Source organism: Balaenoptera acutorostrata, chromosome 2 (genome assembly GCF_949987535.1).
Source record: "Balaenoptera acutorostrata chromosome 2, mBalAcu1.1, whole genome shotgun sequence".
NCBI classification, from domain to species: Eukaryota; Metazoa; Chordata; class Mammalia; order Artiodactyla; family Balaenopteridae; genus Balaenoptera; species Balaenoptera acutorostrata.
In genome coordinates, this window is record NC_080065.1 from 82,359,514 (window position 1) to 82,431,602 (window position 72,089).

Sequence of the window (72,089 nt, forward strand, 5' to 3'; positions counted from 1 at the left end):
GGCCATCTTTCACTGCAAGTGACGTCCCTCTTCTGGGCCATGCTGTTGTTGAAGAGACTGGATTATCATCAGGTACATGTACCTAAGAACCCACTTTCACATCTCACTAGATTATAAAGTCTTTGAGGGAGAAACCATGCCTTACATATTTTCTTTTTTCCTGCACCCAGTGAAGTGAGTACAGCTGAACGTGGGGCCTAATTAGGGATGATGACCCCCAATCCAGTTGAAAATCCACCTATAACTTTACAATCAGCCCTCCCACATCCACAGATTCAGCCAACCTCAGATCATGCAGTACTGTAGTATGTATTTATTGAAAAAAAATCCGTGTATAGTGGACCCTCGCAGTTCAAACCCACGTTGTTCAAGGGTCAACTATATTTGTTATCTTTGACGTGAAATATGTTCTTGACCCACCCAGTTAAGAATATCAGAAAGAACTGTTCACTTCTCATCCCTTCTACTTCCCCCCACCCTTAAGTCTTCTACTTCTGTTCAGGCTGCATAAAAACTGGAAACTATAAAAGTCATGGTGTGACTCTCTCAAGTTTCTGTTCCCATGACCACATTACCAATTTAAGTAGCAGAAAATAAAAGGAGACATTGCTGGCTTATCCTTAATACTAGAGACTAAAAAAAAAATATGGCAGTGAATTCTGCCTATGGCTAAATAAAATGCAACCAAGTCATTAGCAGATTTTCTGAAAGATAAACATCATCATAATTACCATTCCAATAGCTACACTTTAAAGTGCTAGGCACTGTTCTAAGTGTTTTCTGTGCATTGTCTCATACAATCCTCAAAACAAGGCTAAAAAAGTAGTTATAAACCCAATTTTAACACTAAGAAAACTGAGGCAGAGAAGGAGAGAAAGAGGGAGAGAGAAATAAGACTTGCCTAAGGTTGTTTCCACTAGTAAGTGGAAAAGCTGGAATATGAAACCAAGCAATCTACCTGTTTGTGGTAGAGAACAAAACCCAGCAAAAACAGTGATATTTAGATTTTAAAAAATACTCAAATATTCCTAACAAAAAATTACTTGGAAAACTGGGTTGCTTTAGCAGAATTACTATAGTTGTTCTTTAGAAGACATGTACCGAATGAGTCAAATTTATTGATGAAAGAGGGTTTACTTATCTATTTATATATATATCTGCCTTGGTCCAAAAAATACTAAAGGTGGCTTAAAAAGGGATCATAGTAACTTTTTGAAAAATATTCAAGTTCTTAAATATATTACTCTCCCCAAAAGCTAGCTGCTTCCAAACTTGATTTAATATTTTGCATGCTTTCTCTCCGTTGCTTTGTAAATATATTTGCTTCTCCTTTCTGTAATCGTCGTCTCACAGCTGATTTTTGCTGTTTTGTCAACTGACGCTTCACCTTCTGTTTCACCAATTCCTGGAAAGATTTCATGAATTAGTATCACTGATAACTGACCATTTTGATAAGGAGTAAATATTCAATAAAACAAAGATTTACATTGCTAATATTTTTCAAATTTCTGTTAAAAGCATGAGTTTTAAAAATTCCAAACGCTGACAGTACTATATTAAACAGCAATAAAATAAAACACCAAACTGTTATAAAATAGGAGGAATTAAATTCCTAACAGAAATACAGATTACAGCAAAAAGTAGCATATAGTAGTGAATAGTCACATTTCTTTAAATAACAAATCATCATAGTGCCACCTAGTGTCTATCGGGAACACTGGGAAAAACCAACCAACCATAACCCCAAAACCCAAACCCAACAAGATGGAAAGAAAACAAAAACAAACAAACAAAACCAAAAAAAACCTGCTTATTCCTTTGCTTTCTAGGTAAAGGGAGGCATGGTTTTGTAGTGGAAAATTATGTTTGAAAGCATTTACTACTGGTCAAATATATGCAAGAGTGCCTTCATAACTTCAGGTGTAGAGATGACCTGATGGCAGCAGTTACTCATGGAAAAGTCCTCATACAGTTTCTGGGAGAAACAGTATGTTTTCACACGGTGAATGATCATAAATTCAAATTATTTCTTATCACTTAAGACGCAGGCTGCCAATGTCAAATGACTTACAAGATGAAGAAAAAAATCTGAATATTCCGTTCACATAATTTTTTTTTCCTCTGAAGCAGCCTGTTGTTTAATTGTGTATAATCTTGCATCATCCAACCTCTCTCCTAAAAAAAGAAGTTGAACGCTGAAAGGGTTGAAGCAAGGGTCTCTTCTTAATATGTCCCAACCTATGCTAGGCACAAAGAAGCATTTATTAAAAATCTGTCAAGTTAAAAAATTAAAGATTAATGGATTTGAGAGGTAAAAAGGAGCTAGAAAAACTAGTCTGCCTAACGCACTGTTTCTTGGACTGTATATGTATAATATAAAACTCTGGATCAGATAAGTTAAATGCAGACTTCGGATATTTTACATAGTTAGGCAGACAGGCTTTAACAAGTTATCCCTCTTTATTTTAGTCCAATGATTCTCAGTGGGAGGAAAGGTAAAAGAAGAGAAAGCAAAACAGAAGAATAAAAATGCAAGTTCCTGCAGAGGCTGATATCCCAGGAGATGCAGTTCCAGGAAGGCCAGAGTCTTAGAAGCACCTGGTTGCTATCCCAGAAATTTCATTACTGAAAGCATTAAGATTGGCTGAAAGTTTAACACAGGAGTGACTGGCCTCTAGGACTTTTCTCTACCCCAGGAAGCCAGGCGACTATCACAGCCTCCTCACCCCAGCGGGAGACCAGAAACCTGAATCAGATCAGCATCGTCTTAACTATCACCAAGAAAACAAAGCAATACCTTCAGAATTCTGAAGGTCAATTATTTCCATACCACAACTCTAATACTTAAATTCTCAATCAGGTGTGAGGACACGATAAAAAGACACTTTTAGTAATAAAAAGTCCTCTCTCCCACCCAAATTCACTCAAAAAACTACTAAAATCCATTCTGCCACATAAAGAAGTAAACTCAGTGAGAAAAAGAGATAAAACTAGGAAAGAAGGTACCCAACAGGAGACTGAGGCAACAGTAGAACATGCACCACATTTAAACTTGAGTTCAGACAGAGGCCTCCGGGATAGTTCCAAGAAAAAAAAAAAAATCAATTTCTTTTCTAAATATTCTGCTTGAACTTCCCCTTCGTTCTTTGCTTCAATGAGACCATAAGATAATCATATCAAGCAGCTAAAGAAAATAAGGATAAGGAGGTAATGAATTACTATGCATATACCTCCTAATTCAGAACAATTTACAAATCCTACAAGGTTAATTTTCATGTTAAAAAAAGTGGGAGAAAAATCCACATTAGTATATTTTTTTAAAAAAATGGTGAAATGCAAAATAAAATACGGTTGACCCTTGAACAACGCGGGTGTTAGGGGCACTGACCCACAGCGCAGTTAAAAATCTGAGTATAACTTAGAGTCAGCTATCTGTATCAGAGGTTCCTCTGCACCTGCGGATTCAACCAACCACAGATCATATAGTACTGTAGCATTTACTATTAAAAAACCCCATATATTCAAACCAGTGTTGTTCAAGGGTCAACTATACTTCTGTATTATTTCAAGGAGTACATGAAAAAATGAATGAAAATCATGTACTTTTGTTGTTTTGTTGTTTGTTGCTGTTGATGGTGGCCGTGTATGTATTTATTTAAAATCAATATACCTTAATGTTTAGCTGGAATTTAATTCTGTTACATATTAGAAAGAACAGCGTTCATAAATGGCAACTTTGCCAATAAATAGGGAACTATAAAAGTATTTTAGGGCTTCCCTGGTGGTGCAGTGGTTGAGAATCTGCCTGCCAATGCAGGGGACACGGGTTCGAGCCCTGGTCTGGGAAGACCCCACATGCCGCGGAGCAACTAGGCCCGTGAGCCACAATTGCTGAGCCTGTGCGTCTGGAGCCTGTGCTCCGCAACAAGAGAGGCCGCGATAGAGAGAGGCCCGCGCACCGTGATGAAGAGTGGCCCCCACTTGCCGCAACTAGAGAAAGCCCTTGCACAGAAACGAAGACCCAACACAGCCATAAATAATAAATAAATAAATAAAATTAAAAAAAAAAAGTATTTTAAAGAGGAAAACAGATTTTACAATTTCAAAGAACACAGAGCAAATCTTTTAGTTTTGCAGACACGAAAACAACAATCATCAAATTAACGAAGGTAATAAAAGTTTGTTTTCTCCTGACCCTTAAAAAAAAATGGAATATGACCTCAAGGAAAATAGTATGACCAAATTTCCAAAAGAATTAGAAGTTAACATGGTCAATTTGTTTCCAGTGATTAGAGAGAAACCTTTTTGATTAAGCAGGCTAGAGAGATCTTTTTCCCCCTTAGACTAAAGGCAAATTTGTATCTTATAATGGATGCAGTTTATTATAGGCTTGACCCCATCTGAAATATAAGTTCCTTGTGTTAGCTGTAAGTTAAATGGCATAAAGACAAGACCTAAAGACAATGTTAGTGTCATCATCTTTATATACAGAAGAGAGCATAACTTAGAATTTAAGGAAGTAGCAGGAGTAATCTAACTTTTCTTTATATGCAATTGCCAATTTTACACCACTGTATTGGGTTGGCCAAAAAGTTCATTCGGGTTTTTCTGTAAGCTCTTACAGGAAAACTCTAATGAACTTTTTGGCCAATCCAATAATTAGATATAAATGCACTTATGTTTTGAATCTGATAAATCAAAGAAAGGAGGGTGAACACATCTCAATAAGTACAGAAAAATATCAAAGCCAAGAATAGACAGGCAATCATAAAGTGAGAGAAATTCTTAACCAAGACAGGTGATAATACTTAAAGGGAGATATTATCTTCCATCATAATTAAAAGATGTTTCAAAGATTTCACAGACTTAAATTTTATGTTCAGAAAATCAGGTAAATTATGAGGCCATCAGAAAAGAGTATATAAAATCAATGCATTTATAGAATTTTATTCTTTTATTTTGGTCTCACAAGTTCCAAATGTTTCTATTATCGAGTAAAGATACCAGTACTACTAAAAGTGCACTATATTAATAAAACAGAGTACTGTTATTTTTAGCTTGTTTTTTGATTACTGATTTAATTTTGTAAATGTCCCATATTACCCACCACAGGGTGTACATTTTAACTTGTTAACAATATATTTGAACTTAAAAAATGAGTTCAGGAAAAAACAAAGTTCTTTCCTTGTGAATTCACTTTCTAAATAATAATGTGATTTCCTCCTTTCTACCTTCTAAACTGATTTTCTTCTTTTGCTCATTTTAAGTAAAGTTATCACTAAAAACTAGTTTTAATGGTATTCAACTTAGTACCTTCAACCAGAAGGAAAAAACCTACCACACCAATTATGTAATTTTATCTCTGCTTAAAATCTACAAAGGAAACAAACTGATTCTTCCTTCCAGGTAGCCAGGAGAAATGGCCAGCAGGCATAAAAGCTCATCAGTAGGAGCTGGACTATGCGTTCATTATCCTGTCCAGAAAATGTCCTTTATGAAATTCTTTTGGACATTTGTTGCTAAATGTCCAACAAAAGCTTGAGACACTGAAAGTTTTATAATTATCTATTTTCCTCTTTCAAAATTTAAGAACAAGCTAGCTAGCGAAGCTCGTGCATTTTCACATTTAAGGTGCAGTGCTGTCACTAGCTGAGTAATCTTGAGCCAAGTCATGTAACTTGTCTGAGCCTCAATTTCCTAATTGTTAAAATGCAGGGACAAGATCACATGAGAATCTACAAAGTCCCCCTTGGATTTAAATTTCTATGATTTTCATCTTTCAAATTCAAGCCAACTTACATGCTGTGTTTTCCCTGAAGGCTCTGATCGTTCCAGCTAAAAGCGAAGTGAACCCTCTCTCCTATTTACTAAATTTGCACTTGTTATCAATTTTATACTATCAACATGTGAAGTCCAAATGGCCAAGGTGGTCCTGTACATCATCTAATCCTCAGAGCGTCTTAGCTTAATAATCTGTCCACAGTAGTGCTAATAACACCTGGGAAATGTTGAATGAATAGTTACCGGAGGAACTGTTGAACAGCTTAACACACTAGAAGTAACACTCAGAGTTCTTGTTCTATGTTGATTAGTATCTTCCATATTTTCTTCATCTCTAAAATTAAAATCAAAATTTAGTTAATTTTTAATTGTTAATTATGCTTGATTAATTTATATCATATTACTACTTTGAAATACATAAAGCCATATTTCATCAAACTACCCCAAATCTAAAAGTAAAATTTTAGATCTTTCGCTAATCTAAGCTGAGGCTGATTCACTAATACTCGTCAAAAAAAAAAAAAAACCTTAAAAGAAAAATAACAGTAATTTTAATTGTACATTAACAAATAAGTACAGAAGGTTCAAAGCACGAGGGAAAATTCACTGTAAGTAGATATTTTAAGAGAGCACACTTACTACATGTTTATTGGACTATACATTAACCAAACGTATATTAGATGAATAATTATTAAAAAATACAAATAATTCATCCATCTAAAACCTCATCAACTTATCAAGAGATATTAACTATTTGAAAGTAATCAGTTTGAATTTGAAAGCAGAACTGCTTAAAATTGAATAAATAGGCTGTCTAGCATCAACTCAATTGTAGAGGGTTATTTTTTAACTATAAAAGGGTTATTTACTTTCATTTTGCACATAATGATGCAGAATATAGCTGTCATGTCATTTGAAAAAAACACTCATTTACCAGAATCAAAGTATAGGTCTCCAGATTAAAGTAAAAAACCAATCAACAGAAGTCTATACCTGAAAGGCCTGAATTCTTTGTTTACTGATGACAAGGCAATCATATGAGGGCACTCATCTTCATACTCCTCAGAGCCCATGAGGATTCCACCTTGACCTGTCTTATCATCTTGCCTGGTGTCATGTTCAGTTCTGCTACTCTCCTCAGAAAACTCAGTTACAGAATTGTTTTTAACAACCTGCCCTTTTATTTCTTCTAAAGGTTGATTGAATTCAGTCATTTCAAAACTATGTGCATCAGCACTGTTCTCTGACAAACTGTCTTCCTTTATTTGTTCACGGTCTCCAGATGATCTGTAACAGCAGTCAACTGATTCACCTATAGAGTTTTGTCCACTTTCATTATCTGATCTACAGTCCTTTGCTTTTCCTGATATCTCTTCATCAGAAAATGAGAATTCAGATTCCTCCTCTGTTTCAATATTTTTATCATCTGGACCTACTGGATGAAGTAGTTCATCATCTGCCTGCATTTCCTTTGTGTAGCCACTGGCAGAAACCTCTACATCAAGAGAGTCCTCCCTCCTAGGAAAAAAAAGAATGTTATGCATTTAGAGAAAAAAAATCCACCTGACATGAATTAAGTATTTAGTGTTCTGATAAATTACGACTCTCAAATGAGTTTAACAGTTTATATATTTTAAAGGTTTTTCTCTGCCTAAAAGGTGATACTTAAATCACTTAACTACAGAAATGTAAAGGACATATGCTGGTTGTCATTTAAGAATAAAATGACTGTGAGGGACTTCCCTGGTGGTCCAGTGGTAAAGAATCTGCCTTACAATGCAGGGGATGTGGGTTCAGTCCCTGGTCAGGGAACTAAGATCCCACATGCCACAGGGCAACTAAGCCCACGCACCACAACTACTAGCTCTCGCGCCTCAACTAGAGAGCCTGTGTGCGGCAAACTATAGAGCCCACGCACCCTGGAACCCATGCGCCTCAACTACAGAGCCCACACGCCCTGGAGACTGAGCGCCACAACTAGAGAAGAGAAAACCCGCATGCCACAACTAGAGAGAAGCCTGCACGCCACAAGAAAAGATCCCTCATGCCTCAACAAAGATCCTGTATGCCGCAACTAAGACCTGATGCAGCCAAAAATAAATTAAATAAATAAATAAATAATAAATCTTAAAAAAAAAAAAGGAATAAAATGACTGTGAAGAGCAACAGATATTAGTAGAAAAGTTACAAACTTCAGTTGCTATTGACTTAATAAATTAACTTTCAGAGGAGGCTAAGATTTTAAGTTATGTCAATCATCCCAAACCAGAAAATATCTTAACTACGTATACAAAATGAGAACATTTGGCTGTGAGAATTTACGTATAATTATGTTCCATGAATCAATTAAAGATAGCTCCTATAGTGAATAAAGGAAAAACACAATTTCTGATAAACACTTGGCTTGATTCCTTAAAAATGGTTTATTCACATAGCATCCTATATTGAGTAAGAGTTCTCGAACTTATAAGAAACTAAGTAGGTTCCTCCTCCAAATTCAGTAAGGTTAATGGACCACAGGCAGGCATAGTTTTTAAGTTTCATTTGTATATTATACAGCAATGATACTGAACAACAATAATAATGAAAATTTTTTAGATGAAAGTGTTAACTTTTAGAACTAAATAAATCTGGTATTCAGAATTCTATCATTTTATGCAACATAGTATACAAACCTGATATCACTAAATGTTGGGAAAAGCTCACTTTCATAGCTGAAACGTTTCATGAAGAAATCTCTGATGCATTTAACATCTCTGTCAAAATACCTACAAAAGCAAGAATCATTTTTTTATAGCCTTTGTTGTTCATCTTTTTCCTTATTAGCCAATGACAACATCCTTGTTATTTGTTATGACATTCTTATTGTTACATGAAAGAGAAAAGGATGTTACTCAAAAGAAAAAAGAAACAAATCAGCTGTTGGTATTTGAAAAACTAAAAGCCCAGGAACAAGGACTATAAGCTGTCAATGGCATACAGTTCTTTTTTTTTTTTTAAATTTTAAAGAAGTATCTTCTTTTTTTTTTTTTATAAATTTATTTATATTTATTTATTTATTTTTGGGTGCGTTGGGTCTTTGTTGCTGTGCGAGGGCTTTCTCTAGTTGCGGCGAGCAGGGGCCACTCTTCATCGTAGTGCGCGGGCCTCTCACTCTCGCGGCCTCTCTTGTTGTGGAACACAGGCTCCAGACGCGCAGGCTCAATAGTTGTGGCTCACGGGCCCAGTTGCTCCGCGGCATGTGGGATCTTCCCAGACCAGAGCTTGAACCCGTGTCCCCTGCATTGGCAGGCAGATTCCTAACCACTGCGCCACCAGGGAAGCCTGCATACAGTTCTTATGGTTAGAAAACTCAAGGTTTTCCCATACTGTGACAGACATATATATGAATCCCAGAAAAAAAGATAAGGGCCTGCAGTTTGGGGGCAGATTTCTACCTTCCTTCTCTGGTTTCCAGTCTGTCTGGTTATAGTTCCCATCAGCTTCAGCTATGTGCACTAGAACCTCTAGTCAACTGGGAAAGCTGAAGATAAAAATAAACTAGTGACTCATAAGAAAAAGTTTGGGAACTAATGTTATGTTTATATTATCTTTATTACCCATTAACTAATATGCAGTAAACATCTATAGGAGATAAGTAATGCTGTGGCTTATAAATGGTTATCTGGAGACATGTTAATCTGGACCAAGAGTAGAAGGACCTTTGAATATCAGGTTGCTTTTTAGGCTACCATAAAGCAGCCAGAACAGATTGAATTCTCTAGAAGGTTTCCAGAAAGGGAGAATTAAGAGACAGGATGACATGGAATTGAGAGAACAGGAGAAAAAAATACTCAATCTTAATTTGATTACACTCAATTGCATCACAGAATACAAACACATGAAGGAAAATATCCTGTCATATTTCACAATTTGGCTGTTTAAATGGTCAAGTAATATGAGAAATAAGATTATCACAGTATATGAAGTGATTCTGCCCTGTGTCAGGGATGAGGTTTTACGTGAATTCCTTTCTCTTAACAAAATAAAAGCTAAAAACAACATGAGAGATATTACCGGTCTGGTAACCGAGTTCAGTACAAAACCACAACTTCATCAAGGCCATAAAAAATTATTAAGTTATGCCTGGTGAAGCCCTCTTGGAGGCAACCATGAAGCAGAGAGAAAAGGGGAAAGGCAGAGAGGATGTGGTTCTAGGGTTCCTCCTTCCATGTCCCTACTTCTTCTGAGCAGGCTTTTGTTTTAAAAATTGGGCTTCCGGGCCTTCCCTGGTGGCGCAGTGGTTGAGAATCTGCCTGCCAATGCAGGGGACACGGGTTCGAGCCGTGGTCTGGGAAGATCCCACATGCCGCGGAGCAACTAGGCCCGTGAGCCACAATTACTGAGCCTGCGCGTCTGGAGCCTGTGCTCTGCAACAAGAGAAGCCGTGAGAGTGAGAGGCCTGCACAGTGCGATGAAGAGTGGCCCCCGCTTGCCACAACTAGAGAAAGCCCTCGCACAGAAATGAAGACCCAACACAGCCATAAATAAATAAATAAATAAAATAAACTACAATGGTATTGAATAGCCCTAAAATAACATTCGGATCCCAACTCTAAAAAAAAAAAAAAAAAAAAAAAAAAGAGCTTCCACCTAAACGTTTGTTTGAATAAAGAGTTCCATGGCTGAGAAAGTTTGACTTTCGAAAGTCTGTCAGGTTACAAGAGTAATTCAAATTCTTTTGATGATTATAAAAGTAGGCAGTTTCTTCAGATTTCTAATATACAGCATTATTTTAATGAATAGGTTTTAAAAACTGTATCAAAGTGCATTGTTTTTCACTTTTAAAATACCGAGGAGTAAGAAAAATTCTTAGGGGGAAAATCAGAGCATTTTGATATCCTTAAATAAAACCCCAAATTTTTAGACTCTTAAGATCAGCCACTTCAAACCAATTATTAACCCCAATTACAGTATGACAAAGCTGAAAAATTATTAATAAATAAAAAATGACTGCATCACACATAAACACAGTTACATCCAGACTATACCATTCAGCATTGGTATGAGAAGTTGAAACCATTTGTGGAAAATCGATCACGGTGATGTGGTCATCTTTATCCAAAATGAGATTGAATTCATTGAAATCTCCATGAATCAGCCCATGATTTGCAAGTTTAACAATTAGTTCCATAGCTTCATCATATACTGATGCAGGATCTTCAACATGGTGTATCTGACATCTGAAAGTGTAAGTATGAAAATGGTTATTTGTCCTCATTTATGATTTTAATGAAAGCAAGCATGTGTGTATTTACATTTAAATATTATTTCCATTTCACCACGTCTCCCTAGCAGTTTTCTCTTCAATCCTATCAGCATACAGACATAACAGCTTTAAAAAAAAAAAAAAAAAAAAAAAGCCACAACCCATTCAATTCTGTATCTTCTTTCCAGTACACCACATTCTTTCTTTCATCTTAACAGCCAAACTCCTCTACTTGTGCTTTCTCCAATTTAATGAGCACTCTAATGAGCCCATTTCAAACAAGCTTTCATTCAACCTTGTTCCAATGAAATAGCTCTCGTCAAAACTACCAATGACTTACATGTTGCTATACCCAATGGTCAATTCTCTACCTTCATCATTATCTGGTCTGTCAGTTAACCTCTTCCCCCTTCTTGAAGTAGCTCCTTTCACTTGACCCTTGGTACACTAACTCTTCAGGCTGTCCTCTTTCTGCACTGATCATTCCTTCTTAGTTTCTTTAGCTAGTTCTTCAGCTTTTCCCTGACGTATAAATTTTGGAGCTCCTCAAAGGTTAATCCTAAGACCTATTATCTTAACCATTCTTGGTGATCTCATACAGGCTCATACACAGACTTTAATCTAGACTTCTCTGAGCTTCTGGGCATCTCTAACTTACCATGTCCCAAACTGAACCTCTGATTCTGCCCCACCCTCTAACTCCAAACTGTCTTCCTGCAGTCTTTCCCATTTCTGTAAATGGCAACTTTATCCCTCCAGTTATTCAGGCCCCAGATCTTGGTGTTATCCTTACCTGCCCCTTCCTTTATATCAATATCCAATCCCAAACAAATCATGTAGGCCCTGACTGTAAAACATATCCAAAATCTGACCACTTTTCATCACCTTCACATCTACCACTCTGATCTAAACTACCATCATCTCTTGCTTGCATTATTACAATAATTTCCTAACTTTTCTTCCTAATCCTGTCCTAGTCTCCTTTTAGTCTATTTTCAATACAGCAGCCAGAGTGATCCCATTAAAACATTAGTCAGATCATGTCTCTTCTCAATTCAAAATCCTCCAATGGCAGGGAGTTCCTTGGCAGTCCAGTGGTTAGGACCTGGAGTTTTCACTGCCACCAAAAAAAAAAAAAAATCCTCCAGTGGTTTCCTGTCTCAATCAAAATAGTCCTTATACTATTGCTACAATGGCAATCACATTAGGAAATATAAATGTATCAAATCAACCTTAAAGTTACTGAATGTTATATGTCAAATATATCCTCCCCACCAAAATAAATAAATAAAACATCCTTGCAATGGCTTACAAATCGTCTGCTGCCTCTGTGATCTCATCACTTACAATTTCTCCCCTTACTCACTCAGCTCCAGCCACAGTGGCCTTCTGTTTCCTGAACATGCAGGCATACTCCCATTCCAGGATTTACGCATTTGCTCTTGCCTCTGCCTGAAATGTTCCTAGATGTTAGAATCTGCATGATTTCCTCTCTCACTTCTTTCAGGATTCTGCTCAAAAATCCCCTTATGAAGGAGACTTTTCCTGGTCACCCCATGTAAAATAGCAGCCTCCTACACCCACCCACCTCAACACTTCCTGTCCCCCTTACCCCACTTTATTTTTATGCATGGCATTTACCACCATCTGATGTATCAAATATTTCCTTGTTTAGCTATTTCCTGCAAGTTTCCTTCCATCAGAATGTAAGCTCTATGAGGGCAGGGACTTTGTTTTGTTTACTGGGGAGCCTAGAACAGCGCTTGGCACACACTAGACTGTTTATTTACTGACTGAGTCAGAGAGTATAAAATCCATATATTGTCAGAATGAAACTGAATTTTCAATTTGCCTTTAAGTCTACTACTTTATGTTAATTTCTAACCTCCCAGAAGCAATATTCCATTTACAGAAAAAAGATTTATTTTTAAAAACTGAACCTTACAATTATTTATTAGGACTCAAGGTTTAAAGAATTATACTTACAGAGGATAGCCATTTATGAGTTCCATGACCACTGCATGGCGATTATAATCAACTGGCTTTGGAACTGGAAATTTCCTTTCATACAATGCCTAAAATATAGCAAAACAGGTGAAAAGTAATGAAGAGGTCATTAATTTTTAGGGAACAATAAAATTAAATGTACCTGTCCACAACCAGAAAAAACAACATATAAGCCTTTACAAAATTACAGTTAACACATGATTATTTATGTATGGCTTATTCACAGCACAGAATGAGCTGCACATAAAAACAACATTGTAAACCAGTTTTTGTAATTCACTTTTTTACCAAACATTCATTTACTGAACATTTACTAAATATTATACACTGTGCTAGGGTTACAAAAATGAGTGTGAAAATGTCTCCGCCTTCAAGAAGTTTAGTCTCTTACGATATGTATATCTTCTATTTTGTAAGTTTCTGTCATTTACTGGGAGTGTGCTTAAAAAATTCAAATGGAAATAAATTGTGATTTAGGAAATATTCTGTCTTCTGGTGTAACAGGAAATGAAATATTCCAATATATTAGGCATTTCAGTTTATACAGCACTGACCTTTTTCTTCAGACCCCAATATACAATATAAATCTATTATGTGACAAACAGTCACTGTAGTCACAAATAAACACTGTAGTAGTCTGAGTCAAATGTTACTACCCACCATCCATAAATCCATTTTTTACCCTATGTTTAACTTTTTCTATCTTATTGCTTACAAAGGCCTGTTGTATTACTTTCTTCAAAATATCTTAGATTTATGCCCTCTGCCATTTGGAATGCCACCATTTCTAAGCAGGCCTTTGTCATTGATACCTGAATCACGCCAACAGTGGTTCTAGTTCTTGCTACCACACCAAACCTTTCTTCAGTGTACCAGTACCGACTAAGACACTTGTGTCAATGCTCCATTTTAAAAAAACTACAATGGCTGTAAATACCGACTTCAGTTTGAATAACTTTTCCTAGTTTTCAAAACTCTTTAATCCACTTATCCAGTCCTAGTTCTCTCAATACTCTGTCCAATAAACACTCTGGAGTGTGATCAAGACAGTCACCTTAGTGACTGTCTCCATACACACAGGGCTCACACTAATATTCATGTCTTTGCCATTCTGGCTCCTTTGCAAAGTACACTGTCTTATTGTCTTTGCCTTACAGACAAATCATATGCAACTCCATTACTCTACTCAACTCCCACTCACTTATGAAACCTCCTTCATCGATCATTCTACTCTACAGAAGATTCTCTAAACTCAACATATAATTTGACATTTAAACTGTTCTTTGTTTTAGGTGTGTTCATGTTATCTTTCCAACTTTAAAACACACACTGCACTTGTTATTTCTTTGGTATCCACTGTTCACCTCCCCCAACAAAATACTTAATATAGAGGTAGGGACACAGCTGACACTCAATATATGCTTATTAACAGGGTTAATTTTAAGAGCTGTCTACTCTACTTCCTACCTTCTTTGGACTATTTCCCTCTCCCCAAAGATTGTCTGCTTGGCCGTATATTTGTTATTTTTAAATCCAAATGGTTTTGAACATGCTTTGGCAGCTCAACAGTATGTAACAACTCTAACTATTGTCATAGTGGTCTAGCCCTTGTACCATAGCTTAACCCTTAAGTTATAGCTCAATCTTATCTTATTTTCGCTTAGGAAAAGAGAGAATAAATTTAAGAAGCATATTTATCCACAACCAGGCTCTATTCCTGTGCCTTCATATAAACACACCAAGAAGACACTTAATATAGTTTGGGGGAAATGTGTAACAATTCCTACCAAACTGCCTACTTACTGACTATCACAGGATACAAACCATTGATATAACACAAAAAACACAATATGTATGGTATCGATATCACTTACTTATACTGCCTTGAGGATTCTTCCCTCAGGATTACTAAAAATTTAAGCACATGAATTAAAATAACCTACTCAAAGAACATCAAACTGAAACTCCCAAGAAACAACAGGTCATACACTGGAGTGACTTTTAATAATTCAAAATTTTAAAAAGATAAGTTATAACAAATAAATCCTACTGGAGAGAATAATAAGAATGCAGTTATTTTCTAATTTAAATTATTAGTGAAGACAATTTATTTGGTTATTATTAAAGATATTTAGTAAATCTATGTTGAACTTAATTTGGAAGGTAAAAGGTTAAAAACTAAAGATTTTTACCATTTCCAATATACATACAAATTCATAAATTGACATTTCTTCCATTGTGGGGAAAAAAAATACCAGTCAATTTACCTGAGAGACTAAGGTTTCTACAGAAGGTAATTATCTGGTGTTTTCAATTAGAGACAGACATATGTATAGACAGGTATAGATTTACATTCACACATACACATTTGTGAGGCAATTACATCACTAGTTATTTCAGGCTACTCTATCTTGTTAATATTGTAGAATACAAGTTGCCTTTATGCATTTATAACAGCTAAAAATAGCTTTGCGTAGAAGGAAACCACGAGAAAAACAAATACCAGAAATAGTCAAAAGAGTTAAAAGTGACTGTGAGGACTGGGACTGGGAGTAGGGAGATGTGGAGGCAACAGGCTGATGCGTGTCACTACAGCCTTTTAACTACACATATTGTTTGCTTAAAAATATAAAACTATTAAAAATACCTTCATATAAGCAAATTCTTTCATGGCAGAGAGACGAGATAAATAAAGCCAAGACATGTTATGCCTGTGTTTATGATAATCACGCTTGTTTTTCAGATTTCGAAAGGAGGTTCTTCCCAGTCTGTGAAGCTTTAATGCAAATTGCTGCCCTTCTTCATTTGCAACAATGTAAATATCTAGAGTCAAAATTTTAAAAGGATCATTATTATATTTTTATTCCAGTAAATTTAAACAATTCTAATTTTCTAACTTTGGTTTTATTTGTACCAAATTTTATCTTTCCTAATAACCAGAAATACTTACCATTCAGCAAAATTCTTTTTATTGTAATTTTAATTACAATACAAAATGATGACATGTATTAATATCTACTACAAAAGAAAACCGGGATGCAAAGGTGTCAAAGGTTATTGCTTCCAAAGATGCTCAATGCTCAATTTCATTTAGTGGGAATACATCTAATTGTTCCTTAGTGTCCTACATGTACGAGCAGTGATTAATAATATCTTCCTTTTCAACATGGGACTTGCCTGGTGGTCCAGTGGTTAAGACTCTGCGCTTCCACTGCAGGGGGCATGGGTTTGATCCCTGGTCGGGGAACTAATCCTGCATACCACACAGCAGGGCCAAAAAGAAAAAAATTCTTTCTTTTCAACAATGTGAAGTTCAATTCTTAAATTGCTTCAATGAATAAATACTGAGTATCTGAATATAATCCTATAATAATCAGAATGGAGATCTTCCCATAAATATTCTATCAAACAAGTTGCTATTTTAATACTAACATTCAGAACATGTCCTAATTACTCATGAGAGAAACAGCCTCTCATGTTCGTGAGATTATAAATTGACACAATTTGGAAGGAAATTTGGTAATATCAAAATTTTGAATGTACATAACTTTAACTCTAATAATTTAATTTCTAAGACTGTAATACTCGGCAACTACAAGAAAGACACCTCTGCTGATATGAAATGATGTCAGGGATGCACCAAGTGGAAAAAAATCAAGGTATAGAACTGTAAGTACTGTTTGCTTTCACCTATGATTAAAAAGATATGTGAATGTATATACGTACATCCTCAATACATTATATACTTGTATTTACATAGAACATTTCTAGGATATGTACAATATTAATAAATAGTGATAGCTTTGGGAAGTAGTAACAGGAGATGGAGACCTGGGTTAGGAGTTAAGATTCACTTTTTACCGTACTCTGTTTTGCAAGTAATGAAGTTCTTAAAACTTAAAAGCCATTTTTTTAATTGAAAAAAATTGGACATAAAAAAATTAAGAGGTGTTTCATTACATCATTTTATACATTTTTACACACACACGCTCCCGTATTTAGTAACTCTAATATTACTTATTAAATATATACCATACTCTGGATATTAATATAGTAGACATACAAACCATATGAAGTACCAAAACAACCTCCTTTGGAATAGGTTTCCTAATAGTTCTTTTACTTCTAATTTTAATTTTTTTGCTCTCTCAGTTTAAATTATGTAACTATACAGCATAAACTTTGTAGGACAAAAAGTAGTGTATAAGAGAGCACGGCATAAAGAAAATCTTTCTCTGTTCTTTATTTTTACCACACATAAAAAACCAGTACATAGGTATTTGTTTAATGCTATTTTAGAATTTTTTTCTGTGGTTCCACACATATCTAACTTTGCCCTGTTGATCATATTGCTGTGATGGAAAGTGTGGTTTTTATAACTTCCTTGTGATACTTTTTTTTTCTTTTTAATATTTATTTATTATTTTTGGCTGCACTGGGTCTTCGTTGCTGCACACGGGCTTTCTCTAGTTGCGGTGAGCGGGAGCTACTCTTCGTTTACAGTGCATGGGCTTCTCACTGCGGTGGCTTCTCTTGTTGTGGAGCACAGACTCTAGGTGCGCAGGCTTCAGTAGTTGTGCACATGGGCTCAGCAGCTGTGGCTCGTGGTCTCTAGAGCACACGCTCAGTAGTTGTGGCACATGGGCTTAGGTGCTCCGCGGCATGTGGGATCTTCCTGGACCAAAGCTCGAACCCATGTCCCCTGCATTTGCAGGCAGATTCCCAACCACTGCGCCACCAGGGAAGCCCCCTTGTGATACTTTTAAAAATTATTACAAATGTTCAATTTATCAGATATTAAAATAAGAACAAATAAAGTATTTGCCAAAGATTTCAGTTATTAGAGGAAAACCGATTCTTGGTATAACTGAACTTTCAGTGATAGACTTATGGAAAAACAGTAATTTACTAAACTAAGGGTAATTTCAAAATCTGTATTGCTTTCAGCCAACTTTTTAATTTACTGTTTAGTTAGAAAAATAGAAAAGATGAATCCTTTCTCAAGGGGAAACATAAACTAAAGCAAATAAAATGCACTCAATAGTACTATCAGCACTTACCAGATTCTTTGCCAACACCCATCTGGTTTCCAACAGACTCAACCACCTGTCTAGAAGAAAGTGTTTTCAAAGCTAGGTAATCATAGCCTGCATTTGTCAACCGATAGCCCTGGACAGCTAGACAAAATCAAATGAGAAAGACCCCATTTTAGTTACACTGTACCATCAAGTCACATCAGGTCAAGAGAAAAATTTAAACAAGGGAAGTCTTAGCTGGAAAAAGACTGGCTACCCAGGCTTATGAGTTTTGGCATTTCTTGCTGTAATTTTTATTTCTTCTCTAGAGCAGTGTTACTCAAAGTGTAACCTACAGACTGACACCAGTCTATAAATGTTTGTTACTAGTCTGTGACAAGTTATAGAAACTGAAATTAAGTGGTTCAAAAATTTTTGTATCAATTTGACTAAGTTATTTTATGCCTTCAATTCTAATAAGAAGGAATTTGTGCCTGTATTTTGTCAGTTTTTTATTTCATTTTTCTAGTAATTATTTTTATTATTTTATAAAGGTACGGATCCATAATAGGTGGAAACAGAGAAACTCATCCCTCACCACTATGGTTTGAGAGGTAATGCTCTAGAGTCCTTTGGCAGACTGTACTTGCCAAAGACAGCAACAATATCTTAATCCCACTTGCTCTTCTGCAATTGGAACTTGCTAATCCCCTAAGAGGAAATGGAGGCTCCTTCTCTAGCCTCCTGGATCTGGGTGGGCCCTGTGATTGCTCTGACCAATAGAACATGGTAGAAGTGTACTGTGTCAGTTCTATGTCTGGTGCTTTCCTAGTCTGGCAGCTTCCACCTGCCTTTTGGAATACCTGCTCTGGGGGAAGCCAGTTACATGGAAAATCACAAACGGTGCCTCAAATACTTACTTTTGGTTCGCTCCCAAGCTATAAGTTTATGTTTTGCTAGTTCTCTTAAAACTTTATTACAACCACCATGTTTAAGGCTGGCTATAGAAGCAACCAAACTGCAGGGAACAATTTCATGGTTCTTCATGCCCATTTCAACCTGCAATCGAAGAAATCAAAATGCAATCATAATCAACATAGAGCTGTTGTCTACCAAAACCTTGTGAAAAACTTAACTTCTCCGTCAAACTTTCCTGACCATGCAGTTTCCCAACCAATTGTGAGACATAATTATTACCTTCTCTAGACATATTTTTAATCATAATTTGGTATATAATCATTGATATTCATATTCTCTCTCTCTCTCTCTCTACTATACTATATGCACTTCAAGAGTATGAATTGTGAGTGCTTAACATAGTTACTAACATATGGTATGTACCAAAATACGTATTGACATCCAAATATTTGTGTTTAATAACTACAGATATTCCAGGTATTTATTAAGAAGGTATTTAATGAGAAGATATGAAAGGACCTGAAATGTAGACCAAAAGTTTTAGATTTTATACTGAGGAAAGTAGGAAACTCATGAAGATGCTTAGGCAAGGGAGACTTAAGGGTTGTTTTAAGGATGTTAATCTAGCAGGAATATGCAAAGTGGTTTAGAGAAGGCAAAAACTGGAGGTGCTGTATTGGAGAACTAAGACAACAGTCTAGGCCAGAGGAAACAGAAGCCAGGACAGGGAAGAGGTGGTGGTAATGGAGGGAAAGAATTAAAGAAATTAGTATGGGAGGGATTGGCACTGGATGTGGGAGGGTAAAGTGAATGAAGAGTCAAAGGTGAAGTGAAAAGAAAGAAGAGGCTTTAAGACAGTGATAATTATTATTTTAATGGAGTTTGGGAAAGGAGTGAAGGGGTAGACAAAGTTGATTAATTCGATATGAGCACACTGAGTCTGAGGTGTTGGAAGGTCCTTCATGGAAGGTACTTCAGATGAAGATGTTTAAGGAAAATTGGAAAGGCTGATCTGCACTTGGGAATGAAGTCATAACTACAGGGAAAAAATCGTCAATTACTTGATGGAAGTAAGAGATAAAGTCATAAAGTGGATGTGATCATTAAGCGAGAGATAATGGAAGAAAAAGGATAAGGGACGGAATTTGGTGGGGGGAGAATTCACACTGAAAGGTAAGGGCAGCCAGTCAAAGTATGATTATTGATGTAGGAGATGCCAGAGAAGTAAAGGGAAGATGGTCAAGGAAAGGTGGCCACTGATACCAAGACTAGTAAGACTCAACTGAGACTGAAATATTTAATGAATTAGGCCATTCCTTGGTGAGCTTCAAAAAGAACTTAAGAATTGCAAAAATAAAGTTTTGGAAGATAAATCTGGCATCGTTTTGATGTCCCAACCAAAACCTCACACTTTAAACTTAACTCATCTTCCATGCTTTGTTCTGTTTCTCCCAGCCTCTAACATTCTCTTGATTCCCCTATTTCTGTCAGAGGCATTAAGGAGTGAGTTAATGTGCTGAGGAAGTAGAGAAGGAAGGTATCTTTTGACAGTAGGTATTTAGAGAAAGTCTGGCTGAATTTCAGAATCTATGGGAGGAGAAAAAAGTGCCTTCCAAATTTTACACTGAATTTGCATTTGATAGTTTATGCCTTAAGAAATGCCTATTTAAGCAAAAGATAACAGCTCCTAAATAAATGTGTTTTATTCTGCAAATGCCTAATCTGTGTTGATCTTTGTGCTATAAGACTAGGACCATAAAATCCGTTTCTGTCACTTCCTTGCTTAACAACATTCACTGGCTCCCCTATACTTAGAATATATTCCAAATTCTTTACCAAGCCTGCATGACTATCTATAGCACATGATCTGGCTCTCACCTTTCCCAGTTACATCTCCAACTCTTCAGCCTCTTGCTCACTATGCTCCAGCCACACTGGCCTTTCTAGTCTTCAGAAATTGTTCCTGCCTCGGGGCCTTTGCACTCACCACAGTTGCTTCCTCTCCCTTCAATTCTTTCCAAGGACTTCACTGGACCGGCTCCTTCTCATTCAGCTGTTATGCCCGCCCCGCATTCTTTCTCTTACTTAGCAAATATTTATTCAGTACCTACCAAATGCCAGGAACTTTATAAAAACAGACAAGATTCTTGCACTCAGGCAGTCTTCCCTGACTAAACAATTTAAATTTATTTATTTATTTATTTTTGGCTGTGTTGGGTCTTCGTTTCTGTGCTAGGGCTATCTCTAGTTGCGGCAAGCGAGGGCCACTCTTCATCGCGGTGCGCTGGCCTCTCACTGTCGCGGCCTCTCTTGTTGCGGAGCACAGGCTCCAGACGCGCAGGCTCAGTAATTTGTGGCTCACGGGCCTAGTTACTCCTTGGCATGTGGGATCTTCCCAGACCAGGGCTCGAACCCATGTCCCCTGCAGTAGCAGGCAGATTCTCAGCCACTGCGCCACCAGGGAAGCCCTCTGACTAAACAATTTAAACAGGCTACCTGTCTCCACCATGAGGGGTCTCTATTCCGTTATTCGCTTTATCATCTTCACAGCACTTATTATCTTAATATTATCCCTTATTTATTCGTTTACTTGATGATTTGCCTCCTTCGTCCTGTAACCCCTGGAATTCTCTAAAACTGTTACTACATATCCGATAAGTATGTGTGGGTTGAATGAAACTGAAGGAATGCTATGTGACTCAATCTGTGAGTAGGGAACTCAATGCTATCAATTACTCTCCAGGAGTCTTAAACCCTTCTCAGCTGGTCAGAAGCCCAGGATGAGAGAAGCTTCCCAGGCTACAGAGATTCGATGTGGCTCTGGAGAAGGGGAGCAAAATAGGAAGGAAAAGAAGGGTCTTTGCTTTACGTGGGGGAAGATAAAAAGCTTCTGAACAAAGGCTTTTGAAAAACCCGACTCTCCGGTCTTTTCCCCATTCCCAACCTCGGCCGCGTTCCAGGGCCTAAAGCGCGCTCAGCTCCCAGCAAACTTGGAGGAAGAGGAAGAGCACGCGCGGTGGAAAAGGACAGGGAAGAGGGAAAAACGGCGAACTTCTTACCGCGGTCAGGACCCTGAAGTCATCCCGGCTCATGTAACGCAACTTGGCCACATTCACCTTCCCCATGGCGGCCCCGGACCCAGGCCAGAAGCCTGTTTCAACAAGGGAACAACGCTAGGAAAGCGGGCACTCCGGCTTCTCCCGCGCCTCACAGCGGCCGGGCGGCTCGCGCCTGCGCAGCTTATACTACAGGTCCTTGTTACTAAAAAGAGGTACCTTTCTCACTGACTTGGGGGCAATAAAACGTCTTCTGAGTCTTATGAAGCATATAGTACGGAACAAAGCAGAGTATTGTTTTGTAAAGTGATTTTGTTATGTGGCTTAGTCGGCGGACCCTAAGTGCTATCATACGCCAATTATTTTTCATATCTGTCAGGACCGGCTGCCTAAAAGATGCGACCCGCCTCTAAGAGCAGAGTGGTAGTTTAATGGGAGGAGCACGTTTAACAGCAACTCCTACTTTAGGCGAAGTGACTTCTACTAAGAGATGGAGAAAATGAACCTGAGCCGGACGCCGGACAATCCAGGAGGTTAGAAATAAAAAGAGTAACCACACTAGGAGGCCCCTGTCTCACTGCGCATGCTCAGGACAGGGGCCGCCGTGCTTAAAGAGAACTCTGGCATCTGCTCAGTACTTGGTTTAACTTGGTCCCCGAGACTCCGGAGTGCGCCTGCCCCTGAGCCTGCCGGGGGTGGGGCCTGGAGTGACGTGTTGGGGCGGGGCTTTAGCCGGCGTCTCTCCCGCGCTTTTCCAGAAAAAGTGCGCATTTTGACGTTTCCGAGCCGACCTACGTGGGTTGTCAATTGAGGACCCGATTTAAGGGCTTCAGGAGAACTGCCGACACCCGCCCTGGGACTCCAACCTACGTCAACAAAAATGTAGCCGGAGCGGGACCGTAAACAGCTTGCATCCCGACAAAGAGGGTGCGTACTCTACTATACTTTCCTTACAACAAGTATAACAAAACTTGTTTGATAATGTTTGCATTTATATTTCGTTTCTTGAACTATATTTTAAACCTTTAAAAGGCAGTTATTTTGGTTCGCTACTCACGTGAGGTGAGGGTGCTGCATTTGCTTGCGGAAGTTTTGAGGCTAGACCCAGGGAGAGGCCACTGCTGTTCAGCCTCTCCCTGGGTCTAGCCTCAAAACTTTTAGTGTAAACTTTGGAAATCGGTCTTTACAAAGAGTTCCTATCCTTCCCCCGCCTCCGGTTTTTCACTGACGCGTGTGCTGATTTTCCTCTTCTCCAAGGCCCTACCTGGGTATGTTGCTCTGTCCAGACACAGAACTAGTCCTTTAATAAAACATGCACTGGAATTCTAGGGCAGGCAGTTGAATCTGCCCTATCTTTTCAGCCAGGATAGTTAATATTCTGAAATAGAGAATAAAGAAAGCAGAGCAACCCTCTATTCCCTCGACACAACCTTTGCCTTCTTTTTTACTTGAATTCAGTAAATCTTTGATTAACCAAGCTCAACTAATGGAAATCTTCATTGAAATGGAATTTTTCTTTCTGTAATTCACATAAGACATAAAAATGAAAAGTTTTGGGATTTCCCTGGTGGCGCAGTGGTTAAGAATCAGCCTGCCAATGCAGGGGACACGGGTTTGACCCCTGGTCCGGGAAGATCCCGCATGCTGTGGAGCAACTAAGCCCGTGTGCCACAACTACTGAGCCTGCATTCTAGAGCCCGCGTGCCACAACTACTGAGCCCATGAGCCACAACTACTGAGCCCGTGTGTCACAACTACTGAAGCCCGCGTGCCTAGAGCCCATACTCTGCAACAAGAGAAGCCACTGCAATGAGAAGAAGCCTGTGCACCACACCGAAGAGTAACCCCCACTCACTGCAACTAGAGAAAGCCCGCACGCAGCAACGAGGATACATTGCAGCCAAAAATAAATGAATAAAATAAATAAATTTATTTTAAAAAATGAAAAGTTTTTAAGGAAACCAAATGACTACCTTACGGAGCAAGAATGGGATGGGAAACACGAGTCATTTGGGGTCTATTCATAATCTAACACTTTAGCAGACATTGTTAATCTATTGTGGCACAAACCTTAGCTTACTTCTTAACTCTGCTCCAGGCAACCACCGCTAATTGATTGGATTTGGCTAGAATTGCTGTCCTGGTTCTGGCGTATTCCCTGGGGATAATCACACTGAGCCCAAATATTTTATACTTTCAATATTAATATATATATATTTTTAAAACATCTTAATCAAACCTTTGAAGAGTAAAAGTGATTCAAGTACTGTTCAGTATTCTGCTGTACTCTACCATACCATGCTTAGTAATGACAAACAAAAAATGCACAATATTCTTCATTCACTCATTTACCGTTTATCAAACATATATGTCAGAATTTTTTCTCGATCTTGGGGAAACTCAATCCCAACCCTTAAGCCTTGTGGTGGAAGGATATGAGTAAAAAGTTAGAGAATAGTATAACAGAGGTATGCAAAGGATTTATCACATCGTTATTTCTTCCTCCCAGACTCTGTCTCCTACCCCTCTCCCCTCCACATACGGGGCTTGTCCTCACAAGCTGCAGAGATCTTGACTGTCCAGAAATTAAAGTTCAAACTTCTTAAAGTTCAGACTTCTTAGGCTGGCATTTAAAATCTTCAGTAATGTATCATTACTTCCAAGTAGCATATACACTTGCTTAATTGAACTACTTTGTTTTTATCTTGTACAACTCCCTTGGTTTTCTGTCTCACTGCCTTTTCTCTTCATCTCTAATGCTCACTTTCCCTTCCCCTTTTTTTTTCTTTACAGTCACTGTATATGTAAATCCTACCTGCCATTCTTAAAATGCCATGCATTCCATAAAGCTTTTGTTTAATATCCTTATATTAGTTTCCTAGGGCTGCTTAACAAATTACTGCAAACTTGGTTGCTTAAAACAATCAAAATTCATTCTTTTACAAAAGGTTCTGGACCATGCTGCAACCAGAGTGTCTGAGGGAGAATCTGTTTCTTGCCTCTTCCAGTTTCTGCCAGCATTTGGTGACTGCTGGCATTTCTTACCTTGTGGTTGCATCACTCCAGTCTCTGCCTCTGTAGTCACGTAGACTTCTCCACTTCTGTATGTGTCTCCCGCTGTCTGTATCTTATAAAAATATATGTGATTACATTTAGGGCCCACCCAGATTCTTAACCATATCTGCAGGGTTTTTTTCCATACAGGGTAAATTCATAGGTTCCTTTATATTATGAAAGGGTTGGACTTGACTTGGTGTTTCTAAACTTTTGGTTAATGTAAGTCACCATCTCAGCCCCATAATCTCCATTCTGCTCTGGTTGAGAATCACTCTCTTCTGTGTATGCCTAGGAACCAAGAATATTTGGTTAAGATTTGTTTTATGAAAATAATATTTTTTTCATATTGATGACTTTGATAGCACCATTCCCCTTTGGAACTACTGGACAGGTGATCAGTCAGACCAGGTTTAGTCAGAGGACAGAACCCGTATTAGTTATTTAAAAAGAGAATTTAATATTAGGAATTATGAATTTGGCATAAAGCTAAATAGAAAACTGAAAAGGGGAAAGGAGAATAGTAAGACACCACAACTACCAGGAGGACAAGATAAGGATTGGTTTGGCAAGTGTTGCACAAACTGCAAACTACATTCACACGTTGTTATGGAAGGGTTTTGCTGCTGCTGAAGAAGTGTTGGGACAATGCTAACAAGAATGGCGTACCGAAGAAGCCTGGAGGAAGCAAATGAGATGTGGACTGAAGGAACAAGTTGATTCTTTCTCCTTCTAGGATTCCTTTTCAGCAGAATCCAACATGGAGGCAGCTGGCAAAACAGAAATGTGGTTTACAAGGTCCCAGCCCTGGCGTCAGAAAGTATAATGTAGAAGTATGGGTTTGGACTTATAAAAGACAATAGCTTATTAACTGGCACAGTCTCTGAGATGTTTTTGAGACTTAAGATTCTGTTTGTCTGCCTCTTAGACCTCCACAGGGTAATACTCAATTAAGAATCTTTATGGTTTGCTTTTTTTTTTTTTTTAATGTACTTTGATACAGAGTAAATGTTTCAGATTTTTCATCTTCTATTTCATTGCCTTACTTGAATTAATGAATGTCCTTGCTTTAGTCCTGTTCTTTTTTTGTTGTTGTGTTTTTTTGTTTACAAGAGTTAAAAATAATCCCATTATCCTAATAGAGATTTTTATTAAATAAGGGCTTTTGGTTTACCTAAAATAGTGTAATTGTTTTGGTTCCAAATTAGAACACTTGGTATATTATTCCAAGTTACTCTTTCAAATGATGGAATTTTAAATATTTCCACACATTAAATTTTACATAGTTTTATTACTTTTTCTTTGAATAATGAATCTGAGCTTTAAAAATATTCTTCAGACTATGGGGTATTTAACTGACCCTCTGTTAGAACAGCTTTTTTTAGTCTAAGCTACTGCCGAACTTCCAAACTTGGTTAAACATTCTTACCATTCCTCTTTTAACGTGGCTTAATATGCTAGTCTTTAACATGCAAACATTATTTGCTCACAAGGAGTTCTCATGAAAGCAGAATTTATATAAATTGTGATACTCAACTTTCAGTAGGAAATGGTCAAATAAATATAGAATATTAAAAATGAGGTGTTCAAAAGTGGAGTGGTTGTTTAATTAGCTGAAGAGTACCTAAAAATGTCTATTGACATAAACTGACATAAATGAAAATGTATTTAGTCATTTGTATTTATCAGTTGAAACTTGATTATAAAGAATAATCTATGAAAAACTTTAAAAAATATTTTGTCTTTAAGCTATTATATATCTAAAACTTCTATCTTCTATTTAAAATTTGATTGTCCCAAAATACACATTCTCTAAGATCCCAGTTGTGAAAATGAGTTCTAGTTAAGCTAATGAAAGGCAGTAACTGTGCCAGATCCCCAAATACTGCAAATTCTCTCCCATAGGTAAATTTATAAATACCTCAACATGCTTTCTCAAAGTCCAGCCTGAACAGGGCAGTTCATATACTGGGTTCTTTCATCGTAGTTTTGGGAAAACCACTGGTCTTGAGACATGTTCAAATGGTTCTACTTTTATTACTGCAGGTGTCCCTTTTCAAACACATCTTCCAAGTAAAAGATTGTTTAGTTACCTTGGAATTTGTAACTTTGTTAAACTGCCATCTATAGTCAGAGGACATCTGGAAACTTTGGAATTAGCTTTTTAAAAAGTGACTATGGTAATCCTAGTCACGAATTCTCTGATACTCCAAACGCATTTATTAACCTACTAGGGATTTCTCGCCAAGGAAGTCAGAAGTTGGCTTTAACTGATCTGTGGTTGCTGCCTGAATATTAGTTCACGTTGAACTGATTTGTTTTTCTGAACACATCTTAACATATGTTAAGCCTATATGGAATAAAGCTCACATAGTGTAGTTTAGCCAAAAATAACCTGTTGGCTGGTAATTTTTAGAACTTTCACTATTTCTAAAAATATTAGAGGTGGTGTCTTCTAATACTTAATACATGGCCTCTTTACAGTCACTGGAGGAATTGATTATTTAGTTTGTGAATGAACAGAACGCTTCTCTTGAGTTTTTCCTCATAGCTCCTGCTCTAGGCATTTTCCTACCTGTTTAAGTCAGGGTAGGTAGATAAAAAAATGAGGTGAAATGAAAACTATGCTATTTTTATTGTTTTAATTTTATTGGCTCTGATGAAATATTTCAGAGTTTGAAGGAATTGAACTGAGGGTCCTAGCTCATCTAACAATCTTTTCTGTTGTTGTTTTCACTATTTCTCTAGATCACTGAAAGTAGATCTCAATGATATCAACATTAGTTTCTTAAATGTCAAGATAGATTATAATTTATGCAGGTTTAAGATATTTTAAGACTAAATTTTTAAAGAAAACCTTTTATTTTTAAAAGAATATTCTGAATGTAGCATTTCATGTTAAAATTTTCAGTAATTTCCTTTTCAATATTAATTTTTAATTTTGAAATTATTTAGTAGTGATTATTAGCAGAATCTGCTAATTATCGCCCATGTCTTCCTTTTAGCAATAGAAGCTGCTGACTTCCAGCTGGGTACATGGCCCCTGAGCTAGAGATTATATTTCTGAGCCTAGTTAGAGTTAGGTGTGATTACATGTGTAATTTTTTTCCTATGGCATGTGAGTAGAAATTATAAACGTAATTTCTGAGTCTTGCCTTTAAAATATTGGGTATGTAGATCCGTCTATTGCATTCAGTTCTCCTGAAGGCTGTACTTCGACCATCACAGTAGTGAGCCAGCTTCGACTATGTAGGTGACGGCAATACTCTTAAGGGGATGTCCGAAAAACAAAATGGAAGGGCCCTGGTCTTAGGTGACCCCATGGAGCAAGCTGTCTTCTCATGAGGTAAAAGTTTATTCTTCCATAAGGTAGAAGTTTATTGCTCTTTTAACATGAGAGAGCAATAAACCTCGACCTTATTTGAGCTGCTGTATTTTGGGGTCTTTTGTTATAGAAGATTAATCTATACCGTAACTAATACAGATAGGATTTTAAGTGAAAAATTTTCCGATGATTTGGAGTTTCAAAGGAGGCTCTAGGGGCCGAGGCTCTAGGGGCCAAGGCTCATAAATGCTAAGTATCTACATTCTAAATTTAAGCACTAGTCCATCTGTGCATAGTTGGAAAAGGGGGTTTTCAAAACTCATTTCTGCTGTCATTAACCTATCACCTTCCTAGATATAAAAAGGCTGAAAGATGGAGGCCTGTATTGAGTATTTCTTGTGACAGAGATGTCAGTGTTTAATGATGTTTCCTCTCCCACCTTTCCCAGAGAGAGGAGAGTGGTGCTGGCCTCTACCTCAAGTAAAGTGATGGGGCCTTGAAGAGACCCATTTAGAGAACTTCACATTTGGCACTGAAAATTTAGAAGATATAGGGCCTGCAACTGTCTCACTCCGAAGAGTCTTAAGTCAAAAGGTTGGCTGGAGAGGTCTTTGTAAAAAACAAAAGGAGAGGGTTGTATTGAGGTCATCCTGTGCTTCCAGAGTTTGGTTGGGTGGCGTCAAAGGGGTTAAAGAATGTTGCCCATTTACAGCAAGTGACTGAGTGTAAAGCCTTTATGGACACCTGTATCATGCCAGGTGGGTCTCTTTGTCGTCACCACTTGCTGAACATGAGCTTCAGGATAATGTCATATTCTATAATGTCATATTCATGGGCTGTGCATTAGGTTTTATTGAAGACAGTGAAACTTATGAATCAGTCAGAGTTTAGTCAGGAAACAGGAACCATATCAATTATTTTAAAGGAAAATTTTTTTAAAATTAATTAATTTATTTATTTTTGGCTGTGTTGGGTCTTCGTTTCTGTGCGAGGGCTTTCTCTAGTTGCGGCGAGCGGGGGGCCACTCTTCATTGCGGTGCACGGGCCTCTCACCGTCGCAGCCTCTCGTTGTGGAGCACAAGCTCCAGATGCGCAGGCTCAGTAGTTGTGGCTCACGGGCCTAGTTGCTCCACGGTGTGTGGGATCTTCCCAGACCAGGGCTCGAACCCGTGTCCCCTGCATTGGCAGGCAGATTCTCAACCACTGCGCCACCAGGGAAGCCCTAAAGGAAAATTTTATGTAACGAATCATTAACCAAGTATTAGAGAACAGATAACTCCTTTAAGTCGGGGGGTACAAAAGGGAAGAGGTTGGTATTTTAAAGTCTTAGAGGTTTAGAGGAGGGGTCTTGAGCTGGGACTCAGACCTCTGAGGTGGGGTCATTGCTGGTACTTTAGGAATGTGGATGCTGGACCGAGAACTCTGGTGAGGGCCACTGGCCATCTGGTACTGGCATATCTGAGGGACACAATGAAGGTGGGTTTGGGAGTGAAGCTGCAACCCACTGCTGCTTTAGGATCAGCTGTTTCTGCTGAGGGTAAAGTATCATTGCTGGGAGAAGCTGACAGAAATACGAAGCATACAGGAAGAGGCCAGTTCTTTTCTCCTCTTCCTTTCCTCTAGCTTTCTTCAAGTGACCCTATAGACAGAACGCAATAGGGAGCCAGGTGTTCCTTTTGGATAGGATCTTGGTTTGAATGATTCCAGACCAACATACCTACCATGAATTCCATATTTTGTTTAGGATTCACAAATTTTGGTCAGCCATTTGAGGGGTGTGCAGTTACTTCCCAGATGCGGCCCTGTCTGTTCTGCTGTCATAATCTGCTTTAGTTTTCTCAGGAGCAAGTCATTCAATAGATGACTTTGTCCCCCAGCTGCAGGGAATACATGAGAAGTTTTCCAGGTTTTTTTGGTCAAGTCCCTCTCTTTAGGCTTGGGGTAAAGTGAGGATATCACCCACACCCTCTCTGGAGTGGGTCAGAATTACAGCTTTCTTAATGGAAATCCTCTTTGCAAATATTTTCATAATCCTTATCAACAAAATTCCTTATAGCCTTGATAAAGGTGACTTGTCTATCCATTTCTCAGCTACCTATTTTGAAATATTGTGGTGTGAATGACCCTGGTAATAGTGAAGCAGCAGATGTTGAAGATGCATGTGAAGAGTTTGAATAAGATTGTTTCATCAAACTCTAAGTGGAACAAAGCAATATTTCTAGATTACTATGTAATCTTATATGTAATTTAAGTATATATCTAAATTAATTAATTTAATATTATTAATAGGTGTATGGGGATTCCATTTACATAAAAGTTTATATATTCATTTTGGAAAAAAAACCTTTTTATTTGGACTTGCCCTTGAAAAAAAATAGGAAATCACTTTATATTAAGGGTAACCTTATATCTAGACATATACAATGGCACATAAATATGTCATAAACCACAATTTAATTAGGCAAGGAGCCATAAATCAATATTTTCCTCTCCTCTTGATATTTAACTGTACCAAGTAATACAACATTGGGGTCTTTACCACCATTTTTCATACCTCTGATGAAGAACATGTAACACAAATATATGGTTAACATTTCAACAGTTCTTGCCCATTGAATTGCTTGCTAATGGTGGATTATATATTTCTAGCGTTTATATACCTGGCATCTAAAATTTAATTTTGATGAGGTATTTTTTATTTTTGGATATTGTATTGCTGATGGTAGTTTATTAGCCTTTAAAATGTCCTTTACATAGTGACATTTCTAATTTACCTTGTACTGAGACATTAGCTTACTCATCTGAATCTTTCATCATTTTTGACTTTGATTTAATCTTTAAGAATTTTAACATTAATAATAATTTAGAAATATGTTAAAGTGTTTATTATTACAGTTATCTTACTGACTTCAATACTATAAATACGTGTGTGTCTCTATATTTCTGGAACTTTCAGTTGAGTACTTTCTATTTAAAAAAATTTTTAAATTTTATTTATTTTTTTATACAGCAGGTTCTTATTAGTCATCAATTTTATACACATCAGTGTATACATGTCAATCCCAATCACCCAATTCATCACATAACCACCCCCACCCCCCAGGGGCTTTTGCCCCTTGGTGTCCATACGTTTGTTCTCTACATCTGTGTCTCAATTTCTCCCCTGCAAACCGGTTCATCTGTACCACTTTTCTAGGTTCCACATATATGAGTTAATATACGATATTTGTTTTTCTCTTTCTGACTTACTTCACTCTGTATGACAGTCTCTAGATCCATCCACGTCTCAACAAATGACCCGATTTCGTTCCTTTTTATGGCTGACTAATATTCCATTGTATATATGTACCACATCTTCTTAATCCATTCATCTGTTGCTGGGCATTTAGGTTGCTTCCATGACCTGTATTGTAAATAGTGCTGCAGTGAACATTGGGGTGCATGTGTCTTTTTGAAGTATGGTCTTCTCTGGGTATATGCCCAGTAGTGGGATTGCTGGGTCATATGGTAGTTCTATTTTTAGTTTTTTCAGGAATCTCCATACTGTTCTCCATAGTGGCTGTATCAATTTACATTCCCACCAACAGTGGAAGAGGGTTCCCTTTTCTCCACACCCTCTCCAGCATTTGTTGTTTGTAGATTTTTCTGATGCCCATTCTAACTTGTGTGAGGTGATACCTCACTGTAGTTTTGATTTGCATTTCTCTAATAATTAGTGATGTTGAGCAGCTTTTCATGTGCTTCTTGCCCATCTGTATGTCTTCTTTGGAGAAATGTCTATTTAGGTCTTCTGCCCATTTTGGAATTGGGTTGTTTGTTTTTTTAATATTGAGCTGCATGAGCTGTTTATATATTTTGAAGATTAATCCTTTGTCCGTTGATACGTTTGCAAATATTTTCTCCCATTCTGAGGGTTGTCTTTTCGGCTTGTTTGTGGTTTCCTTTGCTGTGCAAAAGCTTTGAAGTTTCATTAGGTCCCATTTGTTTATTTTTGTTTTTATTTCCATTACTCTAGGAGGTGGATCAAAAAAGATCTTGCTGTGATTTATGTCAAAGAGTGTTCTTCCTGTGTTTTCCTCTAAGAATTTCATAGTGTTCGGTCTTACATTTAGGTCTTTAATCCATTTTGAGTTTATTTTTGTGTATGGTGTTAAGGAGTGTTCTAATTTCATTCTTTTACATGTAGCTGTCCAGTTCTCCCAGCACCACTTATTGAAGAGACTGTCTTTTCTCCATTGTATATACTTGCCTTCTTTGTCATACATTAGTTGACCATAGGTGCGTGGGTTTATCTCTGGGCTTCCTATCTTGTTCCATTGATCTATATTTCTGTTTTTGTGCCAGTACCATATTGTCTTGATTACTGTAGCTTTGTAGTATAGTCTGAAGTCAGGGAGTCTGATACCTCCAGCTCTGTTTTTTTCCCCTCAAGATTGCTTTGGCTATTCGGGGTCTTTTGTGTTTCCATACAAATTTTAAGGTTTTTTGTTCTAGTTCTGTAAAAAATGCCATTGGTGATTTGGTAGGGATTGCATTGAATCTGTATATTGCTTTGGGTAGTATAGTCATTTTCACAATATTGATTCTTCCAATCCAAGAACATGGTATATCTCTCCATCTGTTGGTATCATCTTTAATTTCTTTCATCAGTGTCTTAGGGTTTTCTGCATACAGGTCTTTTGTCTCCCTAGGTAGGTTTATTCCTAGGTATTTTACTCTTTTTGTTGCAGTGGTAAATGGGAGTGTTTCCTTAATTTCTCTTTCAGATTTTTCATCATTAGTGTATAGGAATGCAAGAGATTTCTGTGCATTAATTTTGTATCCTGCAACTTTACCAAATTCATTGATTAGCTTTAGCAGTTTTCTGGTGGCATCTTTAGGATTCTCTATGTATAGTATCATGTCATCTGCAAACAGTGACAGTTTTACTTCTTCTTTTCCAATTTGTATTCCTTTTATTTCTTTTTCTTCTCTGATTGCCATGGCTAGGACTTCCAAAATTATGTTGAATAATACTGGTGAGAGTGGACATCCTTGTCTTGTTCCTATGTTAGAGGAAATGGTTTCAGTTTTTCACTATTGAGAATGATGTTTGCTGTGGGTTTGTCATATATGGCCTTTATTATGTTGAGGTAGGTTCCCTCTATGCCCACTTTCTGGAGAGTTTTTATCATAAATGGGTGTTGAATTTTGTCAAAAGCTTTTTCTGCATCTATTGAGATGATCATATGGTTTTTACTCTTCAGTTTGTTAATATGGTGTATCACATTGATTGATTTGCATATATTGAAGAATCCTTGCATCCCTGGGATAAACCCCACTTGATCATGGTGTATGATCCTTTTAGTGTGTTGTTGGATTCTGTTTGCTAGTATTTTGTTGAGGATTTTTGCATCTATATTCATCAGTGATATTGGTCTGTAATTTTCTTTTTTTGTAGTGTCTTTGTCTGGTTTTGGTATCAGGGTGATGGTGGCCTCATAGAATGGGTTTGGGAGTGTTCTTTCCTCTTCAATTTTTTGGAAGAGTTTGAGAAGGATGGGTGTTAGCTCTTCTCTAAATGTTTGATAGAATTCACCTGTGAAGCCATCTGGTCCTGGACTTTTGTTTGTTGGAAGATTTTTAATCACAGTTTCAATTTCATTACTTGTGATTGGTCTGTTCATATTTTCTATTTCTTCCTGGTTCGGTCTTGGAAGGTTATACCTTTCTAAGAATTTGTCCATTTCTTCCAGGTTGTCCAATTTGTTGGCATATAGTTGCTTGTAGTAGTCTCTTAGGATGCTTTGTATTTCTGTGGTGTCTGTTGTAACTTCTCCTTTTTCATTTCTAATTTTATTGATTTGAGTCCTCTCCCTCTTTTTCTTGATGAGTCTGGCTAATGGTTTGTCAATTTTGTTTATCTTCTCAAAGAACCAGCTTTTAGTTTTATTGATCTTTGCTATTGCTTTCTTTGTTTCTATTTCATTTATTTCTGCTCTGATCTTTATGATTTCTTTCCTTCTGCTAACTTTGTGTTTTGTTTGTTCTTCTTTCTCTAGTTCCTTTAGGTGTAAAGTTAGATTGTTTATTTGAGATTTTTCTTGTTTCTTGAGGTAGGCTTGTATAGCAATAAACTTCCCTCTTAGAACTGCTTTTGCTGCATCCCATAGGTTTTGGATCGTTGTGTTTTCATTGTCATTTGTCTCTAGGTATTTTTTGATTTCCTGTTTGATTTCTTCAGTGATCTCTTGGTTATTTAGTAACGTATTGTTTAGCCTCCATGTGTTTGTGTTTTTTACGTTTTTTTCCCCTGTAATTGATTTCTAATCTCATAGCGTTGTGGTCAGAAAAGGTGCTTGATATGACTTCAATTTTCTTAAATTTACTGAGGGTTGATTTGTGACCCAAGATGTGATCTATCCTGGAGAATGTTCCATGCACACTTGAGAAGAAAGTGTAATCTGCTGTTTTTGGATGGAATGTCCTATAAATATCAATTAAATCTATCTGGTCTATTGTGTCATTTAAAGTTTCTGTTTCCTTATTTATTTTCATTTTGGATGATCTGTCCATTAGTGTAAGTGAGGTGTTAAAGTCCCCCACTATGATTGTGTTACTGTCTATTTCCTCTTTTAGAGCTGTTAGCAGTTGCCTTATGTATTGAGGTGCTCCTATGTTGGGTGCATATATATTTATAATTGTTATATCTTCTTCTTGGATTGATCTCTTGATCATTATGTAGTGTCCCTCCTTGTCTCTTGTAACATTCTTTATTTTAAAGTCTATTTTATCTGATATGAGTATTGCTACTCCAACTTTCTTTTGATTTCCATTTGCATTGAATATCTTTTTCCATCCCCTCACTTTCAGTCTGTATGTGTCCCTAGGTCTGAAGTGGGTCTCTTGTAGACAGCATATATATGGGTCTTGTTTTTGTATCCATTCAGCAAGCCTGTGTCTTTTGGTTGGAGCATTTAATCCATTCACGTTTAAGGTAATTATCTATATGTATGTTCCTATGACCATTTTCTTAATTGTTTTGGGTTTGTTTTTGTAGGTCCTTTTCTTCTCTTGTGTTTCGCACTTAGCGAAGTTCCTTTAGCATTTGTTGTAGAGCTGTTTTGGTGGTGCTGAATTGTCTTAGCTTTTGCTTGTCTGTAAAGCTTTTGATTTCTCCATCGAATCTGAATGAGATCCTTGCTAGGTAGAGTAATCTTGGTTGTAGATTCTTCCCTTTCATCACTTTAATTATATCATGCCACTCCCTTCTGGCTTGTAGTTTCTGCTGAGTAATCAGCTGTTAACCTAATGGGAGTTCCCTTGTATGTTATTTGTTGTTTTTCCCTTGCTGCTTTCAATAACTTTTCTTTGTCTTTAATTTTTGCCAGTTTGATTACTATGTGTCTTGGTGTGTTTCTCCTTGTGTTTCTCCTGTATGGGACTCGCTGTGCTTCCTGGACTTGGGTGTCTATTTCCTTTCCCATGTTAGGGAAGTTTTCGGCTCTAATCTCTTCAGATATTTTCTCGGGTCCTTTCTCTCTCTCTTCTCCTTCTGGGACCCCTATAATGTGAATGTTGTTGCGTTTAATGTTGTCCCAGAGGTCTCTTAGGCTGTCTTCATTTCTTTTCAATCTTTTTTCTTTACTCTGTTCTGCAGCAGTGAATTCCACCATTCTGTCTTCCAGGTCACTTATCCGTTCTTCTGCCTCAGTTATTCTGCTATTGATTCCTTCTAGTGTAGTTTTCATTTCAGTTATTGTATTGGTCATCTCTGTTTGTTTGTTCTTTAATTCTTCTAGGTCTTTGTTAAACATTTCTTGCATCTTCTCGATCTTTGCCTCCATTCTTTTTCCGAGGTCCTGGATCATCTTCACTATCATTTTTCTGAATTCTTTTTCTGGAAGGTTGCCTATCTCCACTTCATTTAGTTGTTTTTCTGGGGTTTTTTCTTGTTCCTTCATCTGGTACATAGCCCTCTGCCTTTTCATCTTGTCTATGTTTCTGTGATTGTGGTTTTTGTTCTACAGGCTGCAGGATTGTAGTTCTTGCTTCTGCTGTCTGCCCTCTGGTGGATGAGGCTATCAGTGGAGTACTTTTAAGAATAGTTTCCATTTCCCTGCAGAACTTCCCCATCTGTTCACTTATCATGTCTCTCTTTTTCTTAAGTTTGAGTATATTTATAAAGTATTTTCTGCTACTCCCAACATCTGGGACATATTTCTGTTGACTCCTTTCTCTCTTGATATGGGTCAGGTTTTCTTTCTTTTCTCCAATGTAGTATTTTTTAATTTTATAGTGGACTTTGTCAATGGTAGGGTGTAAAGATTCTGTATTACATTTCTGTATTGTATTATTATCCTTTGGATGTTGAGTTTCTTTTTCGTGGCATGTTAAATTTGCCAGTTAAATTACTGTAAGATTACAAATAATAAATGCTGAAGAGGGTGTGGAGAAAAAGGAACCCTCGTACACTGTTGGTGGGAATGTAAATTGGTACAGCCACTATGGAGAACAATATGGAGGTTCCTTAAAAAACTAAAAATAGAGTCACCATGTGATGCTACAATACCACTCCTGGGTATATATCCAGAGAAAACCATAATTTGAAAAGATACATGTACCCCAATGTTCATTGCAGCACTATTTACAATAGCCAAGGCATGGAAGCAACCTAAATGTCCATTGACAGATGAATGAATGAAGAAGTGGTACATATACAATGGAATATTACTCAGCCATAAAAAAGAACTAAATAACGCCATTTGCAGCAACATGGATGGGTCTAAGTCCATACTGAGTAAGTAAGTCAGACAGAGAAAGACAGATATCGTATGATATCACTTATAAGTGGAATCAAAAAAAGGCTACAAATAAACTTACCTACAAAGCAGAAATAGAGTTACAGATGTAGAAAATAAACTTATGATTACCAGGGTGTTGGGGGGGGGATAAATTGAAAGATTGGGATTGACATATACACACCACTGTGTATAAAATACATAAGTAGTAAGGACCTACTGTATAGCACAGGGAACTCTACTCAATACTCTGTAATGGCCTGTATGGGAAAAGAATCTAAAAAAGAGTGGATATATGTATATGTATAACAGATTCACTTTGCTGTATACCTGAAACTAACATAACATTGTAAGTCAACTATACTTCAATTAAAAAAGAAAGAAAAAAATGTTTTTCCCATTAAAAAAAATTGTTGGAAGATCCTTTTGATTTGTCAGAATTAGAGTAGTGATTTGTTAATGTAGGTCTATTTTAGATTTGTCCTTAGTCCTAGGGTTTGTCTCTTCTTTTAGATTTTGGTTCTTACTGTTAAGGCAGACCCTTTTGGGAGTTGCAACTGTGTACCTGAGAAATTCTACAAGATCCTTCCATTCCCTTTGCCCTGAACATTTTCTAGCTTTGTGCAGCTTCTGTTTTTTTACACTCAACTCTTGGCAGCAACTGTCTGCTAATTCTCATGGAGTCTTAGCTTGAAATGCATGGTTCTGGCTGTGGCCAAAGTCCTGAAGGAAACTACTATGCATAATTCTATGTTACCTCCTCACCACAACTCCCTCCTGTGTGAATCCTGCCCCATAAATTCCAGTTGCTGCAATACTCCAGTCTCCAGTGTTTGCCTTGTCAGCTCCTTGAGAACGACAGTTTTTACTTGAGCTCCTCCTCACTGCACCAGGTGCAGAAAGAGCCCCAGAGGCTCATCTGATTTGTTCCCTTTTGTACTACAGGCTGTCCAGTTTATAAAAGCAGTAAGTCATATATTTTGCCCAGTTTTATAATTGATAAGTCCAATACTAGTTACCATACAGTGGCCCAAAGCAGAAGTCTATGCTCCTGCAAATCCTTTATATAATTATCTTTTTTTCACTCAAAATCTGAATGTTAAATGAGTACATAAAGTCTTATAAATCTTTTTTTTTTAAAAATTACTCTGCTTTTACAAAAGCTAGAAGAGGAGGGAAAACTCCTCAAATCATCCTGTGAAATCAGTATTACTCTGATACCAAAACCAGATGAAGACATTACAAGAAAAGACAACTACAGGTAAGTATCTCTGTGAATGTAGAGCCCCAAATTTCTCAACAAAATATTAACAAACAGAATCAAGCAAACTTAGGAAAAGGATTATACACTATGATCAAGTGGGGTTTATCCTAGGAATGCAAAGTTGATTCAATATGCAAAACCCAATCAATAAAATGGACCGTAACAATAGACTAAAAACCCATGATCATCTCAAAACACAGAAAAAGCACTTGAAAAAAATCCACATCTTTTCATCATAAAAACACTTAACATATTAGGAATACAGGGAACTTCTTCAAACTGATAAAGGGCATCTATGAAAAATTCAAGGTTAATGTCTCACTTAATGGTGAAAAACTGATAGCTTTACCCCTAAGATTAGGAACAACTCAAAGACATGCACTCTAATCACTTCTGTTCAACATTGTACTGAAACGTCAAGCTAGGGCAATTAGACAAGCAAAAGAAATATAAGGCATCCAGATTAGAAAGAAAGAAGTAAAAGTATCTGTATTCACAGATGGCATGATCTTGTGTATAGAATATCCTAAGGAATACACACACACAAAAATGATCAGAACTAATAAATGAGTCCAACAAGATTGCAGTGTACATGATCAGTATGCAAAGCTCGATTCTGCATCTATTCACTACCAATAAATAATCCAAAAATGAAGTTAAGACAATTCTGTTTATAGTAGTAACATCAAAAATGAAAAAAATATTTAGGAATAAATTTAACAAAAGTGTAAGACTTGTACACTGAAAACTACAAAACATCATTGAAAAAATGAAAAAAAGGCCTAAATAAATGGAAATAATGGATTGGAAGACTTAACATTGTTAAGACGGAAATCCTTTCCAAATTGATTTACAGATTCAATACAATCCCTTTCAAAATCCCAAATGCATTTTTTTTTTTTTGCTGGAATTGACAAGGTGATTTTAAAAATTCATGTGGTAAGGCAAAGGACACAGAATAGCCAGAAAATCTTGAAAAAGAAAAAAGTTGGAGCACACTTTTGAATTTCAAAGCTTACCTCAAAGCAACAGTAGTGAAAACAGTGTGGGACTGGCATAAAGACTGATATATAGATCAATGATGTAGAATTGAGAATCCAGAAATGTGCTGGGACAACTGGATATCTATATGCCGAAAAATGAAGTTGGACCCCTACCTCACATCATATATAAAATTAATTTAAAATGTATCAAAAACCTAGATATACCCAGTTAGTGTTGGAGAATTTATTGTTGGTATGGAAAAAAAATCCACAGAGTTCGTGTCAGAAGAAGTGTCAGGAGAAAGAACCACACAGGTTTCTTTTTGGGATGAGGAAATGTTTTGGAATTAGATATTAGTGATGTTTCACAACTTTGGAAATATCTAAAAGACACTAAATGTTACTCTTAAAAAATTACTCTGCTTTGTTAATGAAGAAGCCAACCTGAAAGAACCAATAGCAAAAGTTGGAATAATCTGAGCAACACAATAAATAGCAATAGTATGGATTATAACCCAAAGAGTAAAATAAATATCTATGAGTCCATACTGACATAAATAAATAATTAAGTAAATAACTAAATGGAGAAGGGACAAATGTTCCTTACAAAAGAATTTCAAATAATAAATGTAAAAGGAATAAGGGAAATAGAAAATCACAATTAACGTACCACAGTAATAATTGCTGCAGGCAAATCTACTGATGAATGCTAGAATTAGTGGGCAACACTTTAAGGAGAAACAGGATATTTGCATAGCCTGGAAGTATCTCCCCCCAAATATTTATTAATTACTATAATGATTTAACATATGTTCACAAATGCTTTGATACTCCTTCCTCTAGGAGGTTGAGCTTAATTCTCCCTCTTCTGGGTGGTCTGGATTTCAGTGACTCATTTCTAATGAATAGAGCATGGAGAGGGAAACAGTAATTTTATCGTAAGAAACCTGGCTGACATTACCTTAATCAAATGATTAAGGTTACCATCACTAGTTTAGTCATGTGGATACCATATACCTTGTGGTATGATGTGATGGTAAGGGCACTTCACCTCTCTAGTATTCTCAAAAATTCCTAACCCTGGTATTATCATGAGAAAACATTAAGCAAGCCCAAATTGAGGAACATTCTACAAAATACCACAAGAATGCTCTTCAAAAGTGTCAAGGTCATGAAAAAACAAAGACCAAGGAACCCACAGATACCAGAGGAGAATAAGTAGTCATCAAGACTAAATGTAACATGGTATCCTGGCTTGGGTCATATAACGGAAAAAGAGCATTGCTAGAAAAACTGGTGGAATCTGAATTTTAGTTAATAGTGTTGCGCCAATTATAACTTCTTAGTTTCTATAAGTGTACCATGCTTATGTAAGATGTTAGGGTTGGAAGATTAGAGAAAGCTGTACCTTCTTTATGATGCTCTGTAAACCTAAAATTATTTCAAAATAAAGTTTTAAATATTACTATAACTTGCATGCTCTGTTATTTCTCCTTTTCTTCCATTGGATAGATTATGATCTTCCTTCCTCAAAAAGGATCCACTTAAAAATAATATGTGATTGGCCCTGAATTTTGTGGGCTATTTATTATTCTTATTTAAAAGAAAGTCTTTACAATCCTCATCAATCTAATTATTATATTTTAAAACCTATAACAATATACTTTTGTTTCTCTGATTCCAGAATATTATATTGTTCTGTTGAAAAATCTGAATGTTATAGAGTACTTGATCCATCAAATAATTTTAACATGTTTAAATTCAAGTGTCATATTTCAATTTATTTTAATTTACAATATGATGTAGATTATTTTGCCTTTCAATAATGATAAAAATCGGATTAAACTAATATTATGCTATGAGGGTTAATATTTATTTATATTTTATATTCTACCAATTTCCAAAAAGTTTTCGAGTTAGGTTACAGTAAAAACATACACAGAGTTATTTAAAAGTCATGTTTTGGAAAAATATTTAAGCACCTGGAAAGGTGATTGTTATATTAAAAAAGTTACACAGAGTTTCCACAATATTTTCATAGCTTTGTAAAAGAGAATATGTATCTAATCTACAAGAACATATACCAAAATTTTAAGAGGAATGATTATCTTTGAATTGTATTTAAAAATTTTCTTTTCCCTTTTCTGCATTTCAAAAGTACAATGTATATCATTATTTTTGTAATCAGAAAAACATAATGTTATAAATGTACATGCACACATACAATAGGATAGAGGTGGGAAATAGCATAGAGAAAAGAAAGTCAATGTATTTTGTTCTCCTGAATAAATTAATCTAAAATTTACAAGATTTGTTCATTTCCTGAGGCTTATAAAACAGCTACAAATTGTTCATGCTTAGTGCTTTAATTAATACATACACATTTGAACACAGATGTAAACCTTGTATATGTCTCCATTCACACAATAGACTCACGCCCTGTTTTTGGTGCAGTGAATCCTCAATTCTTAAAAAAAATTATACTTAAAATTTTTTTTGAATTTATTTATTAGTTTATTTTTATTTATTTATTTTTGGCTGCATTGGATCTTCGTTGATGCGCATGGGCTTTCTCTAGTTGCAGTGAGCAAGGGCTACTCTTTGTTGTGGTGTGCAGGCTTCTTACTGCAGTGGCTTCTCTTGTTGCAGAGCACGGGCTCTAGGCACACGGGCTTCAGTAGCTGTGGCACGCAGGCTCAGTAGTTGTGGCTCGCGGGCTCTCCAGCGCAGGCTCAGTAGTTGTGGCGCACGGCTTTAGTTGCTCCACAGCATGTGGGATTTTCCCGGACCAGGGCTCCAACCCGTGTCCCCTTCATTGGCAGGTGGATTCTTAACCACTATGCCACCAGGGAAGTCCCAATATACTTTAAATTTTTAATGGCTGGCTGGCCATTATATTGTACAATGACACCCCACTTAGCCTGCATCATAAGGATAATTTAGAATTTTTAAAATAGCTGAAGCTTAAATTTCAGAGCTTTGCTTTACTCATTTAGAAAGAAAATATTTGTACAATGCTTAACTTCCATGACTTAAATCCTATTTGAATCTCAAATATTAAACTAAACTGTGATGCATTGACACAATGTTGAATATGTTGTTTTATTATTCATTAAAATCGAATGCCTTTAGGACTTCTCTGGTGGCCTAGTGGTTAGGATGCCAGGCTCTTTCACTGCAGTGGCCAGGATTCACTCCCTGGTCGGGGAAGATCCCACAGGCTGTGGGGTGCAGCCAAAAAAAAAGGAATAAAAAAAAATTGAATGCCTTTAGATTGTATAGAAGAACCAAAAAGAAGACAAGATCTGGTCTACTCTTTCTAAATTGTCTACTAGCGTTTACTTCTCGCTGGCTATTGTATCCACGTATAATTTATTATGATATGGTTTACTTAATTGTTGGTGTCTACACATAACTCTGCTTGTCCTGTCATAAAAAAGTTCATGGATTTCACAACAGGCCTTTTGGCTTTTTTATTTTTTTATTCCAACTTCTAGAGGACACTTGAGATTGTCAGAGTCTGACCTGAGTTAAGTGGGGGCATTATTGTATTTTTATATTTAACTTAATTTAAAAAAATATGACCAAACACTTTGAGACTAGTGCTTGCTTATGATCTAAAAACAAATTTCTTACATTTTTGGCAAGTTTTTATTGCAGAAGGCTTTAGTTGAGGTATAGTACCTTTTATTAAGCACTCACTGTACTTGGCTCTTCCATGGCAGGGCACTTAACTTCTCTTGTGGAGATGATAACTGCATCTAAGGTGTTGAGGGGATTAAATGAAATGTGTATGGAAAGTGCTTAATACGGTGCCTGGAGCATAACAAGTGCAAATGTTTTTTATCCAAGAAAGGAAGAGAAACTGAAAGAAGGTCAGTATGGCTGGAGAAAGGCAGAATGCTGTGCCACTGGAGGAGGAAAAGTAGGCAAGGGTGAGGTCAGGCTGTGTTAGGATTTTGGGCTTTATTCTAGGGTAGGGTGGGAATCACTGAAGGATTTTAAGTAAGGTGTGACATAATCAGATTTGCATTTTGAAAAGAACATACAGGCCTCTGTTTGGAGACTGGAAACTAGAGGAGCCGGGTACATATTCTTTCTTTTGGGCTATATGTTTATGAGTTGAGTGTCTCTGATTTAAACCTGTGGTTGTAAATCCTTCCCATGAATTTACAGCAGGAATCTTGGCTTCTCTTCTTTTGACGTAGTCATAGTACACTCGCATGTCGTGCAGCTCCTATGTTGTTGGTATTTTATGAACAAGTCTGTCTGTGTAGGGCCACCCACATTTGGTAGAGAATAGGCAGAATGCCAAGGAGCAGGCCAGCCTTTTATGTGACTCTGCAGTATGATGCATGGTACTTTTGACTTCCTTCTGGCCTCCTGGATTCTCAGGTAATGCCTGCGTTTTACATGGAAGGTAAGTTTCCTTTCCAGGGTTTATTACTTTAACTCCCAGACAAGAAATGGCAACTCTGTGGCATAGGTGCTACCATTTCCCTGTTCCTCACTGATCTTGGATTTTTTTCCCTCCTTGGAGTGCCAGAATCTCTATAAGAGCACTCCAGTTGGCTATCAAATTGTTAGAGTTAGCAAGAGCGTTAGGACTTACTAACATTCCTGATATAGACACTTGGTTTATCATTGGCAACTATGTGATATCATCTCACTGCTGCCTTACTCTTCATATAGGTCCTAACTATTGAATCTATGTCTGAGTGCATCTACCATAAATGCCTTTGTTTTTACTATCATTTTGGTATGCAGCCCTTGGCTCACTTCTTATAGCCATGGAAGGCTTGCCCTATCACATCTGGGATGTCTGTTCTGGTCTCTCCCATTAACTCCTTACTTTATTAAACTAGTTTCATTCTATTGCCCATTTCCCAGGTTGATCATATCCAGTTGATCCTGAATATCTTTCTTCAGGGGTAAATCACATAGGAAGAAACTGAAGTATTAACTGGTGAAATAATATGTTGACAGAGATTTGCTTTTAAATGCCCCAGCAAAACCACTAAACAAGAGGGGTAGAACCAAAAATGAAAATGACAAGATCAAAAATGAAAGAATGTTGATACTTGCTAAAGCTGGGTGATGGCTACATTATACTATTCTATTTTGTGTATGTGTGGATTTTCCATAATAAAAAGTGAAAAAGAAAGACACATGGAGGATTCGAACATATTAACTTTCAGCCAAATAGAGGTCCTGGACAGATGGGACAGAGGTGTGAAGAGCAATTTGGTGATGGCCACAAAGAAGGTACTCTGTGTTTTCTCGACAAATTGGACAGGCCAATCATGTTGTCTTCTAAAACATGGCCCTTTTCTGAGAGATTCTTTATGGAGATGACTATTCATTGTTCCATTTGACTCTGCTATTCTGGTCATAGCTGACTGACCCAGAGAGGGGTTCTTAAACAAAGGCATGTATCTGTATAGCAGAGTGTCTCAGTCTGCACACTATTGATATTTTGGACTGGATAATTTTTTATGTGGGGTGCTGTCTGTACATTGAAGATGTTTAGCAGCGTTCCTGACTACCCACTAGATACCAGTAGTGCCACCTCCCCTCCTTCCCAGTTGTGATAATCAGAAAATGTCTCCAGACATTGCCAAATACCCCTGGGGGGCAGAATTGACTCTAGTTGTGACCCACTGAAATATATGAATAATGTGAATTTTTAGTTAGGCTCCATCCTTGTGGGTGCTGGCTGACTCGATTTGAGTATTTAAATACCATAATTTTTCCATGCTATATTAAAAGGCTGATTGTAAGTATTATAAATAAATAATAATTTAAAAATAGAAAATTTCAGGTCTCTCTACATGTATGTCTCCCTGTAATAACATAAACATATTTTAATCCTGAGTCCCCCTGGTTTTTCATCTTAATCATATGCAGTCTTGATTTTTTTGCATAAAATGTTCTTAGGATCATTATTTCCACAATCTCTGCATAAGATTCTTTATTTTACAAAATCTTTTGTACATTACTTTTTTCATCATTTACAGAATACTATTTTTCTTTTTTTCTGATTTTTAGATATAATTATGTAATGCTAGTTTTTACTTTAAAATTAGTCTGAATTTTACAGTGTCTTTGGAAATGTAGCCTTTGCTTGGATGGGAGAGTCTGATAAATTTTGTGGTTCTGGGCACAGTGTAAATGAAACATTTTCAGGTGCTGCAGTATATAAATAAATGAATGTTTTTCCTGGCTCAGTTTTGTACCGTAACTAGTCAACAGCTCTTGTATTAACTTCTTCAACTGAATGGAAGCGTACTAGTACATACTTCTGATTTAATAAAATCCTCAAAATAGGTTTTTGTGCTAATACATTTATAACATGCAGGTGTTTGACACAGGAACATAAATTACATGTACATAAAATTGGTTCAGGGAAATACTGAAATGTGCTGGGGAGGATATTAAAATATATATTTGAACACTTATTTTATAATTCAGCTTGAATATTTTTCAGAACTGTTAGAGAGTTCATAGCTCTATTATATGGTTCATTTTTCTCTGTTAAACGTTTATAATCTTTTATGGTTTTTATCATTTCTCTATTTTTCTTGAAGTGATGTTATTTAGTTAGTCTGGTTGTGTAATTTCTTCTTTTTTGGAGCACACACAGAGATCTGATTACTAAAATATCTGGGTAATTATTCCCAAGAATCTTATTTATCAGCTCTTTTTATTATGCTTTCCTATAGAAAATTGTATAGTTTATGGTTATCTTGCTTCTCGAGAAACAGAAATCTGCTGGTCTACTTAGAATGGCAGTCATATTTGCATGTTGTGCTAAAAAATATTGGTCACCTATTTGAGATTTTATAGAGACAATGCTATTAAATGCATTATTTTAAAGATATTTAAATTAGCTGAAGGATCATCTCTGAAATTTAAACATGCTAATCTAATTTGCCTCTTAAAACATTTATTAAAAATATGTTCATTGGGTGCTCACTGAATGACAGTGTTCTTTTTTTAAATTATAGTATTTTATTTTATTTTTATTATTTTTTTAAAATTAATTTATTTTATTCATTTTATTTTTGGCTGCATTGGGTCCTCATTGCTGCACCTGGGCTTTCTCTGGTTGCGGCGAGCAGGGGCTTCTCTTGTTGTGGAGCACAGGCTCTAGGCGTGCGTGCTTCAGTAGTTGCAGCATGGAGGCTCAGTAGTTGTGGCTCGTGGGCTCTAGGGTGCAGGCTCAGTAGTTGTGGCAGACAGGTTTAGTTGCTCTGCGGCATGTGGGATCTTCCCGGACTAGGGGGTCGAACCCGTGTCCCCTGAATTGGCAGGCAGATTCTTAACCACTGCGCCACCAGGGAACCCCAACAGTGTTCTTTTTGATCTTTCTTTTTGATCGTTTCTAACAAATTACCTGAAACATTTTTTGAGTAAGAAAGAGTAAGAAAAAATTGATATAACTAAAAAGAGGATTAATAGAGAATTAATTGGAATAGAGAATCAGTAATTTACAAATTAAGAAAATTATTGATTATGCATCTGTTTTTGGAATGATATTCACATAGCCAAGTCTTTCCCCTCCTTCAAACCTTCCCCTAAATATTCTCTTCCCAATGGGACCTGCTCTGACCAACCAATTTGAAATTATAATTTCATCCCCACCAACCCTGTAGTCCCATCTTCCCATAGTCTGTGCTCTCTATTAATAGCACTTATCACTTGCTGATACATAATACATATTTATAATGTTTATTATTAATCATCTGTCTCCTCACCTCCTTCCCCCAACCCCCACCGAACATCAACTCTTTAAGGAATTTTTGTCTGTTTAATATGCTTGTCATGCAGGCGCCTGGTGCATAGTGCTTCAGTGCATTAGAAGAATCTTTAATTGTCTAGAATCATAGCACGTAGGTCTCTGCTAACTGCCATTTCTGCTATTGTTTTGTTGTCATCATCACTTCAAACTAAGAACTCTGAAAGATATTGAAGTATGACCTGAATGAACAAAAACACTTAAACTCAGTTTGGTATGGATTTTATGGTTTAGTTTTGTTTTTAATTATTGTTTCTTCAAAATGATAATAGCTACCACTTTTGACCAAATGCTATGCCACGTATTTCACATGTGCTTTCTGCTAGTCCTCTTGCCCTCTTTAGTGAGGTGGGTAGACAGTGTTACTCCCATTTTATCAGTGAGGAAACTGAAACTCAGAGAGGTTAAGTAATTCTAAATGGCCAATCTAGAAATTAAACTCAAGTCAGCTTGAATTCAAAGTCTCTGTGTGTGTGTATGTGTGTGTGTGTGTTTACAGCCGTCTCTAACTTAAAGGGAACTTCTCTATTAACAATATTAATTAATTAATCAATCAGAAATCCCATTCCATGACCATATTGAATAAAATATTTAGCTAAGTTTATATTATAATTATTGGACAGCACACAATATACTTACTTATTTCACTTATTTATTAAAATATTTGTGTACTGCCATGTGCTAGGTGCTGGGTATGTCACAGTGAATAAAACAGACATAGCTTCTGCTCTTAAGGAACTTGTGGACTTCTGAAGAAGGTAGAGGTATCACCAAAGATTCAGAACTATACCCCCCCACCTTTGTCCCCGGCTGCCATCACTGCCACATTATCACTGGCAGTAGAAAATATTCTGGTACATTCAGATTTTATTCTGTTTTTCCAGAATACATGGTCAAATTTTTATTTTATCAAGAGATATCATCAGGGTCATATGGTCTGATGACCCTGAAGATTGTTACTTTCTTGAGTCTTCACACACCCTGAATCTACAAAGAAAAGTCCAAGTAACAGCAGTAGTAGTTTGTTTTTAATGCTTTCTTTTATTCTGTTATGATGAGAGCAAAGTTGATTATATTATAATAATCTGTTTCTGAAAATATTTTAATTCTGAAATACCAGATTGAGCATAGAATGGGCACACTGGTCATTTTTAGGTCATTCACCTATTGGTCTGTTCAAACTATTTGTGATAAATTAATTTATTAATAATTGAATTTTGAATGTGTTTTTTATCTCTTATTTAATTTGCTTTCATTAAACTTTTTAAGGTCAATATTTTCATTCTTACTGAATTGTGACCAAGTCCTACATGTAGATGAATTCTGAGTAATAAGGAATATGTTAATCATGAAATGCAGGATTTAATAAAGAATTCTTGATTTTTCATTCCAGTATTATTTTCCCAAGTTGCAACGTACTAAAATGATATCCTTAGTTTTAGAATAACTTGGTGTTTTTTTATTTCATAAATACCCCATCTGTTTATTTTTCTTATGCATGAAGGATAAGTAGCAGAAAGAAAAACCAAGGCATTCTTCATTAGCTCTTGAATAACTGATAACTTTGGCCATTTTTCTCTCTCTCTTTGTGTTTGCATAATCATAATCTTCTCAAAATTCAATTTGCTTTAGAGATTATCATTTTTAAAAGGACTTTAAAGTAATCTCATTAATAGAATGTAGATCTTAAAACTAGAGTATTTTGAGCATTTGGACTTTGACATCATCCAGGTACAAATTCTGATTGGATGTTCTAATAGAGTGTTTATATCTTTGCTCTTTTAGTATAATTTAAGATTGGAAACACTTCTAGTTTAATATTCCTTAAGAACCACATGAAATAATAGGGGGAAACCCATATAAGGGGTCATGAAAAGTTACTTTGCACGTGCATCAAGGTTCTCCAACCTGGGAAAGTCAAGAGTTAAGAAAAAATACAATTAAACATCTCAATGGTTTTAAGAAGTTGTATTAATCTGAATGCTTGGATCCTGAGTTCCTAAATTTCTTGTGCTGGGGTCAGGGAGAACTATAAGGTGGAGATTTTAAATAGCCAGTTTGTGTGCTGAGTCTGGCCTACAGTTAATATTTTATTTGGCTTGCATGGTGTTTTTTAAAAGTGTGAATTAATGGCAAATACATAACAGTTGAGAATTTTTGCACAAAAATTCAAGTTTCTAACCTCTGGAAAAATGGAATATCTGACCATGGTGAACCTGTTCCCCACATAGCAACCATTAGCTGAGTTGAGTAACTGCACCTTTTGGACCATGCTCCAGTTTGCCATAGTTCCCACCACTCCCTCTTCTCCCTGCACACTGACATGTAATCATTGTGCATGCACTGTCACTTTTTCTTATATTTGGTCTGTAGTCATGAGTTTGCATCCCCTACCACAGAAGGACTGTTCTTCCTGCAGAGCCTTTCCCTGGAACCCTTTTCCAGTCTTTAGTGTTAGGCTCTCTCTTCCCAGTGCCTGAGAAGCTCCTAGTCCATACCTCCTTTTAATACTTACCATTTTTCATGGTAAGTGTTCATTTGTTAACTTTCCTTGCTAGACTTTTTTTTTAACATCTTTATTGGAGTATAATTTCTTTACAATGTTGTGTTAGTTGCTGCTGTATAACAAAGTGAATCAGCTATATGTATACATATATCCCCATATCCCCTCCCTCTTGCGTCTCCTTCCCACCCTCCCTATCCCTCCCCTCTAGGTGGTCACAAAGCACCGAGCTGATCTCCCTGTGCTATGCAGCTGCTTCCCACTAGCTATCTATTTTACATTTGGCAGTTAGACATGAACTTCTTAAAGTAAGGATCTTGTGTTGTATCCTCAGGGGATTCAGACACTTAAATAGTGCTGAATTTTTGCTTGTTTGTTGACAAATGAGATGAATTTTAAATGTTTCCTGGAAAATATAAACTCTAGGATACAAGTGAATCTTTAGGAATCTTTAGTTCCTAATGAGGCTCTAGTGTTTGTCAGTAAAACTCATTAAGAGGGGTTCTTTAATGATTGTTGCAGAATAAGGCCAGGCCTAGGGAGAGGCAAGAAAGACTCCTAGGCTGAAAATTTAAGGAGGCAGTCCCTCTCAGGGTCAGGTAAGTACTTCCTTAAAATTTTATGCTGGAGGAACTTCTCTTCTTTTGCCTCACCATACTCCCAGCACTGCTTCTGAATTTTATATTTAATTTATATTAAGTATATAATTTATAATTATATATTATATATGTTTATATGTATATATAAATTTCTAGCTTAAAAATAAAATATTGGTCCTAATTGGAAAAGCTACAGAAAGAGGAGTGTAGATTGGTTTTAAAGGAAACATGACCACAAGAAAAGATATTTTATTATTATTCAAAAAAATTTATACTTCGGCTGCTTTAAAGATGTTCTCTTTGTCATTAGTTTTAAGTAGCTTGATTATGATGTGCTTGTGTGTAATTTCTTCATGTTTCTTCTGCTCAGGGTTTATTGAGTGTCTTAGATCTATGAGTTTATAGTTTTCATCAAATTTGGAAACATTTCAGCCTTTATTTCTTCAAATATTTTTCTGTCTTCTTTTTGGTGACTCTAATTACACACATATTGGGTTATCTGAAGTTGCCTCACAACTTACTGATACTCTATTCATTTTTTTTTCAGTCTTTTTTTCTCTTTATGTTTCATTTTGGATAGTTTCTATTGCCATGTCTTCAAGTTTTGACTTTGCTATTTTCTTCTGCAGTTTCCAATCTGCTGTTAGTTATATTCAGTGAATTTTTCATTTGAGACATTTGTAGTTTTCACATCTAGAAGTTTGATTTGGGTTTGGTGTGTCTTTTACATTTAAACATAACATGCTCAAATTTCCTCTAGTTTCTTTATGTATGGAATATAGTGATGGTAACTGTTGTAATGTCCTTGTCTCTTAAATGTACCATCTGTGTCATTTTTGAGTTGGTTTTAGTGATTAATTTCTCTGCTTTATGGATTGTACTTTTCTGCTTCTTTGCCTGCCTGGTAATTTTTCATTAACTGCCAGACATTGTGATTTTAGTTTATTGGGTGCTATATATTTCTGTACCTAAAATAGTCTTGAGCTTTATTCTGGGACTCAGTTAAGTTTATTATAAATAACTTCATCTTTTCTGGGTGACATGAACATTTAAGGTGGTAAATGGAAATAAAAGAAACATCAGGGAATAAATCTGGGGGAAGAGAATTGTCTTAAAAACCAAGAGGATAGTTTTAACAAACAGAGAAATTAAACATGTCACATGCTGCTGATAGTTCAGATGGGATAAGGACAGAAAACAAGCTACTGAGTAAAGTTGTTTATTTGATGTAGAGAATATTCTGTAGTCTCGTGAGCAAAAATCAGATTATAAAGAGTTGAGAAGTAAGTGAGGGAATGGAGAGGGGCAGCAAGTTCCTGCTGCTGCTGCTGCTTCTTTTTCTTCTCCTCTTCCTCCTCCTCCTCCTGCTTTTGCTACTTCTGCTTCTGCTTCTTTCTTAGATTCTCTTTCTCCTTATATTTTTCTCCATTCTTTTAACAAATAGACTAACAACCTTATGATGGAATATATTCTATTTAAAAAACATATACTTTTTAAAGTTCAGATATTATCCAGAGGATAAAATACCTTTACTTCAGGAGGTTGGTTGGTAACTACCAACCTTTATTTAATTGGTTATATTTTTAGGGGGCGGAAGAATGGATATTCTTTAGGTTTCAAACTGTAGAGGAAAGTCCTGAATAAATTTCTCATTGTTACTGATTTGGGGTTACTGTGTGCACAGTTTCCTAGTTCTGGTCTAAAATAGTAGCCTCAGTTCCTTTCTATATAACACACTGTTATAACTTTATATTAGCATTAGCCTTCACCATTAACAATAAAATAGAGCTTGACGACAGCCAGAGAAGACCAAAGCATTCCATTATAGCTTTCCTCAATACAAAATAAAACAAAGTTTAAAAACTAGATATGATAGAAGTAATACAAATGGAATTTCAAAAATTTTAGGGGAATTCATCAGATGTTGCTTTCTTTTAAGAAAATAGTAAAGAAGATTTGATCATGGTCTTCAGTATGGTATAACCACATAATGGGTGCTTTATTGAGAACTTGTTTCATGATAAATACTTTGTGAAATTAAATCTAAGGATATAGATTCAGTGGTGGTAGAAATAGTCCTGAAAGCATCATTAACAAGTTTGGCTTCTACCTCTTTTCTGTAACTTCCTAGCTGTGTGACCTTAAGCAAGTTGCTTAAATTCTCTGATCTTCAATTTCCTTACTTGTAAACTATGGTAAACTTTGATCTCCCAGCCTCATAGACTGTTCATTATAAACAAATGAGAGCAAATGATAAACAAAAGTATGATATCATAAAGTATTAGATGTGTTATTCATGGTATTTCAAGCATTAAATATCACCAGTCATCATTGGAACTCATTGGGTTCTAATTATTTTATTAATTTATTTTATCTTAATAGCATTCAGTTATAGATTTTCTCCCCTAAAAGTATAGGACAGGGTTATTTTAAGATAACATTTCTACTCGAAGGAACTATGGGCACTGCAGGGCTGTTCTGGCATGTGATATTATTGAGGAAATTATGGGGACAAATTTGAGGCTTTGGCCACTTTCTTGAGATCCTTGTGATCAGCTACTTACAAAATAGAATGATAGTCCCTATACTGCATACACTGTTGAAAGAGAGTAAGGATAATGTTAGTGGAAAAGAAATATTGGTTGTCATTGCTTTGTTGCCTGTGTACATTTGGTGAAGAAAGGAAAAGTAAGGAGGAAGGGAGGGGTGATATTAGAGTGCTTTCCTGGCAAATGCTTTGTTCTTTTGCTGCATTTTGTAACAGAGGGTATTTACTTTGCTAATTTTCTGTTTTATGATTTGTGCTTTATAAAGCCCATTCATTTCTAGTGCTTTGCAAAGTTGCAAAGAGTATTTACTCTACTAAAAATGTAAATAATAAATTCATGTATTATAAGAAATTGAGAACTTAATGTTACAGAAAAACTGCAGGGTCACAGAATTTAATGAGGATATGTTTAGACTAGAAAATAACATTGGGATCACATTTATAGAGTAGACCTTATGTGTATTGATGTATTGTAAATTTAAAAAAGGTAGATGCTGTTACGGATAATATGAATGGTCTATTTTTTACTTAGAACTTTTCTGGGAAAAATATCCATGATCTTTACCAAGAAACCTGTTATTCTGTTGATCTGGCAGCAAAGTGTGACTCATTTGATTTTTTACATGATAAGGGCAAAAGTGTCGGGAAAGCTTTACAAGTCTATATCATGGTACCTTGGGAGTCAGGAATAGCAGAATTTCACAAGTCAAATGAGATAGGTACCATAATGTCAATATTTGTGTACTGATAAATGTGAGTTGTGAAACTTGGCTCCAGTTACCAGATGCTTTAGAGCTTTGCACTTTAAAATTACATTAGTAATGAAAACTAATGAATACAAAATTTCCATTTTTGAAAAAAAAAGTCCTACTCAACTTGTACACTTTTTGAGAAAAATAACTTTAGTTTTGGCAACTGCTGATTAAATATTTGAATCTGGTTTTGTGCACACAGAGCACATTTTATTCATTACATTAACCACACAGTAAATAAATGAATACCACAGTCATTTACTTTGCTTAGTGTAACTAAAAAGTTAAGTATTAAGTGTGCAATAAATATGTAGAAATGGAAAAGTAATGAGGAATACTATGTACAAAAACACAACATTTTTGTATCTGACCATTACATTATTCTTGAAATTAAAACTGAATAATCCTTATTTTATTTCTTGTATAATTAGATAAAACCTTTTGGTTTCAAATATAATTTTCATTATTCCTTAATTTTCTTGAACTATTTGTTTATTATTCCTTTTATTTGTAAGTCAGAACTTGTGCTTAATTGTCCTTGTTAAGAACATTTTTAAATATTGAGAGAAACTTTAATTGGCTGTCAGTGACTTCAGATCTTTTTCCTTTTGATATAAAACTATTCTAGGTATTATTACAAATGTGAAGGTAAACAGCTAAATCACAATTTTAACTTTTACATAGAAATAATATATTACCTGAGCTTTAATCAAGTGGCACTTATCTCAGAGTTGTTTTCCCTTTTTTTTTTTATTTCTATTTATTTATTTATTTATTTATTTATTTATTTATTTTTGGCTGTGTTGGGTCTTTGTTTCTGTGTGAGGGCTTTCTCCAGTTGCGGCGAGCAGGGACTGCTCTTCCTTGCAGTGCGCAGGCTTCTCATTGTCGTGGCTTCTCTTGTTGCGGAGCACGGGCTCTAGGTGCATGGGCTTCAGAAGTTGTGGCACGTGGGCTCAGTAGTTGTGGCTCGCGGGCTCTAGAGCGCAGGCTCAGTAGTTGTGATGCACGGGCTTAGTTGCTCTGCGGCATGTGGGATCTTCCCAGGCCAGGGCTTGAACCTGTGTCCCTTGCATTGGCAGGCAGATTCTTAACCACTGCATCACCAGGGAAGCCCTATATTTATTTTTAAATAGTTTAATTTATGTGGATTTTAGTTGTCCAATGTAGTACCAGATGGGCCATTTTCAAATCAATCTCTTTGATATCACCATGAAACACATACCTTTTCTTAGAAAAGTAAACAGAAGAATTATTTCACATTGCAGCTTCAAGTTTGTATACTGTTTTTCCTAATATAGAGATGTTGTTTGTTTTTCCAAAAGTGAGATATTTGTTTTGATAATTAAGGGTGATATTTTCAGTTTTTATTCCAAGTTAAGTTCCTTCGCCTTCTTTTACTCCCTATTTTACTTTTTCAGTTTGAATTTTTAAGAAATTTTCTGGAATGGAAAACCTTTAGGAGTGTATAAGGTTTTCACAAAATGCAGAGGAACTAGTCATCTTGAAAAGGCAGAGTTCTTCAAGTTCCAAGTGTAAGAATCCTTTCTCTGTTTTGAAACATATTAAGAATATTCATAGACGATTACTCTATGACTTTCAAATGTTCCTTCTCTTATATTGTTAGTCAGAGAATTTCTAACCATTGCATTTCACCTGTGTCTCTTTTCATTTCTTTAAATTAAGTATTTATTGTCATTCTAAAGAACATTATTGCAGTGCTGTACAATTTTTAGGCTAGCTTGCTAAGATGGGGAAATCTCTGCAGTATCTTTAGCATCTAAGCACACATTTCCTTACTAGACTTTTTGGAGGCTTTTCAAGGTAGTTGGGGCCCACAGCCAGACTGCCTGGGTTTAAATCCTGGCTCTGCCAACGGTGAATTTTGGCAGATTATTAACCTGTCTATGCGTCTCTTCTTCGTCTGTAAAATGCCAATAATAATCATACTCTTAAGACAGGTTAATATATAAAAAAGTGCTTTTATAGTATGCGACATGCAGTAAGTACACAATAAATGTGAGCTATTATCATAATGGTTCAAGAACAATAGATAATTTGGGGACCTCTTGTTCTCAATAGGGGATAGTACCGGGCCTCCTTTCTTTCCAGGATGCTTCGGGTATGTTTGGAACACCAATATCCATTGTGTACATTGTTTAACCTGTCATGCAGTCAGTCACACATAAAGGATTTGATCATATTTGGGGAGACCTTTAAAGGGCATGATTAATTTTGAAAATAATTTATTGAAGATAGTTAATATAACATTATTACATCTTCCAAGCTTGTGTGAAAGGAAATCATGGATAGGATTTGGATTGAGAGCTGGGTTTTGACACTATTCATTGACTAATTTTAAACATTTCTGCTCCAAAATGTTTTTTTGTAGAAATTTCTGGTGTAAAATCCTATTCTTCTCTAATTCTTTGTCTATTCAGTTGCATTTCTGCTTAGTTATATCAGACAGTTTCTTAAGTGAGAGAGTTATTTTTAAAACCTGTTATGTGAAGACAAATTATTTGGCAGTAGACAAAAATGAGGTGACTGAGTTGGGGGGAAGAAGGGATTTAGCACTTACCCAGGTAGGTTTGGAGGAGAGGATGGGAGAGGCTGGAGGTAGAGCAGTGATGGAATTTGGCTCAACTGGATGGATTAAAAAATAGAAGGGCTTCTGAAGTGCTTGCTAATTGCAAGTTTAGAGTAGTAAGCAACTTCTGCAAATGTCAGGAGAAAGTGGAAGGGATGTTCTAAGAGTTATTCAGGGAGAGTTTCGTTTCTTCTGTGGTGGTGCTGCCACATCTGATAGCTGCTGGTGAAGAGGGGATGAAAACAAGCCAGGATTGATGTAAGCCTAGCCAATTTGGATTCCATGATTCCATGAGTATAAGTAGTTTGTGTCCTAACGTTCCTCATGCACTGGTCAAAGAATCTTTGCATTCAAAACAAGTGACTGAGAATTTTACAATATGGTTGAATCTCAAGATGCAAAAAAAACTATGGTTCCCAGTTTCTTTCCCAAAGAGTAGTTAAATCCTTTGTTTATGGAAAATCAACAGAGAGAGGCAAACCAGAAACTTCTCTTGGCAATTTCCCTTAATAGTTCATTAAAGCCTCTCATCCTGGGCTTCCCTGGTGGTGCAGTGGTTGAGAGTCTGCCTGCCAATGCAGGGGACACGGGTTCGAGCCCTGGTCTGGGAAGATCCCACATGCCACGGAGCAACTGGGCCCATGAGCCACAACTACTGAGCCTGCGTGTCTGGAGCCTGTGCTCCGCAACAAGAGAGGCCACGATAGTGAGAGGCCCACGCACCACGATGAAGAGTGGCCCCCGCTCGCCGCAACTAGAGAAAGCCCTTGCACAGAAACGAAGACCCCACACAGCCAAAAATAAATAAATAAATAATAAATAAATAAATTAAAAAAACACACAAAAACCTCTCATTCTGCTATCTTGACATATTAGTAGATCTGTAAATATTTAAGACATTTATAATGTGTAAATATACCATGGTACCTTGGAGTAAGACAGAAGTGGGAGGGACATGTCTAATTATGAAAGTCATGTGAGATAGCTGGTAGATATTTGTTGAGGAAGACAAATGCTATGTTACACAAAGAAATCTTCTGCATCATATAGTGTGTTTAGACTCACATTGTAAAATATTCTTCTGTGTATTTTCTACAAGTCTTCTACAATGTCGAAATCTAGGCTAAGAACATATAATGCTTTATGCTGTTTTCATCCATTTGCTTTAGGCTTGGGTTTGTACTTCCTGTTATCTCTCATTTTAGGAAGTAGCCTGAAGCAACCAGATCTTTGTTGCTGCCAACCCTGGAGAGGGAAAAACAAAGGAAATAGTTATATAATCTAAGAAGGGAATTTAAAGAGACCAACAGTTTTAAGCTGCCTTTTTTCCTCTCCTTCCCTTCTTCTCTCCCTCCCTCTCTCCTTCTCTTTCTTCCTTCCTTCTTTCCCTCCCTTCCTTCCCTCTTTCCTTTTTTCCTTCCTTTCTTCCTTTTTAAAAGCTGGAACTGTTTAAGTTTATATGGAACCCTAACAGAAAGATTAGAGAAAGTCTGCTCTGGTGGAAACATGGATGAGGCAGTGCCCATAACTCTTCCTGGTTGTGGTTCTGGGGAGAATAATTTGAAAACAACTGATTAATTATATTAAAAGCAGAGACCAGGATGTTTAAACAACTTGATTCGGCTTCTGACTTTGACTCTTGGGATGATGTGAGCAGGCTGAAAACTCTTCTGGTAATAGGGAAATTCTTGACATGGATTGCCAAAATAGCCATTGAAATTTTAAATTCTCTTATATTTCTTACTTGCTTTTAAACTCCCTAAGTATTGTTTGAATACGGTAGCAAAATTATATGTGTCAGTTTTGTTAGCCACTTTTGTTTATAATTTAATATAAGATCATATGTATTTTACATACACATGGTTCTGTTGTTTTAGTAGCTGGGAAGAAGTCTGGTAGATTTAAATCTACACATTTTAAGAAAACTAAAAACTTTCCATTTTCTAAGACAGACCTTTATTTCATGATTACAGTGCAAATAATTGGTTAAAGATTTACAAATTAATATACCAAAAATTGAAGAGTTTACCAAACTCTTGAAAAATTCTAAATTTATTAAAAAAAAATTTTAGCACTTCTTATACCAAACTTATTTTCTATTTCTTTTCTATACCCTACAGAAGAACATAAACCTGAAATTAGCAGGACAGTATGTATATAGCAACATTACATTATTATTAAATAGTTATCTGCTCTAGAAAGCTCTTTTTCCTCTAGAGGGCAATGCTTCACTTTTACATCACTAATCCAGAGGAAAATATAAGAACAGCTTTTTTTCTTAAGAGACAAAAATGGTTCATTTTGCTCATTTTCTCTCTTTTAAAATACATTTATACATAGCTGAGACATTTAACAAGACATGCTTTTAACCAGAAAATATCCAAGATAATTAGAACTTCCATAAACTAATATTTGATTTGGATTTTTAGGGAAGATTTCTTTGGCTTTCCTTTTTTATTTTCTAAGAAAGCATTAGAAAAAGCTTGACCTATACTCTACATTTAGATATAATTGAGTTCTCTTTTTTAAAAGATAAACTTTCTTTCCCTCTTAAAAAAACATTTTGATTTAAGGTTCCAGATTTGTCACTTGACTTGCTAAAAAGCAAATGAAACAAAAAGAAAAACCCAAAATTAGAACTAAAAACTCAGACTCTCCTCTTTGTTCTACTTTTCTATTTGTGTTTTTCATGCTATTTAAAACTTCAGGCTATTCCTCTTGTGCCATAGCTTTCTTTTTTGTGGTATTTCCACAAAACAAATGGATTTGTTAAGAAAACAAAAGCCTTCTCCACACCCTTTAGCGCACTCTTACTCTACCCTCCTTAAAAGTGAAACCAAAATATATTAGTGTGGTAGACTGAACTCTAAGATGGTCCTTAAGATTTCTGGCCCCTGTGTACATATATACCTTCACCTAGTTATTCAATCAAATCTAGGTACTGCTGTGAAGGGATTTTGCAGATGTAATTAAGATCCCAAACAGTTAATCTTAAATAGAGAGGGATTATCTGGGTGGGCCTGACCTAATCATATGAGTCCTTTAAATATGTGGTTAGAGATCAGAGACAAGTCAGACAGATGTGAAATGTGAGAGGAATTCAATTTGAGAGAGATTCTCCATTGGTGGTTTTGAGATGGAGGGGTCCATGGTGCAAGGACCTGAAAGTATCCTTTAGATGCTGTGAGTGGTCTCCAGTGGACAGCCAGCAAGAAAACCAGGGCCTCAGTCCTACAACCACAAGAAACTGAATTCTGCCACAACCCCGTGAGCTTGGAAGTGGACCCTGAGCTCTGGATGAGAAAGAAGCCAAGACAACACCTTGATTTTAACTTCATTAGACCTTGAGTAGAGGACTCAGTCAAGCTGTGTGCAGACTTCTGACCTACAGAATGGCAAGACAATAAATAGGTGTTGTTTAAAGCCTCTGAGTTTGTGTTAATTTGTTATGCAGCAATAGAAAACTAATACAGTCAAGGTAAATAAATTCCTTTAACACTGTGCTCACAGAGTTGGCTTGAAAAGTGGAAGCTCTCATATGATATGATACTGAAACAGTAGTGTTCAACATTTGAAGATCTGCTATCCCTGTTATAGTGGTAGTTTGCTGGCCAAAGTCCATGCTCCCTTTTTCCTGGTACCATTCCCTATTGGGTTGACTTCATGTCTAACTTCAGAGGTGAGACTCAGCTTAATCTATTTAGAGTATACCACCTGAAGACAGCACATGTGTTCTAAACTGGTCCATATGAATAAAACAGAGGAGGATTTTGGTGAGAATGTTGGGGCACATACTCTCTTTTCTCCTCTGAGCTTGGTGATGTGAGTATTGAGGTTTATGGATATTGAAGCTCCAAGGGAGAGCCTGGAGTTTTGAGGAGGCTATTATATACAGCCTAAAACTTAAACCAGAGGAAGCAAAGCTAAGAAAAGGATTCTGATGAGATTTGAAGATGAGGTCATGCTGTATGTGAATATAAATCTATTCTTGACTGTTCAGTTGTATGGGCCAGTAAAAATTTTTTTTGTTCAAGCCTATTTACATAGAGTTTCTTGTTTCTTGCTACTGAAAAAAATCTAAATTAATAGACCAGTCATTATCTCTTTGATTGTCATGATACCTTTCTCTATCTTTCCATAGAGTATGTTCTAGACTAGTAAACTCTCATCATCTGGATATGTTTTCTTTTGTCTTTGTCTAGTTTTAGGCCTAGAGGTAGAAATTGGTGAAAAAATTATAATAAAATGTTGTAAATTTATTGTTTTTATATTTTAACCCAATTGAACAATTCAGGAAAATAAGTATTATGGCTCCCATAATATTCCTATCATAACACATATTTGAAGACTATTAACTTATTATTAGCTTTGTCTAAAACTTGTCCTTTTAGAAATTATATCAATAAAGTAGAACCCATTTTGTTTAAAGGTTATGTTTCAAGTTAGTGAAAATGTAAACCATACAATTCTCATTAATTTCCATTATAATTCTGTTGACTGAAACATGTTGGAGATAGTTGCACATGAAAAAAATAATTAATATTTGCCCTATGTAAAGATGAAAACAGTTGGTTTGTGTTGCTAAAATTAGTACAGTGCTTCTTCATAATCACAATCTTACTAGCAGAAGTGAATAGAGTCAGTTATACAAAATGTGATATTGCAAGCATAATAGTTCCTCTTTAATAATTTAAAGTACTTTGAAATGTGTGTATTTTAAACATGTGTGTGTGTGTGTGTGTGTGTGTGTGTATTGAAAACTTTGTGGGTTTTCATTTATTTGTTTACTTGCTTTTTATACTTTAAGGTCTTGTCTTTTACTTGTAGGCATTAATTTTCCCAGAATGTAGTTGTGATAACAGACCTCCCTGGTCTTAAGGTTTTCCTAGCTGAGCTAGCCCTTCTAGGAAGGTATCTTAAATATTAGTGTCTTAGCAGGTTAGAATTGACTCAAATAGAGTATAGCAAAAAATACTTCCATTTTTATAAACACTTAAAAGTAATTTGGGGATGAGTAAAATGTACATGAAGTATATCAGGTATTTTTAGATTTCTTAAGGAAAGACTACAAAGGAAATTTCCAGCATAAGAGATATATACTTTAAATATATGAATTTCAAAATGGAATTTGACTATTCTTATAAGAGGAGGTAGAATACAAGTTGAGTGAAAAAGATCAATTATTGATATAGGAATTAGGAGGAGCCTAGTAGTTTTTTTTTTTTTTTAATTGCAAGGATGGATTTATAGAGGAAGCTTTAATTTAAAGAGGAAATCTAGGGTGAATTGATCTTGAGTGGCATGACTGAGGGGAAGTATGGTAATGGATATAATTGAGAACATGGAAAGGAAGGGCAGAGGAGGAGCAGAAATGACCGCTAATGTGTGTCTTTTATATCAAGGAAATTGCATAAAGAGGCAAAAACCCATAGCCAAGAGAAAAACATGCTAGGTATTTACTGTGGTCAGAGAACAAGGGGGTCATTGGCCAAGTTAATGAATCAAATAATGAGGTGGATGTTGTATTAGTTTGCTAGAACTGCCGTAACAAAGTACCACAGACTCGGTGTCTTAAACAATAGAAATTTATTTCCTTACAGTTCTGGAGGCTAGAAGTATGAGATCAAGGTGTGGGCAGGGTTGGTTTCTTCTGAGGGTCTCTCTTTTGTCATCTTCTTCCAGTGTTACCACATGGTCTTTCCTCTGTGTGTGTCTGTCTTCATCTCTTCATATAAGGACACCAGTCATATTGTATTAGGGTCCATCCATATGACCTCATTTTACCTTGATTATCTTTTTAAAGGCCCTATTTGTAATGCAGACACATTGTGAGGTACTAGGGGTAAAGACTTCAGTATGTGAATTTTGCAGGGGTGCGGGGGATATGATTCAGCCTATAATAGACATGTTTACTTCAAGTTTGCTATGGACCTAGCCTAATATGGTGGCTGTGAGAATTGAAGGGAATAGCCTGGCCAATAAAAAGAAGAATCATTAAGATGAGTTATTTAGAATGCAGGATAGATACATTTTTTTAAACTTTTGTTTTTATTTGAACTTTTGAAAAAAAGGAAAAACCTTGTTTTGAATAGGAAGCTATATTTGAACACTCACTGAGCATCAGAATGATAACTGTTCTAAGAAAGCACACTCTCTAGTAGGTAATATTATAAAAATGTGTGAGTTGTCAATGGAAATAAAAGAAAAAGAGCAAAAGAGAAAACTTAGCTCCATGGGATGACTTTAGTGAGGAGTGCTGTTAAATGTCTCAGATCTTTGTAAAAGCAGGAAAATATCTGGGATTGTGGAATGCCACCTAAACTAAGACAATAGAAATTATGAATTGCTGGCCAAAGAATCATTGAGAAGAGGATTTGTCAAGAAGGAAGTCATTGATATCTTCAAGGCAATACTTTCTTTTGTAGTGACACTGTGGGTGTGGGTGTGGGTTGCAGTCAGTATATGTTGAGATGGAGAGGTGTTGTAATTAGGGAGAAGGGGTTCAATTTTGTCCTTCACAAAATTCATCACAATCTTTTCTGAGTTGTCTAATACACTCAATTGTTATCTATAGCTTACCAAACATTTTGAGCTATCCTTATATTTCAGGAAAGCTATAGCTCATACTTAAATGATATTTAATGATCAAATTCTGATTGAACCAAAAGCTGCAGTTGTGGTTTTCAGTGGTTACCTCAAAATTCAATGCTCAGATAAGCAGAAAGAACATAGAAATCTTTATAATCTCAATCCATGTCTAATTTTTTGGCTCCAACTCTTATTCAAATCTGTTTCCAGGACCTTGGGGCTAAACATTTAATCCATGTTTATTCCCTTGAATAAGTGGCAGTATAAATTTTATGGTAGAATCAGTTCAGATGGAAAGTACCAGAGCCAGGTATGGGGTTACTATTCTGAGAGTGGTGAACTAGAGCCAAAGGTCTTTAGGGAGGGGAGACCCCTGTGCTAAGACGTGTCCATGATGGAGAAGGCTTTCTCCAGCTGAGAGTGACGCTAGAGGTCCTGGTGGTATGGCACTTTTTCTTTAATGAGAACAAATTAACTCTTCCTGGAGATGATTTTTAAAAATTATTATCTGATTCTGTTGTACTGTAAAGTATCTTCAGTAGAGTTATTTCCTTCTTTTAATTTTCACTTTTATATTTTATTCATTCATTCCACAAGTTTTGTGGAGTGTGCCAGGCACTGTTCTACATGCTTGGTGAACAACTATGAATATCTCTGCCAGAGTAGAGCTTATATTCTAGCAGAGAAGACAAATAATGATCAATAATATGATAATATATTAATATACTGTAGTTACATTAGTTAATATGTAATTTATTAATTTTAAGATATTATATGTAGTTAATAAATAAGAAAACAATGCACCCTGCTAGAAGGTGATAAGTGCTATCACCTTCTTTGATCGCGAATAGGCATACTTTATATTTTCCAGGTAAACCTGTTGGCAAACAAAATATATGGTATAAATTTACAACAGCCGATTTTATAACTATGAGCTAATGAAACTTTGTGATGCTCTTTAATGTTTATATTTACCCCCTACAAGTAATTGATTTTCAAATTTAGTAACTTTCTTCCAAATAATGTAGCTTGCATCTATTAGTGTGCCTTTTAAAATCACCAAGTCATTTGCCCAGTCTTCTGGTTAACCTGAACCTCTGTTCCATGAGATCTTTGAACATTGAGGCCTGATAGAAGGCTCAGGGTGCTTTTGAAAATTCACCAAGTATAATTCTCCCTTCACCTGACAAGAGATTGGGCAGATAAAGTGCCTTTGTTTTTCCTGGAGTCATGGTACAGCAGAACCTTTACTGTTCTGCCCCAAGAGAAAATTTTTGCCTGTCCAAAAAGGGAAGGAAGAGGAAACAAGGGTAGCTCTACTCAAGTCTTGCATTTCTCTTTTCCTCTTCAGAGTCTATGTATGCATTCTATTTTGAAATATTTCTATTAGAGAAAACAAAAACCCTGATTCTCAGTGTCTTGACTGGGAAAACAAATGTACAATTTGTAATCTCTTAGCTCCATAAAGTTGAAATCACTGGGGACAGATGTATTTCAGAATTCAGATTTTTTTGCCTTTTTTGCCTTTTTAGTACCTGTGCCAGATATTTGCTTTGCAATGCTCTTCATTTAAAAATTTTAACCCCAGTTACTGGACTTTAAGATTATTATTAGTGGTTTATTACTTTATTTACTTGGGGCTTATAATTCTTAAGAGGTATCTTTTAGCAAACTCAATTAGCATTTTACTATTGAGCCATGAGTTTTTATACCTTCTAAACAAATACTGGAAGACAACTCAGCATTACTAGAATTTGTAAAACATTAGTATATATGTATATATATAGACACATTTATACCTTCAATATGTAATTGAAACCTTGTGTTGCTCTACAATGTTTATATTTACTCTCTACAAGCAGTTGATTTTCAAATTTAGTAGCTTTCTTCCAGATAATGTAGCTTGTATATATATATATATATGTGTGTGTGTGTTTGTGAATATATATACACATATATATGAATTTATAAATATATGTATCAGTTTATAAATATCCTAAAAGGCTTAGCTAATTTAGGTATAACAAATTGAGTGGGTAAAGTAGGAAAAACCAGTGATTAATTTAATAGTTATTTACTTAGTTTATCAAAGAATGCGTATTGTTTTGGTGAACAGTCAAACATGAGTACTTTTCCCCCAGATTCAGTTACATTAAATAAAAAGAGTAAATTTTTTTTTTTTTACTCTTTTAAGAGTTTGTGCAGTTAAGAGTAAAAAATCACATATGCCTAAGTAAGTAAGTCAGAAAGAGGAAGACGAATACCATATGATACCACTTATATGTGGAATCTAAAATATGACACAAATGAACTTATTTATGAAACGGAAACAGACTCACAGACATAGAAAACAAATTTATGGTTATCAAAGGGGAAAGGGAGTTGGGGACGGATAAATTAGGAGTTTGGGATGAGCAGATACAAACTACTATATATAAAATAGACAGACAGGACTTTCCTACTGGCACAGTGGTTAAGAAACCACCTGCCAATGCAGGGGACATGGGTTCGAGCCCTGGTCTGGGAAGATCCCACATGCCGCGGAGCAACTAAGCCCATGCGCCAAAACTACTGGACCTGCGCTCTAGAGCCCGTGAGCCACAACTACTGAGCCCATGTGCCACAACTACTGAAGCCCACATGCCTAGAGCCCATGCTCCACAACAAGAGAAGCCACCGCAATGAGAAGCCCACGCACCGCAACAAAGAGTAAGCCCCCATTCGCCACAACTAGAGAAAGCCTATGCACAGCAACGAAGACCCAATGCAGGCAAAAATAAATAAATTTATTTAAAAATTAAAAAAAATAAATAAAATAGACAACAAGGTCCTACTGTATGGCACAGGGAACTATACTCAGTATCCTGTAATAAACTATAATGGAAAAGAATTTAAAAAATCATGTATGCAAGAAACTTTTGGGAGCAGTAGTAATTTTTTAGATTAGAAGATAAGAAGGATATGTTCTCATTTACTTAGAGTTTGGGTCCTTGGCTTGAACGCCATTCTAGGTAATTCTAACCACTGAGTGTTTGTGTTTGCTAATGAACTTTTAGCCTTTAAACTGAGATTTGTCTCTGATCTTCAGAGAAGTTCCCAGATGTTCCCTTACATAAAAGTTGGTATCTGAGAAACGTTTTCAGAAAATATATCTCCTCCACCAAGTCTTCTATTTTCTTTAAAGTAACTCAACCAAATAATATGGCCTATTAAATTGTTTCATCTTAATTCAGGGACAAAAGAGGAATGCTGCTCTGGAGGTCGCCAGTATATACCAAATATTTTCTCCTTCTTTGTCAAGTGTGCTGTTCATTGTTTGGTCACCTGTGTCTGTCAGTTTAGCACATTTAAGGCAGTTCTCAGCACCCCCATTCTTCTCTAAATCTTACATGGAGGCTTCAAACATTGTCTGGCTCATTATTTCCCAATGAAGGTTAAGCCCTTGACTGTCAGACGGAACCCTTCGCTAATTAGAGCCCTTGCTTTGGCACTGAACGTGTCATGTCTGTGAGCCTTCCCACTGCGATCAGGGCCACGATGCGCATTCGCATTAAGTAAGTGTCCAGTGCCCACAGGTCTCTGGGGAGAACTGCTTGCTATTTTCTACGTGACAAATTTTTAGCTTGCTAAAATTCTAACTCCTCTTTAACAGGCTCTAAGTAGAATTGGATGAGGTATTCCTCAGTTCACTAAGAAGCTTTTGCTTAATACTACCCTGTTTAACCTCTTCAGTTTTGATGAAGTTGAGTCCACACTTGAATAATGAAAGCAATACTTTCAAATGTGGAAAAAATAGTAAAATTTCCCACTCTTTAAAAAATAAATGTGTCAGTATATCTGTTACCTAGTATTTAACTTCATGTTAGGTTAAAACCATCTTGGTTCTTTTTGATTTAATTAAAAAGGATAACTCAAGATTGGTTCACACTATTAAAATGGTATCATAAAACTACATTGCTTCCTTTGATTCTATCTTTGCTTCAAGAAATATACAATTTATGGTTCCTTTTTCAGTTGATAGGGTTTTACCAGCTGCAGGGATAGAAAGATTGAATTGATGGGCAGGTTTCATGCCTTTGAATTGTCAAAGAATGCTTTTGGGAGTAAGTCAGCATTCTTCATTAGTATTCATAGGAGTGCTCCCATGTCTTGTGTTTGATCACTGCTTCTTGCTTCCATTTTCAGCTTTCCTTGGTTAGAGCAGGGAGCTGGCCCGACTGATGCAAGTGTCTTGGTGTTTGATTTCTTTATGGGTTAGCTTTTTGAAGAAAATTCTCTACATGGATATAGGCCATACTCTTGTATTTGGCTAGTTGATTCATGGGTTAATTTTAGACACAAGACTAGCTCTACAAGCTTAGTGCACTTTTCTTTTTAAAAGAAAGTACATTATAGAAGTTAAAAAAAATTATAGTTCACTTATTCTTGGGGAAATATACTCTGTAAAGTTATTCATGTTTCATGACTGTAATGAATGTATTGAGATTTCATTATACTTACTCTATAAACAAATTAACATTTTAATTTTGGAATTTCTGATATTTTTGGTTTTAGTAGCTGATCCCCTCATATAGAAATTAAGTGAGGGCAGAAAAAGCACATAAAGTTTCAAAGTGAAAAACAAGGTATATTAAGTGTCAGAGTTGTTGAAGGCCAGAGGAAAACAATTTTCTTTCTCACTAAGAAGCTATAGGAAATAGTTTATAGAAAGTTGTAAAATTATAAAAAAAACCATACTTACTGTTTAACTCAACAACTTTTAAATTTCTTTGTATGTGTTGATGTTTCTTGTAAGACTGCTGTAATAAAGATTTAGTGACTTTTTTAAAAGTATAAAATCAATTATAATCCATTAGATGGATTAAAACTGTTTTAAAATATTTGCTTCTCTGGGAAAAGGATAAATCATTAGGTTTACATATTGGGCTCTTAGTTTCTATACTGCTCTCTGTTTACTTCACTAGTATTGGGACTCTCTTACCAAAAATTTATATTTGGTATATATACACATATATACTTTCTGGGGGGGGGGAAATAGCATGAGAGGGGCTTTTTAAAAGTTTTTTTCTCTTGATTATAAAGAGATAAATATTTATTGTACAAATTTTATAAGAAAAAAGAAGGGAAAAAACCCCGCCAGTAATCCAATACCCCGAGGCAAGCAATAGGTATTGGTTTATTTTCAAACTTAGATAGACAATTATTTTTTGTCTTTTATGAATAGTTAACTCATGTTTCTAGCTCATTTAACCATTAGGGTTTTAATAAATCTATTTATATGAGATAAGCATATATAAATTTATTTACTTTATATGAGCAAATTATTCATCTTTTAATTTTCTTCATTGATTTTATGGTGACAAAGCCCATTGTGATTTATATTCACTATTATGTTTTTTTTGGCTGTTAATAATTAGTTTTTAAATTTTTCATTGCTTTTGATTTATTTTAAATTACACAAATAATATGTGAATATAGTCTTGGAAAAGATTCAGACGTACCCTTGTAAGTTCCCTTTTTTTATGGTTTCCTGTGACAGTCAGTCCCCTACTAGATTTTAACCATGGTCACCAGTTTCATGTGACATTTTCCTTTGCATTAGTGTATGTATTAGGATTTTGAGTGGGGTTTTTTCTGTTGCTCTTGACTAGGGGACAAAACCCAGGACACATTGGACTGCCAGTATCTCATATTCTAAAGAGAGCTGGAGTGAGACAATCCCTCCAGGACTCAAACCAGATCTGCACCTCCCAACCATATATTAGCCCCTTCTTCTAACTATAGGCTCCTCTGGTTTATATAAGAGAACTCTACGGAGAGAGGAAGGCAGGGCGAGAGAGAGGAAGGTTATATTTGGCTCCCAAGTGAATTGCTTGTAGAGAATGGGGATTCTGCAAGAACAGTTGGCTTGCAGCTGACTGGCTGATTTACTCCCTGTCCTGTTTGAACAGGAGAACTGGGGAGAGACAATGAGCAGAGACAGGAGGCTGCAGGAGTCAGCCTGTACTCCTGTGCTTTATAGGAATGGCAGCCGTGTGTGAGCATCCTGTGGGACAACTGGACATGAAGCCAGATGAATGGGTTTAAGTATCTTATCAGAAGGTGTTCTCCTGGATGAGGAGAACGCTGCAGCAAGAGGTGGTGAGGGGACCCACTTTATATACCTATCCTGTACCATGGGGGCAGGGAGTGTGGCCAGAGAGGAGGGGCAGCGGGAAGAAGGTGGAGCCACCCTAGGTCTCCCAGGGTTTGGATCTACCACCTTTAGTGAATTATCCTCTCTCTCCACTCATACTTTTGAAGCTTTATATCAAAAGTTTAAATATACTAAGACTAATACACTATATAATATCTACATTTTAATATTATTTAAAATATACTATAATCAATATATTTAAAATATGCTATTAATCAGGGGTCCCCAACCCCTGGGCCGTGGACCGGTACCAGTCCGCAGCCTGTTCAGAACCGGGCTGCACAGCAGGAGGTGAGTGGCAGGCAAGTGAGCGAAGCTTCACCTGCCTCTTCCCATCACTCGCATTACTGCCTGAACCACCCCCCCGCCACCCCGGTCTGTGGAAAATTGTCTTCCACGAAACCAGTCCCTGGTGCCAAAAAGGTTGGGGACCGCTGCTATTAATCAATTCTTCATGTTATTTTAAAATTTAGAACAATTTTAACTATACTTGCCCATTTGCTCTTGCAGATGAATTTAGATTCCAAAACAAAATTCCTCAGGATTCATTTTCCTTTTGGCCCCTTCTGTACTTGTTTCTCTTCCTCCATAGTAAGAAACTTGACTCCCATTATCATTACTATGTCCTTGTTCAGGATTACTTGCTTGTTCAACCCCCCAGTATGTAACCAGTGTCATTGTTTCCTGTGTGGATGCCTCACACCACAACCCGTGTTCCAACACCCCAGGCCAGGTCTTAGTGTCCAACGCTGAAGGGGCCTGGCCAGAGTCTCCTTAACACCCGTGCAAGTGCCTTTCTCACAGTGCTCAGACACACCTCACATCACGCCCCCGGCCTATAAGCCCTTCCTCTGTCTGTGTAGGCTCAGACTCCTGCTTCTGACTGTCACCCCTTTTGTCCTCCTCACTGGCTTAGGTACTCTGATCCCCACATTGGGTCTCCACTCTTGCGTAGATGCCCTCATCACTCCACTCAGGCTCAGACCCTCTGCAGGGATGGCCTCCTCAGTCTGCTGGGCTCTGAAACTCCATCCAGGGTGCCACTCCACTCCATGTGGCCACCCCCTCTCCCAGCTAGAGCTCTGATGCCCTGAGTTCAGTGGATGCTCTCTCCACTCTCTTTGGGCTGTGACTTCACACTGAGCTACCACAATCTAGGGACTCCTTCTTTTCTCTGCTGTGGCTCTGATACTGTGTACTTCCTGCAGGGACCCCTGTGTCACTCCACTTGGCTTCCGACTTCCTGCCCCAAGTCAACCCCTCACATGAATGCTTTCCTCATCTCACTGACTCTCAGGCTTGGAGCCCTCCTACCTGGATATCTTCCTCACCCTGCTTGGGTTTTACACCTTGATGCCAGTCTTGTTCTGCCCCACATAATAATGGCCTGAATTGTTCAGAAAAGAAAGGAAGAAGAGGAAAGGGGAAGTGAAGGAAAGGAAATGTATTTGATTTTTTTTATCTTCCTTTCCTCCAAAAGTATTTATTAAATGCAATTAAAAGGCGAATAAGATTCCTGCCTTACATGGGTTTACTTTCTATAAGTGGGGACAAGCATGTAAAGATATTATTATCATAGTGCAGTATGCTACCACAGAGCTTTTCCCTAGGATGCTATAATGGCAGGTTGGAAGGACACCTATTCCAACCTAGCGGAGTTAGCAGAGGCCTTTGGGAGGTGGTGGTGATAAGGGAGTTTAATCTGTAAGGGACAGAAGAATCTAAACAGGTGAAGAGGAGGCCAGGGTAGGTTGATGAACCCACACTACCTTTTGTATCAGATTCTTTAGAAATTGAAGTAAGCATCATATTAAAAGTGTTAGGATTACTAGGAAAACAGAAGTAGATTTATTTAAAAGCCTTTGTTAATGAGAAAAATGTCATTACACAAAGAGTTTGGACTTTCTCTGCCTTTCTGCAAAACAAGGAAATTGGTTTAAAAATGAATTCATGCCTGTTCCAGGGTGGCGCATGGGGCTGGCGGCCGACAGCTGACCCTGCCGCCACCAACATGGAGAGTTTGTACCGAGTCCTGTTCTTAGTGCTCGAATGTCCCATCCTGAAGCTGAAGAAGCCACCCTGGGTGCACATGCCGTCGGCCATGACGGTGTACGCTCTGGTGGTGTTGTCTTACTTCCTCATCACTGGAGGAATCATTTATGATGTTATTGTCGAACCTCCAAGTGTCAGCTCCATGACTAATGAACATGGGCATCAGAGACCAGTAGCTTTCTTGGCCTGCAGAGTAAATGGACAATATATTATGGAAGGACTCGCATCCAGCTTCTTGTTTACAATGGGAGGTTTAGGTTTCATAATCCTGGACCGATCCAATGCACCAAACATTCCCAAACTCAATAGATTTCTTCTTCTATTCATTGGATTCATCTGTGTCCTATTGAATTTTTTCATGGCTAGAGTATTCATGAGAATGAAACTGCCGGGCTATCTGATGGGTTAGAGTGCCTTTTGAGAAGAAATCGGTGGACACTGAATTTGCTCCTGTTAATGAAGTTTTCAAGGCTGTACCACTCCTCTGATATGAAATATGGAAAAGGATGAAAAGCAGCAGAAAAGAAACATCTAGTGAAAACATAGGAAGCATATTATAGCTTGGACTAGAATGTCTTCTTGGTATCAAAGAGACAAGCTTATCAGTATTTTTTCCTGCTGGCCTATACTGACATACCAACGATGTTAAGTGGCATTTTCTTCTTTTTTTTATTTCTTAAAGAAAATATACTTCATTTCTACAACTATAATATTGAGTAAAGTGATTATTTTTTACAAACCCCTTAAAAAAAATGAATTCATGCTGCTTTGAGGGCCTGGAATCTGCCTGAATATGAATTACTACAAACACAAAAAAGAATTTTAAATGAAGCCCTAAATATTTGATAATGGGAATGCTTAATTTATTCTTGGAGTAAGCATGACAAACCTCTGAATAAAAGGGAAAGGGAAGTTATTCTTTATATATAGAATGCTTTTCTGTTTCTTTTAAATTTTAAAAAATCAGTATTTTTTAAAAAGAATATTACTGAAGAGAGTTTTCTCCCACTTTGGTGCCCTTGAACTTGCCTC

At 36.5% G+C, this 72,089-nt stretch overlaps 2 protein-coding genes across 5 annotated transcripts; one reads left to right on the top strand and one right to left on the bottom strand.

The window, feature by feature from the left end:
- Positions 1-293: 293 nt before the first annotated feature.
- On the bottom strand, positions 294-22,194 carry RIOK2 (RIO kinase 2). Of its 4 annotated transcripts, XM_057540903.1 has the most exons (11): positions 22,029-22,194; positions 18,972-19,110; positions 18,097-18,213; positions 15,684-15,859; positions 13,016-13,104; positions 10,812-11,003; positions 8,457-8,549; positions 6,775-7,299; positions 6,025-6,115; positions 2,072-2,175; positions 1,267-1,405 (listed from the first exon to the last, which is right to left on the bottom strand). In XM_057540903.1, the coding sequence occupies exons 1-11, from the start codon at positions 22,092-22,094 to the stop codon at positions 1,396-1,398; spliced, it is 1,602 nt and encodes a 533-aa protein (XP_057396886.1). In that variant the 5' UTR covers positions 22,095-22,194; the 3' UTR covers positions 1,267-1,395. The 4 variants fall into 4 exon arrangements, with proteins under 4 accessions (XP_007197547.1, XP_057396887.1, XP_007197549.1 ...); XM_007197485.3 differs by lacking the exon at positions 2,072-2,175 and having other exon boundaries at positions 294-1,405; XM_057540904.1 differs by lacking the exons at positions 2,072-2,175; positions 18,097-18,213 and having other exon boundaries at positions 294-1,405.
- A 48,816-nt stretch (positions 22,195-71,010) lies between these two features.
- LOC103016046 (oligosaccharyltransferase complex subunit OSTC-like) lies at positions 71,011-71,466 on the top strand. The gene has a single exon (XM_057539159.1). The coding sequence runs from the start codon at positions 71,017-71,019 to the stop codon at positions 71,464-71,466; it is 450 nt and encodes a 149-aa protein (XP_057395142.1). The 5' UTR covers positions 71,011-71,016.
- The last annotated feature ends 623 nt before the right edge of the window (positions 71,467-72,089 follow it).

Coding starts and splice junctions, on each gene's coding strand:
- RIOK2 (XM_007197485.3), bottom strand. CDS start 22,094: ATGGGGAAGGTGAATGTGGCCAAGTTGCGTTACATGAGCCGGGATGAC. Junction 18,214..18,971: donor AGCTTGGGAGCGAACCAAAA/GTAAGTATTTGA, acceptor GATTTTGTCTAG/CTGTCCAGGGCTATCGGTTG. Junction 11,004..13,015: donor CTCATAAATGGCTATCCTCT/GTAAGTATAATT, acceptor TTACACTTTCAG/ATGTCAGATACACCATGTTG.
- LOC103016046 (XM_057539159.1), top strand. CDS start 71,017: ATGGAGAGTTTGTACCGAGTCCTGTTCTTAGTGCTCGAATGTCCCATC.